A 72089-nucleotide genomic window follows, 5' to 3' on the forward strand; every position below is an offset into this window, starting at 1 on the left:
TAATGAGATTTAAAAGTCTATAAAATATAAACCGCGATTGTTCGAAATTTTCATACAAAATCTAAGAAATGAAAACTGAGGCGACGCAGAACCGTGTCTCAGCCGGCAAAGCCTAACCCTGATGGTGGCCAGCGCGTCGTTTTAACCACTAGCAGACTAGTCTAATCACCAGTAAGAATTCTCGACAGAATAATAATTAATTGTGACTTTCATTTTGGACCTTACGGTATTAGATACATGAGACTTCGACATCCCGCTAAGAGCAACATGGTTAACCACGCACCCCGCCATGGGAAAAGGGTGACAGTCAGACCGTATGATTTAGCCATTCGAACGACGTATCCTTCTTACTCAAAGAAAGAAAGCTAGGGACAAGGATTCCAATTTTATCCGCACTTCAAGCAAGCCTAATGATGACTCCTGGATAGAGTGCATACATTGTATCCACGACATTAAGTTAAGGGTAACGACATCATATGAATTTACGTACTACTGACGGAAGCTAGGTTGCAACTCTAGAAAATTTAGAAAACTAATTAATTCTCTAATTTTAATTTATTTTATTACTAGTTCTAAATAAATTCTTAAAAATTTTAATTAGGATTTCCGAGAGGGCCTTAAGTGAAATCACTTTATGACCCCCGACTTTCTAATTCATATGTGACTTCTACCCTATTAACGAGCTACAACCTATATTAATTATAGATGTGATTAAACCCAAAAAAAAAAAAAAAAAAAAAAATAATAATAAAATAATATTACCTATCATCCAACCGTTTAAACCTATTTTTACAAAATTCAAATTTCATAAGACTAGCTTAAATTACTTAATACGATATTATATTTACCCTCTAGTTCGAATCTGAATTTTCACTTTGACTCCTAGGTAATCAATCTTATGAACTCTATTGTTATCTCGCCTATTAAACTCAAATTCCATTGTTTGTCCGCTTTGCTCAATATATCCATTGAAATGTGTTATTCATGAATCTAGATTCTATTCCCCAAATTGCCTACAAGTTGACTGATCACATCTTAGATATCTCTAATGCTACCCTAATTGGATTAGTTCAATTTGACTCGAATCCTTGCCATTTCTTAAAATGTGATCTCTATATGTGTAATTAAATCTCCTACCGATTGTCAAACAATATTCCTTTAATAAGATCATAATCATAGTACTCCATTTCTAATTCAAAATTTTGTTCTTGTATATGAACCCTTGATTTATCTTAAATTGTAACTTTGTAATACAAATAGATGCCGTGACATCATACTTATTAAGCTATGTACTATAATTGGGTCCTTATTCTAATGTCTAGGAAATTTACAAATCACCCATATTCCAATTACATATCACCCCTGGATCTTCTCAAAATTTCCAACAACCTTTTATTGATAGGACCTCAAATGAAATTTATTCTTGCGTTGCAATTAGATAATTTCATATGATTATCTGATTAATAATCTATTACCTAATTACAACCTTTGTTATTTGTATGAGGATAGACTCTTCTCAAATACATAAGTTATGAAATTATCAATCATCAATTATTTCTAAATAATTCTATTGCATGACTCAATACATCCCGTGCAATTACTTTTCACTAAAATTGATTCTATTTAAACTAATTTATATTTGGAATGGTTCCCTGGCCTCTAGTTCTACAAAACCTAGTTAACTTAAAACAATCCAATTTGATTCTAATTCTTTCACTTCTTGGGAACTTGATTTTATTATATTCTAATTAAAATGATGTGTGATAGTTGGATAATGTCTTGTTAATATAATCTTCATCCTAAGCCGATATCCAATTTGAAAATTTGCTTCTCGTACACGAATTCTTGTGTAACTACCGGTTTAAAAAAAATATATATATATATATAATAATAATAATAATAATTGGAATCGAGTCTCTCCTTATCCTTAAGAATTGCGTTACCCAATATAAATAAAATTTATTCAAGGTTATTCAAATTCCTTGTAGTTCTTAAGAATTTGACTATCTATGTTCTTAGACATTTTGGTTGATCATTTGGATGATGTTCTCCATTAATTCAATCTAAACTTAAATTCTTTTATTTCATAGAACTCGGATTATCTGTAACTGTGCCGTCCAACAATATCGCTAATTCAATTTTTATTATAGATTCACTACTCACATTGAATAATTCACTTATCTTATTTAGAACCCCTACTTAATTATCGATTCTTTGGAAAATTCTAAATTAATTATCCAATAGCTCATTTTAATTGATGTGCTACTTATATGTTTTGGATTACTCACTTCCTCAATCTTATGCATAATCTAGGATCTTGATAATTCATATGTATAGCCTAAAGTCAACTTGATAGGTCGAGACCGAAATTTATATATATATAAATAAATAAAAAAGTAAATCAATAAATATAATAATAAATAAATAAATATCTGATTTGACTATCCTCGCGTCATTCCCAATTGATTTGTTATTATTATTTAAAATTACTCGTTACTTTTCCTTTTCATTGTTACACTATAAATTATAACGTTGCGACTCGTTGCTTAATTTATAATCAACTCTAAAATTGACTTTTAGATAGAGAACATGATATGTCTCATGATCGATACCTTGACCAAGGTAACACAAATGTATTAGATTACGAGCCGTTATAGGTCGCTCAAGATATGACCTACGAGGCCCGTCCGATACACATTCTGGATGCATAGGATACACAGCTACGGAGACGGATTATTCGCCACGTATTAGTGCAGTGGGAATATCATACTCCACGAGAGGCGACTTGGGAGCTTGAGGATGAGGTGCGAAAGCAATACTCGCAGTTATTCACATAGACGAAGTAGTCCCATAACGTTCGGGACGAACTTTTTATTTGGGGGGGAGGATGTTATATTCCGAAATTTTAAAACATGATTAAAATGCTAAATCGATCTTTACGCTGAAATAAAAATTAAATTAAATCAATGATCGTTCTTATTTTTATCTGACTGATTTAAACCGATTCAAAAATTTCGAAATATAAACGAATTATGAGATTTTGCATATAAAAATTCAAGAGTTGGAAATAAAATAAAGTATAGAACCTATAATAATTTTATAATTACCCACGAGATTGTAAATCAAAAATTTGTTACAAGTCGTGAAATTTAGAAAAGAAAATAAAACAAATTAAATCGATTCATGTAAATAAATTAATAATATTGAGATCTAATTAAAGGTATAAAAATAAGAAATTTTGTGCGCGTAATATTATAAAATTTTATAAATCACGTTCATTTATGAATTATAGAAGTATAATCAAATAGATATTTATATATATAATTATATAAAACTCATACCGAATTCATTTGAATCCCAAATTGAAAATTTAACATTCTGAATATTCGTACGAATTTAATTATAGAATTTTGCGAAACTTCGAATTCAGATTTTATAAACAAAACGGACTATTGATCAATTAATTTAGACACATTGGAATTTCAGAAATTTGTAAACTCTTGATCAAAGATTTAGCACGAATCTCAAAGCACTCATTTGGTTCCTATTAAGTTCAGCTTGAGAGAATTTTAGCCTTAAGCAAAAGGAAATGTAAAATTTGGGTTCGTATCAAATGAAGAATGGAAATTTATCAAGTTTAATTTTGAGTTCGGGTTCGCCACGAATTTCTAAACCGTTCAATTGTTTTAAACCATTGATCTTTAACCTTGCACGAATCTTGAAGATATCCTACTCCTTTATTTTGAATAAATGAAGAACTTGGGAATTAACCCAATTTAATTTGGGGTTCGGGTCCACCAGCACAGAACCCCCTCCCCATCTTCTTCTCTTTTTCGCGCAAGAAAGGAGCGCCGCTCCTTGCCTCTCTTCTCTCTCTGTTCGGCGCACCCCACCTGTGCCATCTCCCTCTCTTCTCTCACTGACCCGCAGGGCCCGCATATCCCGTGCTTTCTCTGTTTATCCCTCCCTGTAGAAGGAAAAATAGCCATCCCGCCTCTTTTGACGATGCGTGCTGTGTCGCTTCACCTGTCAGTCGCCTTGTACGGGAGACGCCCCCGTTCACCTGCCCTTGTTGACTTCTATGCCTCGGCGTGCCTACCCTCTGACAGAGGGCGTGGCCGCACTCTTCCCTTTGGCTGCCTCCTTGGGTATAAGTATCCCTCTCTCTCTCTCTCGTTGGGGTTTTTGTGCTCTCCTTTGTGCTCATGTGCTGAGCTTTTGTTCTCTCTCTCTCACCATTTCTGGTATTTGATTGTGTGGTCCTTTTTGAGAACCTTGAAGGGTTGTGACTTGCTTGTGGTTGTGGATTTTTGTCTTGGTGCTTGCCATTGCCGTGCTGGTGTCGGCTTGGTGCTGTCTGGTGCTTAATTGGAGCTGGCCGTTCTTTTCCCCATCCATCTCGTGCTAGCTCAATCGGGTAAATTTCTGTAGTGCTCGTTTAAATTGAACGGATTTTGTCTTTGCACGAGTTGTTGATTTTCTCGGCAAGGATCTGACTTGGGTTGTGTGCCTTATCCTCATGGCCGCCCCCCTTCCCCTTTTCCCTCTTCCTTTTTCTGTTCTGGTTCGCTCAGACCAGTATGTGTATGTGCTTGTGTTTGCTACGGCTTGGTTGATGCTTGACTGGTACCGTACCAGTACCTGTTCTGGTCTATTCTGTGGTGCTTGTTTTCTTGTTGCCGTGCCCTCTGACTTGTGGCCTTGCCTGTTCTGTTTTACTGGTTTGCTTGTGGCCTGTTCTGGTTCTGTTTGTCTCTGGCTTGTTGCCTTGGCTGTGCTCCTTGCTCTGTTTTGGTTCTGTTTGCCTTGACCTGTGCCTTGTGCTTTGCTTCTGACCTGTTGCCTTGTTTTCTGTTATGCTGGTCTTGCTTGTGCTTTGCTGTGGTGTGGTTGTGCTGACTTGCGAAGTGCTGGTACCAGTGGTACCAGCCCAGTGAACTGCTGGTACTGTGCTGATTTTTGTGTACCAGGCCTTGACTTGACAGGGACCAAAATATAAATAAATTAATGTAGGGGTTGTGAGTAATTTTATATAAGATTGAGGAGTGAAACAAAATTATTATGACATGTGGTAATTTTCCTAATTTATAAGGACCGAAAGGTATGTAATAAAATAACGTGTCTAGACTTTAATTTTAAAGTTACAATTTCGAAAGTAACGACTAATTAGTTTAATTAGTTAAACGGTTTCTTTAAAATTTTATAATCCAAACTTCGCATTTCTAAAATATAAAATCACTATACTAAACTAAAATGCAAATTAGCAATAGTTATGCCAATACACCAATTATTAAGGTTAGGAACATTAAACTTCGAATTAGCCTTAGAAATCGAAATTTTGATCAAGTAAATTATTTATACTTCTTTCAAACCAAATTAAAACACCCAACACATTAAACTAAAATAAAAGTTTTTAAAAAAGTTTTTAAAGTTAAAATAATTCTTTTAAACATTTTTCGAAGTTGTACAAAAATTCGTTGTTAATTATTAAAGGACCAATTTATTTAGCAACGGAAAGTATTTATTGGACATAGATTCGAAACGACTAATTAAACGTAGAAATTAATTTAGTTATAAAAATAACGAATTGCACGACTTAGGAATAAATTAATTAGAAAACGCGTACAATAATTAAAGGTTCCGTTTTTAAAATTTTATAAAAGAATTAGACATCTAGAATATAAAATAACTAAACTATATTAAAACGGATTATAAAAATTGCAATGATCATACAATCAATATATTTTTATTAAAATATTCGCATTAGAGATTTTTGATTATAAATTTACTTTCAAAACCGAATTTTGATCAATTAAAATTAATTGTAGTCCGTTTAAAATAAATCAAAGTAGATAGGCAATAAGAATATATTAGTTAAGTAAAACCCGTTAATTTACCGTAGCTCTGGAACAATTATTTTTATTGACGAATAATTCGACATTTGAATTTCTACAAGCAATATATCTTCAAATTAAATTATTAAATATATAAATTAATTTAGGATTAAATTAGATCAAAGTGAATGATCAATATCTGACGAACTTATAAAGAAATTAAGATTAACGCTAAGCTCGATGACATGAAATTAAATAATTAATATATGCCTAACCGGATCAGTCAGACTGACTGAATCGGTAATTTTATAAAATTGTACTAATCGAGAAATTGACTTGCACATTAACTGGAACGAGGGTTATAATAAATTAGCATAGATTTTAATTAGTTTAAATTACGTGATCACAGATCAGTCGACTCCGTACGAGTCCGACCCGTGGGCCGATCCGATTGACCCGCAGATCGGAGCATACGTGGAGCACGCTGATTTTTAGCGACAGAGACTCCAGCCCCCTCAGGTGTGGGATATCTGAATTATTCTTTTCGTGGGCGTACTCTTACCAGTCGATCCATCTGACCTGACATCCGCACTTTATTTTTAATTAGTTGCATTAAAACTGTAGAGCATGTTTATCCTTTCTGCAATATAGGTAGAATTGCATAAGCCCCGAAAAACCTGAATTTACTGTATTGTAGGAGTAGAGAAGTTAAATAGTACTATATTTATATTATTAGAATATTAGGATACTAGTTTGTCTTCTTCTCGTGGAGGCAATATATTATTATTATATTACGTGCATACGCATGCATTGGTGAGAGCTGAGCAGAGCCGAGTGACTTCGTTCCGTCTTGGTGTCACTTGGCATGGGACGGCCCGACAGCCACTGAGCTGAGGGTCACTTGATCCTTGGATGGCTTTAGGATTATACTATATATATACACTTTGATATATATACCCCTTTTTCGATCATTTCACTATTTGACGTGAGCAGTTCCGATCTCGAGTTCTGTGGCACGATACGATTCGGGATTTATCCCTTCCATATATTAGGAGCTACTTTGACTAGAACGGATTCCAAGGTCGAGCTACGGGAGCCTACGGGAGCTACGGGAGTCTACGGGAGTCAACGGGGGTCAACGGGAGCCTACGGTTGTGCCGGGCTCACACCGGACCCAATGACCGGACTCATAGCCGGACTCATAGCCGGACTCAGCCGGTCTCAGCCGGTCTCGAGCCTTGTGGAATCATGCGTGGTGTACCTATTGGACTGGCCAGACGGTAGAGTTCTCTTCTGCTCATGAGGAAAGATATTAACTTTTTACGACTTGCATTGTATGATTTCTCCTATTGGATATGTTTGGGTGATGAATCGTTAGGCGAGATGACACATTGGATTTGATATAACCATCGGCTAGTGTGCTATTATCTTGTGGAGCAATGCTCGATGTCACTAGGCAACGTGTATCATTGCACTCTGATCACAGTCCTTGGATTATATTGTTTGGATCTTTTGATCCTATTGGCACGGCACGGGGTGATTACTTTATCCATATTATTATTATTATTATTGTATTTGGGCACACAGTGCAAGGAGTACTGGATTCCGACTTGATTTATATCCGATATTACACTTTGATTTTATTTTGGGTTTATTTCGCATGTTGGCATAATAGAATAATCACATCATGGCATCATTCAAAAGCATTATAAATTCTTTTAGCTATTAATATAGGTTCACACATGTGCATATTTTAACTATATTCATTTTATAAATAAAAGTGCTTTGACCGTAGAGGATCCCTGAGGGGATAATTCTGGGTCACATACTGGGCGATTCGTTACTCACCCACAAGTTGTTTCGTGGGTTTTAGGTACAGCATCTGGTGATCCGCAGCAGGAGTTGTCAGGAGTTGTCCCCGATGGCCACACCGCTTGATTAACTAGAGTTAGACTTTTGATTAGGTTTACGAGTCCCGTATTCCTGTGTTATATATACGGGCTCGATAGATCATGTATTCCCTTCTATAGATGGTGTTATTTGGATCCGAGATGGATCAGATTATATGTTATGTATGTGTATGTTTATTTATTGGCTATGTGACTGATGCTTGATATTTATATTATTTTGCTTCCGCTGCTGTTTGATTTATTATTGATGATTAGCCTTGCGTGCTTAATGACTAATTAAGCACGAGGCGAGGTTGATCACATCTTAATCCAGAATTCCTGGTTTGGGGTGTGACAGTATTCATTCGTATACCTTTATTTTTTTCAAAAAAAAATTTATATCATTTCTTAGTACATAGTGGCTTAATTCATCATTAATAAAGCTTTGTTCTTTGCAAATAACTCTCTACTTTATGAGGAAAGAGAACATAGACATGAAAGGGATTAATTGCATCCACAGATACAAAAATATTTTGATACGGTCGACAGTGGTGGATCTGACCCGGCAGAGGTGTGCTCAAGTATTCATTCATACACGTTGAAGTATTCATTCATATATGTCGAAGTATTCAATCCCGGCAGAGGCGTACTTGATTGGGATGGAGTGACGGATGATCTTCGGCAGAATGTCCGTTGGAGTGGGAGCTGCAGGCATAGATGGGAAAATAGAGGCGGAGGTGGAGGTATGAGAGGGAGGGAGCTTATCATATTTACTATTTCGAGGTGGGAGAGGGAGAAAGCTTATCGATGGTAAAACGGAGGCGGAGGCGGAGGTGGGAGATGGAGGTAGAGGCGGAGGTGGGAGAGAAAGACGGAGGCATAGGTGAGAGAGGGAGGCGGAGGTGGAAGAGGGAGGTGGGAGAAGAAGATAGAGGTGGAAAAGGAAGATGGAGGTGGAAGAGGAAGAGAGAAAGAGGAAAAAAATAAAGGTTGTTAGAAATAGTAGTTATAGTTAAAATATAAAGTTAGTTAGTTGGGGGGATGCATGAGGAATAGATAGGTGGGGATATTATAATTACCCTTATAATTATTGATCTTTTATACTGTGTTTGTTTATAATTGTTTTATGGTGTTTTCAATTTTTACAGTCATTAAATTTTTGTATATAAAATGTGATCAATTTTGTAAAGGACAAATGACAAAAATATAAGAGAAAATGTTTTTATCCACAGACCTTTGTCCACATTTTGTCCACAGTATCTCATCTCCTTCTGTCTAACTATTTTAACAAGTATGGATAAGTCTGCTTAACCGTCTCTCTGCACGCACTGTCTTAAATAGAACCTTCCTATTATGTCAACACAATTTTAATTTTCAAAAATTCAGATCTCTCCCCATATCGCCATACTGTTTTCTCTCCTAATCTCTCTCCCGTACAAATTTCCAATCAATATCCCTCAACCTCCATTGATCTCAATCGAGCCGGGCACCACCAAAGGTTGCTGACGTGCTCTCTCTCTGCCTCTGTCTCGCTATCCCCCTTTATCTCTGAAATGGGGAGGTACGTGATTCGACTGATCGTATCTTGACGCGATTCAACTTTGATTTATAAATTGCAAAATGCTGTTGAACATATGACTTTGGTGTTGTCTCCGAAAAAAATTCTTTCCGCGAGTACTGTGATGCTTATTTCGCTGGAGATGCATAAACTTATGGATTTGACTCTACAGCTCACGTGTTGCTTGGATTTAAATAATTCTTTGCTTTGCTGCTCCCATTCCGATAAGATGAATTCCTAGAAGAGCTGGAGACATCCAGTCCAAATTTGATTGGAAAAGCTAGATATTCTTTGTCATCAAGTTGAAATTATTCATGTAGATCCTCGCTAGTTGGAAAATTAGATAAGCAGGTCCTCACTGACGATGATTTTCTCAAATTAGTTGAATGATATATTTATAAATGCGCCTCTGATTTTAAAAGTGACATGATTAGAATGTGATTTTAAAAGTGATGTGATTATCATGGGTTGCTTGCTATTAATTTGAGCAATCTTTTTTTTTTTTTTTACTTTTTTTTTTTATGATAATCGATGCTTTTACTGGTGCCCTTTGTGACAACCCTCCATTTGATCAAATCTAAATCTGCTGTTGATCTGGTCTGATTTTGTATATTTTTCTAATTTAAATTTTCAGGATTTGTCTAATAAATTTACATGATCCATACAGTATTTTACATGATCTACTAATCAAGTTTAAAGGTTCTGTAGAGTATTTTATATGATATACTTAACAATTTTACATGATGCTTTTGAACTGCTGTGTTTTGTTGAACAATGACGTATTATAATTTACAATTGTTATCTTTGTAGTTAACATATGTCGGTTTACAGTATTTAAGTGTTATAGTTTTTGCTTTTTCACTTTTTATTTCTAATGTTATGTATACATTCAATTGGTTTATAGTTTACATCTACCAGTTTTACAGTATTGGCATTTTGTAGTTTGTACGTTTTGTTTTTATAGTTTAAGTTGATAGTTTTACAATATTGAAATTTTGTATTTTTTACATTTTGTTTTATCATTTTCATATGCTAATTTTACATTATTGAAATTTTATAGTTTTTACATTTTGTTTTTATAGTTTAAGCTGATAGTTTTACAGTATTGAAAATTTATACTTTTTACATTTTATTTTATCGTTTTCATCTGCTAATTTTACATTGTTGAAATTTTATAGTTTGTACGTTTTATTTTTATAGTTTAAAGGCGATAGTTTTAAAGTATTGAAAATTTATAGTTTGTACATTTTGTTTTATAGTTTTCATCTGTGAATTTTGCATGACTGCAATTTTATAGTTTGTAGATTGTATTTTTATAGTTAAAGTGGACAATTTTATAGTATTAATTATTTAGATGATTTTTTTGTGTTCATTAAATAAAGAATTTTTTTTTAATTTCTAAAAAAAATTATTCGAAAAATTTAATTTTGTCTTTTTATCACGTGTTTTGTCGAAATAACTACTAATAACTAATACTAACTGCCAATAACTTTCAATAACTGCAATTTCTAAAAGTACAGTAAGTGGTCCCTCTAATACTATATTTTTTTTGTCCTGTTGTGCAAGTTGCAAATTGTTACTAACAATCTTGGGACCACTTTGAATATATACCAGCTGGTAGATATTTTATTAACTGGCGTATTTTATGTGATATATTGTGTAAATATACAGAATGAAGAAAGAGTTTTACAGTATTCGCGCAAGTCAAATGATAGTTTTTATATGAAAAAATTGTGGACAATTAGACGCTTCCAATCATCAACCATGACTAACTCTTTACTTCCTCAATATTATATATTTCATTTAATACATATTAGTTATATTTACTAAAACCAAAGCACCATGACAAAATCAAAACCAAAATTATAATTATTTATTGAAGGGGAGGAAGGAGGGGGCAGGCCTCCAGCAAGTAATATACTAAAATATAAATTTTAAAACTATATTTAGTGGAATACAAAGTTTTAATATACGGTAGTATGAAGCGCATATGCTTATTGGGTCCGTTATTTGTATAATAAAATATGCAGGCCGCAAAATATATGTTGAACTGGCAAATAAGAAATTGCATTCTGCGTCAGGTTAACAACACTTTATTATGATAAATATAAGATTTAATTTACTCTTGTTTTTGTATGACGTGAATTTTGTCTCATACAATTTGCATATGCAGGCAGATACAAGCATATGCAGTTATGCCATATATACCATTACACAAATATATTCAAAACAACATTGTAGAACGCTAATAGTATATACTAGTATTCCAAAAATATTAAAAAAAAGTTCACTTAATTTGAAAATTGTAGACTTCTTCAAAAGCAGTGATTTTCAATCTATCTTAAAAAATAGAAAAAAATTCTACAAAATAAAAAATTTGGTCTGCAAGTACATTTTTACATATAAATTATATTTAACAGTTTGAATTGATTGTTCGAACTTTGAAAATAAAGATAATGATACATAGATACGTAATATACATATTATCATAGCCTCACTCAAATTAAATTTACACTTATATTTTTCATTCATCTGTGGTGAATCTTGGAAATATTATGATAAAAATTTACAAGTTTTAACACGTGTTCAATAGTCAGGCTAAGCAAATACATGCGCCAGAAGAGATCAGTAGATCACTATTCCTTCAGGTTCATCATTTGAAATTTACAAGTGTGCTTTTAAAAAATTTCCAACATTGATTCATCTCTTTTAAGCACCATTTTTCCGGGAAGTCGCTGTCGATGTCCCATTAAGTCCGATTCATCAATAATTTAGCAATAAACTCAAATCACAAATCACAACGTTAACAATTTCAATGCACACAAATCATTATTTAAATTAAATTAAATGTAACACCAGGAATTATTGATTCTTTACATTGTGAACCTTTGCACCTCTTCCTCGTTTCTTAGAAGATGAAGGTCCAGAGTCGGAATTTGAACTAGTCGGCATGGCTATGGTAAGAGGAACATGTACACAACTTATGATTATGTTTGAGTTTTTTGCAAAACATCACCAAAGGTTCCAATTTTGTTGTAAGAGGCAGAAGAAAAAATGATTGGTGAAGGCCCAAAATAACGCAAGTATTACTTGACTTTTAATGATCTTATGTTCGGAGCAACTTTTGCTCTTTTCTCCCAAGCAACAAAGGAAAAAAAAACCCTAACCGCCGCCGTCGTTCTCCTTCAATCTTCTACATCTCTTCATTTCGTCTCTTTCACCTCTTCTAGTTTCCACCTCCGATATAGTGATACCTTTCCCTCTCTCTCTCGTCTTGATCTCCTTAAACGGAGAGAAAAATGAGGGAGAGGGGAGGGAATCAAATGGAGCAGAAAGCGTGGTATCGTCGGATCTCGAAGCGTAGAGTCTTTACTACCTCCATCTCGATCGAAGCACGGCGGTGAGCGAATCCGGCCGTCAGAGCGCGACGGCAATCGGACGAAAGCGAATCCAGTCGTAGAAAGAGATAGAGAAATAAGTAATAGGGTGTTTAAGAGTAGATATTAGGATTAAGTGATTAGAGTATTTTACGAGATTTTATGAGAATAAATGAGTGTAGATCTAAGAAGGAGGGTCATTTGACTTGTTGTAAGTCCGTTTTTTTATTATTAATGAAATTGTTAGTAGGCATTTAAAGCCACTAACCTTAAAAAAAAATGATATTATGTTCATATGTTGTCATTATTTTAAATAATATGCATATTAGTATTTCTAAAAAATATAATTCTCTAATTTCAATATACACTTAGAACATCATTTAACTTAACATGTAAAATAATTATGTGTTATAGTAAATATAAATTATAAATTACTTTACATCGATAACAAACGAGAAAATAGTATATTCTTCAAGTTTGGTCCCTTGCATTTTCCAAATTTAATATCAATAGATGTTGAACAAGCCTTATTTTAAAAGTAACATCAACACAAATTTGGCATGAGCGATGAGAGAGAGAGAGATTGGGGTGGGGGGGGTGGGGGGGGGGGGGGGGGGGGGGGGGGGGAATGAAGAGAAGAGTTTTGCATGATTTGTCATGCATGTGTTACTTGACTTTTACTTTAAAGTATAATAAAAATTTTACTATTATAATTGCAATTAATTTAGATTTCATTAATTAAGTGCATCTACTCATATTTCAATAATTATCTTTTGTTAATTAATGTCACATTTTATCTTTATGAATGTACATATAACATACACATCTCTTTTTGCGGCCATTTTTATTAATATCCCTAAAAAAAATCAAAATTTTAAAAATGCCCCTGTCTCCCATTTTTTTAAAAAAATGCCCTGACCGCCAGAATTACGGGCGGCCCAAAACACAAGCGGAGCGCCCGTGGCTGGGGCGCTCCATGGTTACTAGCGGGGCGCCCGTGGCTGGGGCGCCCCATGGCCCTTTTTTTTTTTTTTTTAGTATTTTGATTTGAATAATTTTGTGAAAAAAAAGTTTTCTTATTTAGAGTGTATGCCAAAAAATAAAATATTTGATATATTTACGAAGTGATGTCGTAAATTTTTATAACTTTAATTTTTTAATTTTTATTTTTTTGGTGAACTTTGATTTTATTTGTCAGTTGGATATCACAAGTCTAAATATAACACTAATAAGGACTTGGCCTTTATTATGGTTTTTATAATATATGTATAATATACACATATACACATATACTAGTATTTTGATTTAAATAATTTTGTGAAGAAAAAGTTTTCTTGTTTAGAGTGTATGCCAAAAAATAAAACATTTGATATATTTATGAAGTGGTGTCGTAACTCTTTATAACTATGATTTTTTATTTTTTCAGTGAACTTTGATTTTATTTGATAGTTGGATATCACAAGTCTAAATATAACACTAATTAAGATTTTTATAATATATGTATAATATACACATATACACATATACATACACACACACACAAACATACACACACATACACATATACATATACATATATACATATACAAAGCTACATATATACACATACTATTTTAGTAGCTCTAAACTACTATTTTGAATAAAGGCCAAGTCCTTAATTAGTGTTATATTTTGAATAAAGGCCAAGTCCTTTGTATATGTATATGTGTATATTATACATATATTATAAAAATCATAATAAAGGTCAAGTTCTTATTAGTATTATATTTAGACTTGTGATATCCAACTGACAAATAAAATCAAAGTTCACCAAAAAAAAAAAAAAATCAAAGTTATAAAAATTTACGACATCACTTCGTAAATATATCAAATATTTTATTTTTTGGCATACACTCTAAATAAGAAAATTTTTTTTTTCACAAAATTATTCAAATCAAAATACTAAAAAAAAAAAAAAAAAAAAGGGCCATGGGGCGCCCCGCTAGTTACCATGGAGCGCCCCAGCCACGGGCGCTCCGCTTGTGTTTTGGGCCGCCCGTAATTCTGGCGGTCAGGGCATTTTTAAAAAAAAATGGGAGACAGGGGCATTTTTAAAATTTTGATTTTTTTTAGGGATATTAATAAAAATGGCCGCTCTTTTTGTGAAGTTGTCATAATTTTATTTAAATCAAAAGCACAAAAACAACATTTTCATCCATCGGTAACATTTTGATCTATTACATTTTTAGATGAACTTTCTACGTTATTTGATTAAAATGTCAAAAGATATTGAGAATTCAAAGTTTAGATGTAAATTTTTCTAAATAATAAAGTGTGTCATACACTCCATTTTGTCAAAAGATATGATAAAAATTTGAAAGTAAAAAGTTTCTATTAGCACGAGTGGAACGCTCAATTGTATTGAAACCTTACTTACACGGCTACATTTTCTAGCTTAATTATACCAATTAAAAATTGAAACAGAAAGATGAAAGCCACTTCAAACAAGGCTTCACTAAGAAACTTCTAAGTAGAAGCTAACCAAAAAAAACACACACACACACAATTATCCACGACGATTGGCATGAACCAGCTGCCGTCTTGACCTCAGCCTGGCAGAACTGATTTCAATCCAAACTTGTCGAAAAACCTTCACAATCACATCATGATACTCATCTGAATTCAAAACTAGGTAACACGCTAACAGATTCTCAAGATCCTCGGGTCGACTGATACGCTTCAGACGTATCATCCTGACCATCGATTCCTTAAAATCTTTCTCAGGATTGCTCGATTTCTTTGCAACGGCAAACCCTTCCAAATCCTTCTCCTCAACCTTAGCTGCCTTTGCACCGTTGCTTCGTCGTCTCTGAACTATTGGATCAAGACCGTATATGATTGCCGGGCCATAGCGATTTGGAGGCTTGTAGCTGATTTTTGACCTCCTGGTTATGTCGAAATTGTGTTGTGCCAATCGAGCCTGGGGGTGAGGTCTGGCCTTTGGATTTGGGGCAGAGTGTGATTTCGTTTCTAGATTCACATCCGGTATATAATTTTGAGGTTTTGGGGGTTGTTGATTTGATTCTTCTGATGAGCATGAAATGGAGATGCATAATAATGTGGATAATAAACAGGAAAGCAAAGAGAACTGTTTTTCTGGTTTTTGCTCTGGAATTTGATCCGGGCTAATCTGCTTTCTCCTTCGTTCCCACCACATCTTTCCTTTTAGGATTTACTAAATTTGAGAGTTTGTAAATTGGAGCAAAATCTGTTTAAATAAAATGGAGGAGGAGCGGAAGAGAGATAAAGAGATATAGAGATAGCAATTAAGGATTGAATAAAGGGAGCGTGAATCCAAGAAACGAAGAAAGAGAGGCGTGACTAGGGACGATTTCAAAGCTGACTTGCGGTTTGGGATGTGTGCGTGAACTTGTGTGAAGAACTTGAAGAAGCCGAAGTGAATTTGATTATCTATGCCAGATACGAAATTTATTTGTGTGTTGCAAGCCTATGACATGGGAATGAATCAATTAATAACTATAGGTAGTTTAGTAGGTCCCAAGGAAAGACTCGCTTTACAGAGGAGGTTGGTATTTGATCAGATAAGACTTGGACTATGGGAATTCACTCCCCGTGTGACCTCGGAATTCGTATCCTCTGAGATATCTCAAATTTTGCGTGACTTTTTGAAAAATCTCAACCGTTTAATTACTTATACACGAATCTCAAAGCTAAAATAATAGTAGCCCGTGCGCTATCCCCGAATAGACACCGGACACGTCGGTCACGCACAATATGAGATATCTCAGAGGATACGTACTCGTGACCTCGGCCGTTTTGAATTTACTCCCGCCATTTAACTTCCGCGGTACTTTTTCATGGGTCTTGATCTCATGTTACATACAGTCTGTAGCGATCTATGAGAGCTATAATGTTGCGGGTTTGACGAAAGGTCCGGTTTCTTTGCTATCCAGCGTAAATATATTCCTTCATTCCAGACAAAATAATTGACGGATGTTAAACAGTAATTTACTGTATCACTGAAAATACTGTAAATTTATAAACAAAATGGCAGATGAATTTAAATAATCATCATGCATGAACACAAGTAGGCCTGATTCCGTCCGGCACAATCAATATAAAACTTGCTTTTTTTGTAAGTTTTATTTTGGATTTATATTTTTAATTTATTTATACAAATGTTTTTATCTTTTTTTTCCTTGTGTGTGTGGTCTCCGTTTGCGAACTATTACCTTATAAATGGTTATTAATCTCTTTATTTATTATCCTTTTTCTTTTGTTTAATAATAAATTAGATATGCGGATCTTTCAAATCGAGTGGGCTTGCAAAATGAGTGCGTATCCTCTGAGATATCTCAACTTTTGCGTGACCTACGTGTCCGGTGCCTATTCGGGGGTGATGTAGGGGGTCCGTATTTTGTGTGCTTTGAGATTCGTGCAAAACGTCCTTAAACGGTTGGGATTTTCCATAAAATCACGCAAAGTTTGAGATATCTCAGAGGATATGAATTCTTGCAAAATTCGAGCAGCCCCAAAATTGTTAAGGCGCAATGTTATCTAGATTCTCTACATATAGAATAATCATTTCTGTACCCGCGCTACAGTACTTGTACAGTATCCGCGCTACAGTAACTGCATTTAGAGAAATAATGTATTATGGTCCCCACTAATTATATTGTGTCCACTAATTATTATTCTAAAAATATATTATATAGTCTCAACTAATTATTATTCTAAAATTCTAGCAGCTCCTTTTCAAAGCCTCGGCATAATTCCTCGTCAACATTTCTCTAACAAAAATAGTTGATCTCATAAAAATAAATACTTCAGTGCATAGATATAAATACTTTCAATACTTAGATATTGATACTTTCAGTGTCATATGTAAAAAGAGGAGGGATCAAATTACAAGATTATGGCAGTTTAGGTCCCCACAAGCAGTTATGTAAAAATTACAACATTGTTTACTATATAGATATAAATACTTGTGTTCTTTGAACAATATACTTCAAGATTTGACTATTAATATTAAAAAAAAAGTTATAGATCTGGAACGATTGCGGTCCCCACAAGAAATTATGGCAGTTTAGGTGCGGGTACAATGTCAGAAATTTCAAAAAAAGGTGCGGGTACAATTATTTAAAAATAATGAATTTATCATTTACATTGTTTACTATATATATATAGAGAGAGAGATGGGCTATCGTCAATGTTATAAAATGCGGTTTCTATGCGGTATGCGGAAGGCCACCGCATACCGCATATACGGTATGCGGCCGCATATGCGGTTTTCTATGCGGATTTATATATGCGGATTTTAAAATAAGAATTCATATATATTTGGAATACATAGTAATACAAATAGGAATAAGAATTTATGAAGAATACAAACAACATAATACAAACACAAATTGCAAAGCATAATACAACCATAAATGTCACAACTCACAACATAATACAAACAACAAACAACATAGACAATACAAATAAATCTAAATAAAACATAAGTTAGAACACAATTACCCTTCTAAATAAATAAAACATAAGTTATTACCCTTCTTCCTCAAGTGATACATTTAAATGGAGTTCTTCATCATCGTCGTCGTCATCATCATTATTGTCGTCATCATCATCATCATCAGTAATATCATCATCTCCTATGTCATCAATGCCCACCTCGTTGGTATTTCCTGCCAATGGTGTAGAGGATGAAGTTGAACTTGAAGCTAAACCAATTTCTTCGGGCAAATCTAAGGCTGAACCCCCCGTCCAATCCCTCACATATTCATCTTGCTCTTCTTCTCTTGCACACATTGGATCAGATTTTCTCAAGATCTTCCGATCATTTATGCGTGCATTGAATTGAACAAAAACGATATCATTGAGACGTTGCACCTCTAGCTTGCCCCTCTTCTTTGAATGGGTCTGTAGAAGTTAAGGTCCATATAAAAAAAAACAGAAGATTAAGGTGCATATAAAAAAAACAGAAGTTAAAGTGCATGTCAAACCAAGTATATTAGAGGATATATTAGAGGAAAAAAACAGTACCCATTCGAATGTACTCCAGTTCCTTTCGCATCCAGAAGCACTGCATGTCAAACCAAGTATTTTGATAGCTATATTTCTTAAATAAGGTGCTTCTGAACCATGGATAGACCACCAATGAGCTGCCAAAAAAAAATTTATTGCAAATCATTATTTTAACGAAAAAAATCAGAATTCAAAGGTGAAAGATACAAACCTGGATTGAAAGCTTCGTCATTATTTTCTCTCAATCTCTTTGCTGTATCTTTTCCAAACTGTCCCATTGACTCTTGAAAGCTGCGCATTTCAACGGTCATGACAGTATCTTGAATCTTTGCATTCGGATAATACCGCACAATACAATTAGAAATGGCATCCATTATGGAAGGGTCTGTTCTCATCTCTTCAAAATCCCTATAAAAATAATAGGGATTGAGGTAGTACGCTACCTTATGGAGCTCACCATCCAATCTACCCTTCATTCCATCAACAATTGCCTTTACGTACGGCTGAAACACATCTTCATTGTATCTAAAAGCCGCCTTTACCTCCTTTATTGCATCTTTCAAACCTCCAAAAACAAAGCCCATAGGCTGCTTCTCCTCTCCATCAACAATACGAAGAAGAACAACTAATGGCTTAAAAATTTTGATTGCTAATGCCACTGATTTCCAAAAACTATTGGAAACAACAATTTTTGAAATTTTTCTTCCCTTATCAGCAAATTTCTTTCTCTTTTTCTTAGAAGGATTAACCAATGCATTATATTCATCAGAAAGGACCATACGTTTTAATTGTAACTTCTTTTGATAAATGCTTTCTAAGGTAAGAAAGGAAGTAGCAAACCTTGTAGCTCCAGGTCGCACAATATCTCTATTTTCAGTATGACCACGCATCAAAGATAGCACCTGATGATGACTGTAGATAAAATTGGCAACCTCTTTAGTGTCTCTTATCACATCACTTATCTCCTTCTGCTTTGAGATGCTCTCCAACATGAGATCAATGGAATGTGCTGCACATGAGGTCCAATAAATTCGGGGGTATTTTGCCATAAACAATTCAGCAGCTTTCATATTTGCTGCAGCATTATCCGTCACAACTTGAAGCACATTCTCCTCCCCAACTTCCTTTACTCCGCTTTCCACAAATTGGAGTATATATTCAGCCGTGTGAGATTCTGAAGATGCATCAATGGCTTTCAAAAAAACAGTTCCTTTCGAACTATTCACACAAAGGTTCATTAGGCTCCGACTTCTTCGATCAGTCCATGCATCTGTCATTAAGGTGCAGCCATTTTTTCCCCAAGCTTCCTTATGAACCTCCAAACTGGTGTTAGTTTTTGAAACTTGCCTCTTCAATAGTGGTACACGGTACTCATAAGGAGTTGGAGGTTTGTATCCTGATCCATATTGACCAACCGCTTCACAGAAACGAAGAAAATCCGGGTCAGCAAGTGAATTGAATGAAATTCCTCGCTTGTAAGCCCAAAAAGCAAAATAGTCATTGACTTTATCCCGTTGCTCCTTACCATAGGTATCCTTAATGACTTGTTGCTTCCAAACCCCTTTCTCTTTCACCAAATTCACCGGCTTCTTGAGCCGCAACCGCTTCTTGTCCCTCTCTGTCTCCAACTCCTCCGGCTCAGAATCATCGCTATTTATGTTAACATCTGCTACTAACTCTTCTGCTTTCTTTTTTCTATCTTCTGCTTTCTTCTTTAATATCTCCAAATACCCAATAATTTCTTTTTGCACTTCTGCATTGGCTTTAGGGCATTTTCGTATGTTACCTTTGATCCCCGCAAGATGCCACTTAAACCTGGTTATTCCCCCCGTACAAGAAAAATCGCACAATAAACACTTGACTAAATTTGGGTCACTCTTCTCCGTCAACCTCCCATACTTCCACCCAGGATCCATTGAGTTTAACGGCCTATACAAATTCGTTGAAGTAATGGAATCTGAGGTCGACATTGCATGAGAACCAGAACTAGACATGATCCTATTTAAAAAAAAAATTCAGATATTGTGTTTAAATACAGAAGGTGGCTGACAAATCAAATAAGATTTTGTATTTAAATTCAGATATTGTATTTCAATTCAGATATTGTATTTAAACCAGAATCAAGAGTTTATGCATTTTCTCTTGATTTCGTTGAACCAAGGTGGCTGACAAATCAAATACAGATATTCAATTGCTTAATCTCAGTGGTCTGGTCTCCTGTGAAGGCTGTTACCGATTGCTTGAACTTGAACCAAGGTGGAAAAAGAAAGAAAAGCTTTAGAAGTGAAAAACTAAAAAATCAGAAAAAAAAAACACTCACGTTTAGGCTTGAACGTGAATAGGCGGAGCTGCAGAGGATTCAATCAGAGACGGAATAGGCGGAGCCGCGGCGTGCGATCTGTTTTTGCGAGACGGAGGCGGATCAATTTTGAGAGACGGAGGCGCTCGGTGGATCAATTTTGAGAGACGGAGGCGGATCTGGATTCTGAAGAGAGGACACAGGAAGAATGAGAGACGGAGAGAAATCAAATTAGGGATTGCGGATCTTTGTTTTTGCGGATTGCGGATCTAATATGCGGGTAATATGCGGGGTATATCTAATATGCGGATTTTATGCGGCCGTTTATAAATTATGCGGTCAAAATTATGCGGCCGATTATGCGGCCGCATAAGCGGAACCGCATATTGAACCGCATATTAATTTTCTATGCGGTTCGAGACCGCATACGCATATGCGGCCGCATATGCGGCCGCATAGACCGCATTTTGTTACACTGGCTATCGTGCATTGCAATGCATGAACCCTCTTATATATTGCACTATAAATTATGGATTTAAAGTCCAAATGACCGATCCGAACCGTTCATCTTGTTCTTCATATTAATATGTGCTTGGGAACCAAATTTTATATTTTTTGGAATTTTTTTACTATTTATTAAGCAATTTTGAAAGTCGCTGATCTGATGGTCCAGAAAATTTTACTGTTTTTTACTGTTCACAGCAAAACAGCAATTTTCAAAAATGCTTAATAAATAGTAAAAAAATTCAAAAAAATGTAAAATTTGGTCCCCAAGCACATTTCAATATGGATTAAACATCTAACGGTTCGGATCGGTCATTTGAACTTTAAATCCGTGATTATAGTGCAATGCATAAGGGGGTTCATGCATTGCAATGCACCATAGCCCATCTCTCTCTCTCTATATATATAGGAATATGCTAGCATGCTATGCATAGCATAGAGCCCCTCCATGCAATGCCTTGGAGTTTGACTTTTCAAAATCCTAACAGTCGATCCGAACCGTTCATCTTGTTCTCCATATTAATATGTGTTTGGAGATCAAATTTTACATTTTTTGGAATTTTTTTGCTATTTCTTTAGATTTATTGAAAATTGTTGTTTTTTTATGGTCCAGATTTGCTGAAAACAGTTATTTTCAATAAATATAAAGAAATAGTAAAAAAATTCCAAAAAATATAAAATTTGGTCCCCAAACACATATTAATATGGAGAACAAGATGAACGGTTCAGATCGACCGTTAGGATTTTGAAAAGTCGAACTCCAAGGCGTTGCATGGAGGGGCTCTATGCTATGCATAGCATGCTAGCATATTCCTATATATATATATATATATATATATATATATATATATATATATATATATATATAAATACTTGTGTTCTTTGAACTATATACTTCAAGATTTGACTATTAATATTTTAAAATAAAGTTACAGATCTAGAACAGTTGCGGTCCCCACAAGCAATTATGGCAGTTTAGGTGCGGGTACAACATCAGAAATTTCAAAAAAAAAAGTGCGGGACAATTATTTAAAAATAATTAATTTATCATTTACATTGTTTACTATATAGATATAAATACTTGTGTTCTTTGGACTACATACTTCAAGATTTGACTATTAATATTAAAAAAAAGTTACAGATCTGAAGTGCAGTTATGACAGTTTGGTCCCCACAAACAGTTATATATGACAGTTTAGGTGCGGGTACTGTGCAGGTACTGTAGCGCGGGTACTCATATCAGCTTCCCTACATATAAAGCGGACTGTTAAGTTCGCAAAATTCGTGAGCTGAGTTTTAGGTGAAACATGCACATGTAAAAGAAAAAAAAATGAATATAACAAGTCAAAACAAACAAATTTCATTTTAGAGTAAGGCTTGGGTGCTATGGATAGCATAAAGTCATCCGTGCTATGATCTCAAAAACATATCGTATAAACTTCAAACTTCGATTTAAGTAGTTCAATAAATTGGTTATATAATAAAATTGTAGAATACTAATTTTTACTATTTTTGAATTTTTTTTACTATTTTTTATGATTTATGAAATATGGCAAAAAATGGTCTAAAATATTGACAATTTTCTTTTATTTTTAGGCCGTTTTTGGCTATCTTTCATAAATCATAAAAAATAGTAAAAATTAGTATTCTACAAGTTTATTATATAACTAATTTATTGAGCTACTTAAATCGAAGTTTGAAGTTTAACAATAGATTTTTGAGACCGTAGCACAAATGACCTTGTGCTATTCATAGCATCCAAGGCTTACTCTACATTTTATACATGCACTGTCTTATGAAGTTCATGCAAACTAAACATTTAAATATAGTGCCAGCAAGAAAAACTCATTTATTAGTTGTGAGTATATACTTTCTTTAAATCACACAAATCTGATGATATGTATATATAGAGTTAGGCTTGGGTGCTATGGATAGCATAGTGGCCTTTATGCTACGGCTCAATATTTGAGTTTTCAAAATCCAAACGGTCGATCTGAACCGTTCATCTTATTCTCCATATTAATATCTGCTTGGAGACCAAATTTTATAATTTTCTGAATTTTTTTACTATTTATTAAGCCACTTTGAAAATCGCTAATCCAACGGTTTTACTGTTTTGTGCAGCCACCATTGGATCAACAATTTTGTAAAATACTTAATAAATAGTAAAAAAATTCAGAAAAATGTAAAATTTGGTCTCCAAGTAGATATTAATATGGAGAATAAGATGAACGGTTCGGATCGACCGTTTGGATTTTGAAAACTCGAATATTGAGCCGTAGCATAGAGGCCACTATGCTATCCATAGCACCCCAGCCTAACTCTGTATATATATTAACCTTGGAACTATAGATATAGCTTTTTCTGAAAAATAGAAGTAAAAAAAAAAAGCACGTATTATATAATAATACTTTATACAATTTCACTAAAATATTAATAAAACAATATGTTAGAGGAAAATCATTTTTTAATAAATAATTCTGTATCAATTGCTTTTTAATAAAATAATTAATATATCCAATTTATTTTTAAAATAATCGAAAGTACAACTTTTTTATTTACTATATTTGTTATTCTAATAAATAAAAGCCTCCAATATCTTCAGAAATCCTCCATTTCTCCCAAATAGAAAAAAAATCAAAATTATTCTAAAAATAAAGTAACTTGAAATCAACTTAATCGAATTTAATATTTAAGTAAATAAATATTCAGTTTTATCAATAGTTGTTTCTTTAGCTATTTTAATCAACTAATTAAATATATTAGTATTTGTGAATAATGAAGATTATGAACAAAATATATATTTCTCAATACTTTAATTATCTTTTTTTTTATTGTTTCTGAATTATTAGAGAAATATAATTAGCTTGAAATAATATGAAATGCAAAATTTGTATCGACTTTTAAGATAATTTTATACGTATAGAGAAACTTTTGGACATTAATAATGTAAAAAAAAAAAAACAGAAGACTTAAGTAAAGAAATTGTTATGTGGCTGCTAAAGATTCTACATTTCTTTTGTTACTCTACAAAAAATAGGCACCACTATTGTTTAATTATTTTCTTTCGATGATATTGAACAAAGAAAAATGATATTGGAGATGTCCAATAACTATATTGCGCTTTTCAGAATAAGCAAAATATAATTGATTTCCTTTCATGTTGGAAGAGAAATAAATACATTAGCACAATCAATCAAATTTAAATTTAATCAGACAATAAATAACTCTTTGGACAATGATGCAATCCAAAGGGCCTTGGACATGCTCCGTTCGCTTTAATAATACCGTCATAAAACAGGAAATGCTAAGTTTAGATTAGACGGTTCGAATTAAAAAAAAATGAATTATACAGTCCACGTCTAAAATAATGACAGAACCGACTCCTCTTGAGAGAGCCAATTAGGAGAATTTGGTTTTCAAAATGGTTTTTGTTTATGTTATATTCTAAATATATAACATTTCAGACTTTTTAAGTAAATTAGCAAGTGAACTGATTTCATATATTTGCTCAAATAGTAGATACAAAGCTACAAGCTGACCCCGTCAGAAAAAATCCTTTTTGTTAGATTTAAAGAATTGAACTTTTTTGATGTTAACAAGTGGAAGTATGATAAAGATAAAAAATAAAAGCATCTAAAACCCTTTAAAAGAATATTTAATCAACTGGCCGACTGCATACTTTAGAAAAAAAAATTGGTTTAAGTAGGGGTAGATTCAAGATTTTTTTTTTAAAAATAGCGAATTGGGTTTAAATAGTTAATCGGGTTCAAATCTATCAGCTAATTGAATACTACATACTATATAAAAAAATTATGTTCTAATTTATAATTTTTGTTCTTACTTCTAATTTTCAATACTCTAACTCCTAATTCTAACTACCAATTATAATTAAAAAAATATATATTATAATTTTAACTCTAAATTTAACATTAATTACAAATATTTATTTTAGAAAATAATAAATAAAATTTTAAAGAAGACAAAGTCAATCAGAATCTAAGCTGAGTCCACCCCTAGCTACAATATCCACACTATACCCACGGGGACCACCGAAAATTAAATGTAGAAAAATAACTTTGTGTGAGGATCGCAAAAAACTCTATAATTCGAATTTTTTTTCCTAAAGTATCAATTCTTATGCACGGAAGTATTTATATCTATGTACAAAACTATTTACAGCTATGAGGTGAATAATTATTTATTGCGCGGATACTGTAGCGTTAAGATAACAGTACCCCGCACTGTACCTGCGGAGGGACCACCAAAAATTAAATGCATAAATTTTTTTTCTAAGGTTTTAAAACCTACGCAATTTTCACTTTCAAATAAGATCCATGATGATGTACTTTCAGGCTCGTCGTCACTCAAGTATTTATACCTCATTGTACAAGTATTTATACCTATACTTACAAGTATTTTTTACATGTGACACTGAAAGTATTAATATCTAAGTATTGAAAGTATTTATACTTATGCACTGCAGTATTTATACCGATGAAGTCAACTATTTTTGTTAGAGGAAGGTTGACGTGGGGATGATTGAGAAACTCGAAAAGGAATGATCAAAGTATCAATATCTTATTTTTTAAGTGTTAATATTTTATTTTTTAAGTATTTATATCTACGAAGGTATAAATATCTAAGTATTTTTTATATATGACACTGAAAATATTAATATCTAAGTATTGAAAGTATTTATACCTATGCACTGAAGTATTTATTTCTATGAGGTCAAACTATTTTTGTTAGAGAAAGGTTGACGCGAAAATAGTGCGGAAACTGTGAAAAGAGAATCATATAATTAGTGGGGACCATAGAGAAAAAGTACTGTTGGAATTTTAGAATAATAATTAGTGGAGAATATATAATATATTTTTAAAATAATAATTAGTAAAAATCATATAATTAGTGAAGATTATAAAACATCATTCTTCTAAGTACAAATACTGTAGCGCAAATACTGAAATAATTATTCTACATATAATAGAAAAAAGTGTACGATTAAAAAAATATAGATAAGTTCCGAGACTAGGAGTAGTGTGCACACTAGTAACCGAGTAACCAGGCCCAAAAAGGTAACCAGGCCCACTCTATCTATGATGGCCTTCCATTGGTATCACATTTTTTATCAGTTAAAGAAAAACTACTGCTAGCGCTAGGCCGGCCGCAGCAGGATATATATAATTGTTCTTCTACCAGTTACCACTTACCAACTCAACCATGAACCACCCTATTAAGAAAATCGAAATTAAAAGAAAGCACTCTGTTTTTCTTTTTTCTACTGACATTTTTCTTTAAATCTAAGAGATTCTATTTCTATGAACCGAAGAGCGCTACAACAATCAATGTTGCCCCAAGCTACAACAATAGCGGCTCTAATCCAAAGAGTGCATCCAAACAACATTTTAGCAATAACCATATTAATAATAATAAAATAACAATACAAGTAAATATTAATAATATTATATTATTATGAATATTAATATTATTCATAATAATTATCATGTTGATGATAATGATATGAAATTAAGTGTAAGTAGGTAGCAACCAAGATAGGTCCAAGCTTAGAGATCGAGTGCTAAAATTGTCAAATATGAGATCTAATTAAGTGGGGTCGTAGATGATGCGGTCGAAGAAGATTTTGAGGTCAGTGTAGGTATCAAGTGTTACAACGCGAGAACGGTGATCCAAAAGTACTTGCAAAAGAAAGGTATTGACTATTTTGAGGTCTCATGACATGTTGTGAAGCTTCCAACTTCCGTTAGGTTCGCCATCAATCCACCTGTACTGATAATTACGCGATGAGATCGAAGGACTTTTTTCTCTATGGAGATTTGCTTGCCTGATCCAGAGGGGTTTGAAATTAGGAAAATATAGGGTCATCTTTGCAAATTGATGAAAATAATGTACGGTTTAAAGCAGGCCTCAATATAATAGTGCAACAAGTACAGGAAATTGTCAAATTCTGGTGGGACCGCGGATTTAAAAGAACTGAGCCCCTCTTCCTTAAAGCAGGCCGTGATACAAACGAACACTCATTTTCTCATATTTCCATAATTAATCTCATGCATTATGTACCCGTGGGTTCCCACTTTTTCAAAAGTGAAATCCTATTACTATTCCCGTTCCTATTCCGTAATCCCGTGACATCCGAACACGCCAGTGCAACAAATACAGGAAATTGTCAAATTCAGGTGGGACCGCGGATTTAGAAGAACTGAGCCCCGGGAGCATTTTTATATAAAGAAAATATCATGAAATAATATAGAAAAAGGGTATATTTAACTTTCAATGCATAGAAAGATCGGTAATATTTTTTTCGGTCCAAAGTTTAAACCAGAAAAAAAATCTACCAATCTAAAGGTTTTTTTTTTCTTTTTTAATAAACTTGTCTGAAATCCTACGTGACAACAACAGCAAGAAATTTGAAACTATTTTTTGAAGGCCGAAGTTTATCCGAAACTAGAGGATCCCAGACACCATTGGATCAGTAGAATTTTTATCGGTCCAAAGTTTGATCCGAAAAAATTCTACTAGTCATTTGAAAAACAAAGGTACTCTTTAGTTTTTTTATATTATTTTACAATATTTTCAATAAAAAGAAAATTATCAAGTCTCCTATAATTCAAAAGAATTTTCTAAATTTTATACGTAATTAGGAGATGGGTTAACATACATTGCGAATTAAAGTTCTTATTTTAATTCACGTTAATATTTTTTATTTCAAAATTGAAACAATCGATTTGATTGTTCAATATGATCTTATATTAAATTATCATTTGAAATCAAATTATATATATATTTTTTAAAAAGTTACTATTTTTTTAAATAAGTACAAAATTTTAAAATAAGAACACAAATTAAAACATGGGCTACATTAGCTCATATCAAAACAGGGATTTTACTAACTTAAAAGTTATTACTGATACAATTTTATAGTTTATCTTTATATTAATAAAACATTAGTTTAATCTAAAACAACAAATATTATTTTTTATCAAATTTTTAACTTCCGTTGAAGTAATCTTTTTATTACGCTCCTGGTAAGAGCCAACGTACGTGTCATATATCATTATTACTATTTGAACAACTTTGATAGCTTCTTCTTTATTTTGCTTTTATGCGTCGATGACACACAGATTGTATGAAGGAGATCAACACACTCATGAAAAAAAAATAGCAAAGAAGATTGAATTATGATCCAGTACTATTCGAGATTGAGCGGTGGGTATATTGAGCTTGTCGCAAGAAAAAAGTACACCAAGAACATGCTGGAGAAATTTGAAATGCTAATTTGAAGTTGAGGATCACGAAAATTGGGATCCAACTTAAGCTCAAAAGGATCAAGCAACTGAATACATGCTATATTTATACATAAGAATCAATGGTGATTGCCAAAGAGAATATTAAGGATTTGTTGTTTTTTTAACTGCATGTACTAATGATGTGGTCCAATAGTTTTCGGGTAAATTTGTAGTTAAGATGAGGTACAACTTCTGAAAAACACTAAAAACACACTATTAGTATTGGTGCAGTCTCAGTAATCTACACTTGGTGAAGCCATACCATTGATGCAGTTCCATCTATTTTTCAAAGAAAAAAAAATCATCACTCTCTTTTTCGAAGAATTAATATTTTAATTTCTAAAGAAATCTGAATATTTACTGTTATTTTAGTTTTTCTATCATGCACTTTTTGGCTCAGCTGTTTGAGCTTCCTTTCCTTTTTAGTACGCTTTACTATTACAAAACTATTGTAATTTTTACCATTATTAATGGATCCAAATATGGACTTTGACCCATATTTTTCCTCAAAAAAAGAAATCTGAATATTTAGAATATTGCAAAATATGATGAGGATATCAAGAGTTAGGCTCAAGATGATATCAAGAAGTTATGATAGATATTATTTTGATAATCTTTTAAAGATCATTTGATGATAATTTTGGAATTTATAAATAGCAGTGTTCCTCTTTTTTGTTGTGTTTTATCAAAGTCACTGAAAAGTAAATTTATTGTCTTTCTCTCGAAGTAATTTAAAGTCGGGTCTTGTTTTTTTTGTTTTTTTTTTTAAATTGCTATTTATTTGTAATTATTTCTTATCTTGTTAACATGCGGAGTTGTTTAGAGGTTTTCACAAGTACTGAAATGGCGCTTAAAGAGTTTGAATAAAATCTCATATTATAAAGAGGAGGGTTCAAATGCCTTCAATTTTTGTGTCTTTACCATGCCTCTATTTTTAAAACTTTAATAACTCAAAATTTAAAATTTAAAAGTCAAAATAAAACCGTTAAATGTGATCTATGTTATTTTCTCTATGTGCTCATAAAAAATTATGACATTTCAATTTTGTTTTTAATGTGAATCAATAAGTTGAAAAATCAATGTATAGAAATTATCCATATTAGTACGTTTTTTACGAGCCCTTGATGACAACTAAAATAAAAATTGAAATGTCATAATTTTTTACACATGTATAGATAAAATGATGTAGATCATATCCAACGGTTTTATTTTAAATTTTGAATTATTAAAATTTAAAAATAAAATAAAAACATGGTGGAGATACAAAAAATAGAGGCATTTGAATCCTCCTCTATTATAAAAGAAACTTTTGATAAAATTTTAACTGCATGATTAATAAAAGGGGCAGAGGATAATGAGAGAAAAAGGAGACTAAGCTTTTCTAGTTTCCTATTGAGTTGAAAGTTCATAATTCTGTCCATGAAGATTTAGAAATTTGCATGCAACAATATTGTTCAGTAATCTAATAAAATAAAATTATACCACTATACTAGATTGATAATCTTCCTGAGGTTAAAGTTTTAGCTCCGTCCTGGCTAATAATATGACACAAAAAAAAAAAAAAATACTTGTAACTTTTTCCCCAAGTTAATTGAAACCGGAATGTAAACATGATGTCTGTGGAATCTAGCATATCCATTCAAATTTGAACCCACCATTTGAGGAAATTCAGAATTCTACAACATTCTCTTAAGAAAAAAAAAATTTCCCAGTTCACACTTGTCTCAAATTAGTTAGTTACAAGTCAAACTAATAAAAACCAAAAATCAGCATGCAGTCGTGTCATGTGCAAACACTCTACTTTTCCCCTTGACCGTTCATTGCAAACAGGAATTTTCAAGAACATTGAAAAGCAGAGGCCAATTTTTTTGTTGGATTTTGTCCCCATTTCAACACCAATCTTTAACTAAACCTCACGCCGACAGCTTTTCCAAATCTCCTTGGTCTAGGATCTAGTCTACAAATCTTCAAATGTGCATAGATTCACGGAGAGACAAATTAAAATTTAATAAATATTTTTCAACAGGAGGCCAGGCCTAGATAGGTATCATTAATTAATTAGTTGATTAGTTAGGTACAATTAATTTATCACTTTTGAATCTAATTCTTCAGAGTATAAAATTATGGCGGGTCATTTTATCACTCAAACATCACTCGCTACACAAAGTGTCACTGAGAAAGAGGTATCAAAGTATCAGAACTGGATCCACAAAGGTTCGCCGTGCGGCTGTGTGACTTTTAGACTGAGCATTAGCAAATATATCCACTGAAAGTCTGAAATGTAGGAGGATTTGTTTTTTCTTTAAATCAATTTAAATTGAGGGCTGATAACCAACGCACAATTAGAGCAACTCAAAGCAATAAGACTTCTAAAATCTCAAATATGTAAATTGAGTAGCGTTAACAAAAATATTAAATTAAAGAACCAAACCATATATACCAGCAGTTTGTCATTGGTAATAAAAAAAATGTCATATTTAAGAAGAATATCTCCCTTGGATAATCCCTTGAATAATCCTGCCTAACAAAAATCAATCAATTATCTCCAAACAAATAACCACAATTAATGTTTTTGATACCTGAATTAAAAATAAATTTAGAAAATATACTACAATTAAAACTAAAGGATATGTATTTTAGGCAATAAATGAATTAATATCTGCAAGAACTAGATTTCAACATATGTATCTTCTACCATTGGAAAAACAATTGATTTTTTTACTGTATCTTAAAAAATAATAATTGTCAAAACAATTCTAAACTATACATATACTAAATCATTTACAATATATACTATTTCAAGACATACTTTAGAGGTGTAGACTATAAATACAAACCCAATCTATTAACTCTATGACAATTTGCATCTCATTTATACACAATTCTAAATGAGGGAGAACAAATTCACAATATCTCCATTCTTATATTAAGCACGTAGATGTTCTGCTCCATCAGTGACTGTGAGTAAAAGATGATATTTTAGATTGAATATCAACACTCCAATCAAATAATTGTTTTTTTTTTCTAATTCTATGCATCATTTTTATGTTTGTTTACGTGTAGAAGTCCAAATTTAGTTAGACATGTACTCGCCACATACAAATTGTATTATCTTTATGATTGGTCCTGATTTCTTTCCATTTTTTAAATGTCATTAAAAAAAAATTCAATTGATTGCTAATTGATTGGTCATGTCTTAATTTATTTCTATTTTTTTATATCATTCAAAGAATGTTAGTTGTCATTTGATATGTCTTTTGATATGAGATATTTTTATGAAAACATGTCAAAAAGATATATAAAAAAGAACATATACATTATTTAAGGAACGTTATTTGTTATTTAAACTAAATTTTATTATGAAAATATGTCATTATGTTTGAGTACTATTTGTTCTCTTATAATATATATGTTCCTGTTGCAACTTCCGAGTATACTTTTTATTTGAAAAGCACTTTGGATTTGGTTGCTACTGTGTTGTCAAGAACTTAAGTGGTAATCCTATCTTAACTAATTGAAAAAATAAGAAGATTATAGTTGAACAAAATATTTATCCAGAAAAGAAAATAGGTGCACAACAAGCAGTTTATAGAAGTATTTTTATTTATTTTTTGTAGCTCGAAACATTTGTCACTAATTAACTAATAAATTTATAGAAGATTTTCAACGGCCCAATTGGAATAAAGCGAGTAGAGAAGCAGGTGAAGTACTGACGCATTCCTATTTGACTGCGCCTTATAACCAACTATCATCACCCTTGAGCAACTATCATCACCCTCTCCTTCCCTCTGCAAATCTATATTGTGTTCTATTGCATCTTTCATTTTAGAATGAGAGCACAGCACAAGAAAGATTCTCTTTGCCTTCTTTTGATTCATGTTCTATTGATATTGACCGTTGCTCAAGGGAGAATGCTACTGAGTAGAGAGGAGGAGGCTAAGGTGCAATATTTCGAAGGTGGTTTGGTTCTTCGGATATCTTCTCCTAGTTTTAGAAAGACTGGTATGCAACCGTGGAGTGAACGCGAGAGGATACTACGATCGGTACCGAGTCCTGGTGTTGGGCATTGATGTTTTGGATTTTTTTAAGGTTTTAAGTATCAATTTTTGTGTATGCTTAGTGTTGTAGCTATTAGTGTATTTTCATCCAAGACAGAGAAGAATAAAATATAATTAGATAATAAAAGAGAGGCCTTAATTAATTGTACCAAGGATATATATACAATTGTGCATATTATGTTAAGGTATTTTTATGCAAGAATTTTCTTGTTGATGGTAGAATTTTTGTGTCATGTGCTGTAATTTCCTTAATTTTTCACCAATGTAGAACTTTTTTTATTTTGAGAAATTCACCAATGTAAAATTGCATTCATATACCTGCATACAGTGTAAAATTACAGCTCCAGCACAGAACACTTAATTATATATATGTCATCATCTAGTTCAAATTTCATTAGTAAACTACTTCATTAATGTTTATCTTATCAACTTGGGTATTAGATGGATCCACTTTAATATTTTATTTTTTCTGTTGTACATGATCATGTCATTTGCATGGATTGATGTCTTTCTTTCTATTTGAGAAAGAGTTGCGGGACCACGTCTTGGAAATCTCGTAAAAACGTACAAAAGACGTCCAATCCTTTCCCCTTTCAAGTTTCTATGATAATATAATAAAAATATATATTTTCATAATTTTCTGAAGATCTCTAAGCCTCTAAATTATGTTTTGAATCAATGTAATTTTATTTCTTGTTGTAGTAATAGTGTTGTGTAATGAATGATGCTATTATTATTAGTTTAATATGTTGTTTGATTATATAGAATGTTATTACATAAGTATATTATTTCTTTTTTATGAACTTCATTTGTGTTCCTATTTTTGGTTTATGTTGTAACTGTTACTAATTGAATGCCCTGATCTAAACTCAAAATTTGAGTTACTTCAGAGGATCCGGACTCATCACCCATGTACCCCAAGAGTATTTTTTTTTTTTTTTTTTCGATTTACGTACCCCAAGAGTTACATGACCATTCTAAGTTTGTTTGCATATATGTCAGCTTGACCTGTTTTTAAGTACAACATTGTTCCTTAATTAACAACTTGGAGTTCAACGTACAAAACAGAAATCATCAGGAATAATCAACCAATAAAATTTTCTCCAAAAGCCTTCCCTTTTTAATTTTGAAAAATCAAGAGGGGTAAATTACAATTTAACGAACATAGAATCTTGGTTTATAGAAAAAACAAGGAAATGCAGACTATTTGGTTTGATATTAGACAATTTTTCCTCTACTGTGAACCTACAAATATGATAAAATAATAACGTTTTATACAATGATTTAGTAGAGAACATATAAATACAAAACATCTCATAAAAAAATTTAAACACAAAATGAACAACCTAATCATAATTCAAATTATATATTAAAAAAAAAAAAATGTCATGCTTGTCCAGCTGGTGTGAGATGCCCCAATTTATCAATAATTCGATCGACACTACTCTTATTCGAGCAAACATTCCCGATTTCAGACATCATTACCTCATAATTCTCCTCTGATTTCACCTCAACACCGGTAATTGGATTGTCCATCAAGAACTGCTCCCAGAAAGTGTCATTTGTATTTGCAATTCCAGCAACTCGATCTCTTTGCAACTCCACTTGCCTATTACCACCTTCAGGCTCTGAATTCATGTCGATTTCTACAACCTTATTACAACCCAAATCACCTTCCTCTGGTAACTCTGTCAGAGAAACTGTGGGACTTGGGGGAAAACTGGATGCCTCCAGTTCAGGAGCGGGTCCCAGTAGAAACTTGTCAGACTCAACAGACTGCACCTGAATCTCAGTTAACACAACTGAAGGTGCACATGGTTCAGTGCAATCATAGTAACAAACATCTTCACCAGAAGCCTGACTTACACCTCGAAAAAGATTTTCTAGGTAACTCAGTGACGTCTCCATCTTTTCAAAAGCCGAAAATGAAGAGACAATCTGTGTCTGGTCATAATTCGATCCAATTTTTGGGAGACGTCTTTTCTTGCTGTGGGGCTCGAAACTTGTAAATATGCCCGGTTTTTGTATGGTCTGGCTGACAAAATTTAACAAATTTCCCTGGCGCATTTCCATGGCTTGGAGGCGGTTCTCTAAGTATTGCATTCGCCGATCCATGTTTTGTTGGGTCTCAGTGTGTTTGTGGAGATCAGCAATTAGAGAAATTTTTTCACGTTTTAGCCTCTCGATTTCATCCTCCAGTTCATGTCTCTCCTCGTCAGCTAACTGCGAGTTGTTGTTTAGCGAGTGACTATGCACAGGTTTTCTTCGGTGGATGTTTTTCAAGAGGTGTTTTTGGCCGCGAATAAAATCTTCATTGGCAAATTCCCATTGGTCAGGGTCGACTTTCCTGAAACCCTGAAAAAGGGACGAGAAAAATATTTTAGGGAAAGTATTAACTTTTATTTATTATTTTTGCTTTGTTATATAATTTGGGTTATTTGAAGTGTTATTCTGGTCTAATTAACTCTCAGTTTCCCTCAAGGTTCATAGCATACTCTTATTTTTTTTGGTAAACCAAAACTACTTTTTAAATACACGATATTGATAGGGTCTGTGTCTAACCAAGCAAGACAAACAATAAATAAAGGAGAAACAGATAAATTTAAAGAAAAGATAGACAAGTAATTTAAATTTATGTTCAACCTATCAAAATAACAGACATATAGATCATCCAATGTATATTTTATTGAATAAAATAAGAAAGATAATTAACTAGAAATATACAAATTAAACAGGCAAATGAGAAACATTAAAATATTTTCAATCGCTCTACAACTAACATAAACATAGAAAAGGAACAATTATTTGAAATAAATATCAATATAAAAGTGATTCACAGGCATAAGCATTAGGAAAATTTATCATTTCAGAAAAAACCGTTCAATATTTTTACAGGAAATTTTACTGTTGTAATCAGGTATATTCACAGAGCTGTCAAATCGTGAAGGAAGAAGTGCAGAATGAAGTTATTTGTTAGAGAATTGCACGAGAAACTCAAATAGGCATCTTTCCGTCTCAAAATAAATTATTTACTGGATTTAAAATAAAAATTTGTGTCCCCCAATGAATTAAGAGGTCAATGGTCAACAAACTTCATTTATTAGCATAACTTAATCAACTTGCCAATTTGTTTATTAATACCGGTATTCATTCCTTTCTTGAGCTATAAGGCACAAGAAGACAAGTCAATTATATTTAGGGATATGATAACGATGTACACTCTTATATCCGATATCCTTATTTGCATCCCAAAAAATTTTATATTTTTTAAAAGTGTTTATACGTAATGACAAAAGTTGCTTATATTTTGTATAATAGGTGTAAACAGTTGTTTAACAGACTGTATGCAATATAAACTTCCATGCAATCTCAATTTGCATACATAAGATATAAACATATTTGTCAAAACCTATAAAAACCTCTCAAAAATGAAGTATAAATATTTTTTGTGTGTAGACAAGCTGGTGCAAGAACAACTGCACTTTTATTAAAATCCAAAGCATTACTAAATTACTTAAATAGTAAACATCCTTATGGCTATCACAACATGGAAAAAAATAATGTACTATTGTAAGTAGTTGTTTCCTGTCCCTTTCACTGACTAATCAGCATGAAATAGGAAAAAACACATAAAACAAGTTAATAAGACCACCTGATCATCAATTCACATTTTACTTTCTGAAATTTAAAATATATCACTTACTTTGCTTTCAATGTTATGTGTGCCATTTTCTTATCCTCTGTAACTAAATCTGACTTCCGGTTATCCCCAAAGCACTTAATTATTTACAAAAAAGATACTTCTCTATCCAAAACAACTCCATGCAAATAATTCCAGCAGTACACTGTATTTGCAGAGCCATTTTGCTTAATTAAACTTATAACGAGAGAAAGTTGATTTTTCAAATTATTGACACAAGCAAAATTTTCAAAATTGCCAAATTGTTCATCAAACATTTCATATTAGATGTTCGTCAAATAAATCTCTTGGCTCTTGTTATTCAATCAATCTGACAAATAATTTGAGAAAGGCCTAGCAGCTGCAATAATAAGTGATCATAAATAACTTGGCACACTTACATAGGTGTTGAGCTGGCGGATGAAGCTGGAGAAATTATTGTGCTTGAAGTATTTTGGAAGCAAATCCCTCGAAAATTCCGGAGGGTTCCACACGATGAAACTCGAGTTGGTGGGTCCCCACGAGACAATGTCATCAGTCGACGGATCCTCCACCATCTCATACGTCTTTGTAAGGAATGGCGGGGGGCCACCGGATCCATTCTGTGAGCTATCCATTCCAGCAATGGGCTGTGAATAGCAGAACGGTGCAATTTCCTGATATGCCATGTTTAACTAATATTATTTCACAGCTGAAAATGATCAATACTAGTCTGAAATTCCCTGATACAAAAAACAGAGCAAAATAAGCTATTTGTTTTTGTAAGTAGTAGGCTTCTGCCACAGAAAAATTAGTAGATAGAAAAAGCTTTAAATGATCGAAAGATATAAATTGGGAAAAATTGACACAAATTCTGGTGGAATAATGCTAATTATTCGAAATAATCAGCCCCAAATCAGCTTATTAAACCCAAGGGAAACAAAGAGGAATTTTTTGCCAAACACCTACCAAGTTCACAGTGCTTTTTTTCTTGGGTTTGACGTGAAAGGAGAAACAGAGCAGGATCTCCAACAATTCACCAACAGGAGCCAATTTCCCAACCAAACTGTAAAGCAAAAGTTCGTAGTTCCTCCCCCAATTGTTGTCGAATAGAAGAGAGGAGTTAAACTCAGAGATGACTGGGGGATTTCGTCGAACAGTTGGCGGGTATGAGAATTTTCTATGTTGCAGTGTACGCGTGTCCTCTGTATTGAATCTGAGATACCAAGGCGGCGATGTTGTCGAAGGTGTAACGACCAATGGATTTTATAAGTGGTACCAGACTACCAGGACATGATTTCCTCTGCCATTGTTTCCCCTAAAATTATTATTGCACGAGTAACTTGATTAGGGTAAAAGTAATCGAAAGGCTCTGATTGGCTTTACTGTATACTATGTTCATGTCAAAGTCATGACGCATTTATGAAAATTTGGATTGTAATAAAAAAAGTTAATATGTGGCATGGTATAATTGGTCCAACATTTTTTATTTTCCTTGGTTTACAAAAAAAATATAGCTTCATTTAAAAAAAATAATAGAGAATGGGACAGTGAACCAAGGAATTTATTTTTATTTTTGTGAACCAGGAAGTCAATACAAACATAACATGATAACAAATAAAAACGAAAAAAAACAGAAAATAACATAGAGGTACGTGACATTCAACCAAAGAGCCTCTGGAACCGTAGGTGATGAAGAGTTACCCGGAAATGTTCAATCTTTCTAGAAGCCGAGTAAATGAAAGACAAATTCACTGGGTTAAAAATAAACTACTATATTTTTATATGTAGCGGGTTATAAATGCAATTAATATGACCCGCATCAAGAATACTTCGCAACATAATCTATAAGTGGAACTGAGATAAGGGGCTCACAGTTATGGACTCATGGGTCTCTCCTGAATGGTTGACTTCATATTGCACCAGTAGGCCACTGTGAAAATATTGCGGTATAGCCCTTACACTTTTTTTACTTTATGAAATTGTTCCTCAGTAAGTGTGGAATACATTAAGGCTCTGATTGAAAAGGGATTAGATCGCGTAAATGCAAAATGAAAATAGAATTCGAATTACAAATGTCTGATCGAAAGCGAAGATTATAAAAGATGTAATTTTACAATGTCTGATCGAAGACGAAGACAGGAAAATAAAAAAAAGATGATGTCACTTCATTAGGCGATATTTTCTTCAAATCGCGTCATGAAATTTCTTCTATCAAAATCAAGAGCTTTTACGAGAAAAACGTTAATTTCTTCAACAACAAACTCATGATTTTGTTGTTATATGTACTTTTATTCGATCTATTTATTGTTAATTTTGCTTGTACCTTTTAGCAAAAAGAAAAAACTAAATTTAAGAATCAGTGATAAAATTGTAAATAGAATCGAATTTTAAATTTTTTGAACCCGATCAACAATGAATTCCTCGGTCTTTTATTTTACTCTTTCAAACAAAAATTCATATCTTCTCTATTGAATTGAATTTTATTCTTCTTGATTTTTATTTCGATCAAAGATTAAAAACTAAAGGGTCAGTCCTTTTCTTCACATATTGAAATTTATATTAGCCAATTTATATAAAAAAAAAAACTTTATTTTTTCAACTGTTATTCCAAAATAACGGTCAGCCAAAATGAGACTATTAGTACATTTCAAAATACAAATATGCATGGGAAATAAAACTATGATCAGGAGTTTTTATTTCCCATCCATTGCATTTTTTTAGACCTAGGTCACAGTTTTATAACTACAAATTTTCTCATTTTTAAAATATACAAATCTGAATCTGATAGTTTTTTAGTCGGTTGGTTATGTTTTGTAAATACTAAATCTTTTCACCTTTGGAACTATGACTTGGTAATTCAAAGATGACTTAAAGAAAAAAGCCCGCTTTCTTTTTGAAATTTTACAAAATTTCTTAGTCTCTACCTTAACTGAATAAATTTGAATCTTAATTAACACTTTCAGCTCATTATCGTCTGATCTCTTGTGGTTTTGTGAGTTTCATACCTCAATTTGTGCTATCATTTTGCAAATTATGACTATTTTTGAGGTATTTTTCTCTTACTTATGACGGATTCTATATTTTGTAGAGGGGCGATCTGATGGATATCAGAACCAATTAAGTTTGATGCTTGCTCGGAGCCTTTTGATATGTATCAAGATTCATAAACATTTGATTTCACAAATAAAATTTAAAGTTGTTTGCACAAATCTTAATGTAAATTGGACGGTTATGATTTTATATCGACTGAATTTGACCTAATGCCCATCAATCTGTCTCTGATTCCAATTTTAAATCTTAATGTAAATTGGACGGTTATGATTTTATATCAGACTGAATTTGACCTAATGCCCATCGATCTGTCTCTGATTCCAATTTTCGCCATCAAATTTGTCAATAAATTAATATTGTTGCTACTCCTTGGAAGCTTTACTTGATGATGTTAACATACAACTCAAAGTCCTCAACATATTAGAAAATATAATTTCTTCTTCTTTTGTTTCTTAAGTAACAACTTGTTATTGGATGAACACAATTTTTCTATTTACATGTTTAGTCTAAATTTAAGAAACCAAAACTAGAAAATAATAATTTTGGAGTCTTTCATCCTAATCATTAATTAATAATCTGACAACGATTGCCGACAAAAGAGTGTCTCCAATCGTGTGTTGTGTATAAGAAATTGATAAATTATATGAATGTAATGTAGCTTTATACAAAAAGTAGTCAAATTTATGATCTAATGAAAAACAATATATTGCATAGATAATAATAAATATTCTGCAAAATAATAATTTAACGAAAATTATACAGGACATAATTTATAACAATCCTTCTGTTGACCAGAAAAAATGAACAAGCAACACCTAAAAATATATATTTGATATGGTTGGTATATTCGATCAAAAGGTGTATAAAATCCCTCACATCAAAATCATCCTCTCGTGTCATGGCGTGACCTAAATTAAGTAAAAACTTGTAGTAATTCATTCAAAATTCTCATCCGATGTCATATACAATGATACTAAACCCCAATAGTTCAAAAAATAAAAAAATAAAATAAAATACGCCTACGCTTGACTTGGTTGATTGCCACTTGTCAAACGTACAATTGTTTGAGAAATTACATCAGAGAGGCAAAGCTTACAAGTCCCAACAAGGTATATAAAAATGTATAATGGTCTTTTTAAATTTGAAAATTAAATATTGAAAACGAAATTAATACCTTGACATTATATAATTGAGTCTTTCAGAAAGACATTATAATTATTTAAAAAAAAATGACTATCCAATAGTTCATTTCACTTGTCGAATTAATCCAATAGGCTCCGATTTTTTTATTTATATCCAAAAAATAAATTAAATTTAAAAAAATAACCGAACCGGCTGTGAAATTTGAAATCTACCCAAACCGGTTAACCGTTAACCGGACCAAATTTCCGGTTAACGGTTAACCGGACCAAATTTCCGGTTAACGGTTAACCGGACCCTTTAGAAGAGTCCGGTTAACCGCTAACCGGAAATTTGGTTTGGGTCCGGTTAGTGGTTAACCGGATTCGTTGGTTTGCTTAACCGTTAACCGAACCCGATTTTTTTTTTTTTTTTTACTTTTTTTTAAAACAGAAAATTGTAAATTTTTTTATTTTTCTATTGAAAATATACATGAAAATTCGTATTTAGATTTATCAAATTTACACAAAAAAAATTTGTAAATCAAATATGAAATTTAAAATTATAGAAAAATACACATACACATACACATATACATATACATATACATATACATAAATAATATACGGTTACCAATTTTTATTTTTTTTTACTTTTTTTACTTTTTTTTAAAACAGAAAATTTTAAATTTTTTATTTTTCTATTGAAAATATACATGAAAATTCATATTTAGATTTATCAAATTTACACCAAAAAAATTTGTAAATCAAATATGAAATTTAAAATTATAGAAAAATACACATACACATACATAGATACACATACGCATACGCATACGCATACGCATACACATATTATTTTAAATTTCATATATAATATGTATATGTATATGTGTATGTGTATGTGTATGTGTATGTGTATGTGTATGTGTATGTGTATGTGTATGTGTATGTGTATGTGTATGTGTATGTGTATTTTTCTATAATTTTAAATTTCATATTTGATTTACAAATTTTTTTGGTGTAAATTTGATAAATCTAAATACGAATTTTCATGTATATTTTCAATAGAAAAAAAATTTTAATTTTATGTTTTAAAAAAAAGTAAAAAAAAAAAATCGGGTTCGGTTAACGGTTAAGCGAACCAACGAATCCGGTTAACCACTAACCGGACCCAAACCAAATTTCCGGTTAACGGTTAACCGGACTATTTCAAAGGGTCCGGTTAACCGTTAACCGGAAATTTGGTCCGGTTAACGGTTAACTGGTTTGGGTAGATTTCAAATTTGATGACCGGTTCGGTTAATTTTTTAAATTCAATTTATTTTTTGGATATAAATAAAAAAATCGGCAATAGGCTTCTTACTATATTAATCAATTGAACTTTTTAGACGAGCACATTTGTTGAAAGCATCAAGGCCAAGTAATTGGTGGAAAATTATTATAGGTGTCTGAAATAGTATACCAATGTTGCAATTGAGATTTTCACTTCTCGTTTAGCATGAATATCCATCTATGTGAATTGAATGGAAATTTAATGCAACTATAAATCGCTCAAATAGATGTACTAGATTTTTTTTTTTTTTGAGAAATAATAGATGTACTAGATTAAAGGGTCAAATTAAGAACAGAATCATATAATATAAAAAATGATATGCGATTTTGATTTGAGAGGGTTCAAATTTCTTCATTTTTTGTGTCTCTATTTTTAGAACTACAATAACTTCAAATTTAAAACTTAAGTGTTGATATAAAGCCGCTAGATATGAATTATATCATTTTTCTCTATATTTGTTTTGATTAGTATCAAGAGTTTGCAAAAACACACCGATGTGAATTAATTATGGACATTGATTTTTTTTTAACTTATTAATTCATATAAATCAAAACTAGAAAGTGATATTTGTTGTAATGTGCAGAGAAAATAATATAGATCACATCTAATAATTTTATTTTGACATATAAATATTATAATTATTTTTTAATTTTTATTAAAAAAAATAAAAGGTACAAATATAATGGAATCACAAAAATAAAGAAATTTAAACCCTCTTCTTCTTACAATAATCTTAAAATCTTATTGTACAAAAGGTATATTTTAAACAAATAAATAAATAAGGTATGACATCAAACAATCAACATAAGTTTGATGTGATAATCCAACCAAAAAATAAAGGATAATTTTATGTATACTCTTCAAATATTTCAAAATTACGTGTTTTCTCTTTTAAAATTCATAAGATCATATTTATCCTTTTAAATTTCTAACACATGAATTTACCCAATTTTTTAATTAAAACTTTATAAATTATCTATTTTATCCTTCATTAAAAAATAGCATGTGTCAGATATGTTTAGTCTTCTTATTAGAGAGTTTGTGAGGCAAATGATTTATTTTCTTACTTGTAACACATATGATGGTATTCAGACAAATGCTTCTGTGTGCGTCCCACTTAGCGAACCATTTGCCATGACAAACCGGTTAATTATAATACTAAATATTTCTCTTACATGTTATACATATTTTTTATTTTTTTAATATAGGGTAAAATTGGAAATTGTATAAATTTATAATGAGTTTTAATAGACCATACAATAAATTGGATAAATTAATAATTTTTTAAAAGATAAATATGTTATTATAAATTTTAGAAGTAAAAGTTCGCAATTTCCAGATTTTTTAAGGACATGTGTAAAATTCTCTCATTATAAATATCTAGCATTTTCGATCCGAACTTGCTCACCATTCGTACCGTTCTGATAAAAAATATTAGTCTATCAAAATAAAAAATTAGAGAAACTTCATGAATACCCCTCAAAAATCTCAAAATAATGTATCTCCCCATCTAAAAGTCTTAATATCATATTTATCCTTCTAATTTTTAAAAACTCACAAATTTACTACTCTTTATTATATGCAGCATGTTTAAGAGAGATATTTATTGTTTTAGTTTGTCAATTCTGGTTTTGAGAGCAAATGATTCATACTCTTACTTGTGACACACACACACAAGTATATATCTAAACTAGTAATCGTGTTCGTGCACAGCAACGAGAGCAAATTATGTAGTAGAAAACATTAAGCCCCTTAATAAGGAGGAAAGATAATTTAAATCAAATTTGTAGAGAAAAATAGTTAATACTATATTTATCTATAAGATAACATATGTGAACTCTAGTGTAGTGGTAAGAATTTTGGCACCAACACCGCCTTCAGCAGAAAAAAAGAAAAGAAAAAGGGTGCGCGGTGCACAGGCTCGGTCCGCAGGTGCCGTGCGTGGTTCAGAGGCACGGTCCACGGGTGCGGCGCGCCGTCTACGGGCACTGGGATCATATGCGGCGCGACCAATGCATACTTAAGTGTTGAAGCTCATAATTTGGAAAATTCATCTATGTGCGATCTGAAAATTCAACGACTGAGCATCATTCCGAAAAAAAGAAGTAAATCAGGATCCTTGTAAGATCTAAACATTAAGCTCCTTAATAAGAAGGAGAGATACTACTATGTATCCGTCACAAGTAGATAAATAAATTAGTTAATGGAAAAGTAAATAAATTAGTAAATTGTGAGTTTTTCAAATTTGGAAGAATAAATATGATATTATAAATTTCAGAGGGGGCAAATAAACAGAGGTAGATTGTTAGAGAGATAATAAGTTTATAAAGCTAGTGGACAATCTGGCTCATGTTGTTGGGGCCTTTTTCGGGTCAAGCAAGTAGATATTTTTGTTTTATGAAAAACAAAAAGGGTCATGCCCTCATTTATATTAACCAAGGTTTTAAATAGTGTTTACCGCGTCATAGCAGGAAGCTCAGAAAAAAAAAACTATAGCGAATAGCGTCGCTATAGCAAAAGCTATACCACATAGCGTTTTTTTTTATAAAAATTATATCATATATTTGTACTAAATATCAACATTATCTAAGTGTCATAGAATAATAAATAACATCAAATTAATTAAAAAATTATAATATTTATATTGAACCAATAAAAAGTCTAAATTGTGACTCAAAATATCTATAGTAATACTAATATCATAAACTATCGATCTTTTTCTATTCAAAATATATTCAGCATCATGACATAATCTATTTTTTTTTTTCTATTTAAATTTTAAAATAACCTAGATATCAAGACATAATTAACTATCTTAATCTATTCAAAATATTCAATCTACTATATAGTAAGTATCATTTTGTTATTTCTAAAAATATCTTAATATATTCAATCTGAGTCTTTATTTAAAGCCCATATAAATTGAAAAAAAAAAAAACTCATGCTGCATTGCCTATTGTAGCTTCCTTATTTGATTTTGTTTGATGAATATCTCATTTAATAATTAATAGTTTAATATAAAGCTTAGTACATCAATTGCAAATAAAAAATCACGGTTAAAATCTAATATGCGCATTTATTTAAAGCCCTATAAATTAAATTCTAAAAGAAAAAACAGCACATTTTGCATAGCGCGCGCTATTTGCGCTACACGCTATGCGCTATAGCGTCCGTAGCTCAAATAGCGCGTTTTGATGCCATAGCTTAGCGTTTAGAGTCCAAAAATGCTATAACGCCGCTATAGCGCGCTATTTAAAACACTGACATTAACTGTAATCGGTTACATGGATGGCAAGTTTATGCGGCCATTTTTATTAATAACCCAAAAAAAAAAGTTTTTTACAAAAATAACCTCAAAATCTAATTTTTTTCAAATATAACCAAACCGCCAGGGTTGCTGGCGGTCCACTTCTATAGCGGACCGCCACTATTCCTGGCGGTCCACTTTTTTTTTTTTTTTTTTTTTTTTTTTTTTTTTTTTTTTTTTTTTTAGAGAGATCTGATTTTTTTTCTTAATATTTTCATTTGTGAAGTTTTAGTTTTTTTTTGTTTAGGGTATTTGTCAAAAAATTAAAGACTTGGCCTTTATTAAAATTTTAAATTTCAAGTTCTGACAGCTTGTTGGTCTTTTTTTTTTCGGTTTTTATAATATATGTATAATATATACATATATACAAACATACATACATACATACATACATACATATATACATACATACATATACACATACACATACACATACACATACATATATACATATACAGTTTTTTTATGATGTATTTATTATGATTGCAGTTTTTTTATGATGTATTTTGGACTGTAGCTCATTATTATGATTGCAGTTTTATTTTATATTTCATGTTGGTTTTTATGTTTTTTCTGCTTTACATCGAAATGGTCTTCTGAAATTACAACGTATCTTTCACGACGTCGGAATAATAAGTTCACAAATACAATTAAAGTTCAACGATACAACTGAAGTTCACAAATATTCATAACTTAGTTCACCTAAGCAAAATAATAAGTTCATCTTTCACGACGTCGGAATAGACCCAATAGACGAGAAGATTTTCTGGTGTCAGCTGCAGGAGCAGCAGTACTTGTAGACCCTTGGCTACTAGATGATTGGGTCGCAAGAGGTGGTTGTGTTCTACCAGTTGCTTCAGCAACAACTCTCGCATTTTCTCTTTCATTGTGTTCGTTTATGGCATCTGAACATAACAACAGAATTCAGTTATTAATATAATAAAATCATAAATTAATTCCGAAAAATGCTACATACCTGCCCTGCGCCTGTCAGAAACGGAACGGCGAGCCTGATTTCCCGATGGCCTCCTACCACCCATCTCGTCCATGGTCATTATAGCACGTTTGTGTCTCCTCCTCCCCTTCCTTATCCATCCTTCTGAAGGGAGTATTCTATCACCGACATACGCAGGCCACTCATGCTGGTTAGGATAAGAATGGAAAGATCCACCCCAAGTAGAAGCAAGGTAATCGGTATGATACATGTCAGCGACATAGTGATCCTCGCAGAAGTTTCTCACTCGGCATACCGCCATCACGTGACTACAAGGAATTCCAGATAGTTGGGGTCCTTGGCATGTACAGGTCACCTCTCTTGCCTCTCGGAATTGCACTACGTACTTGAAAGCCCTCTTCACAAACTCCATAGTGCCATCTGCTCTACGGCTGGAAGGAACGTACTCATTTGGATTGTGCACTTCGAATTCTGTACCATCATTACCCATCGGGATCACGGTCATAGTTGCACCTTTGTTCCTGTGTTTTCTTAGTTTCTCCTCCACCCTTATTGAAAATGACTGGTTCATCCTTATTAATTCTGCGGCCTTAGCATGCCGTTCCTGAAACCAGGTATTTAACTTGTAGAAAGTGTCTTCTACAACTGCAGCCACAGGCAACGTCCGGCTCTTCTTGAAGACTGCATTCAGCGATTCAGAACCGTTGGTGGTCCTTGAATTAATAATCCGGCTCTCCTTGAATGGTCTGTCCTTGTGGACGCAGACTTGCATGTATGAGGTGGTTCACACTTTTTAATTATCCATGCTTCCCCCGAACCCGCAGGGGTTGCATAAAGGCGAAACTCGCAACAAGGGGCATTTTTGCATATCACAACCAATCTTTTTGATTCCCTTTTTTCTAATATACATTCCCAGTTGCCGTGAACGTGAGTCTCGTGAATTTTCTTTACAAGTTCATCTATGTTGGTATAGACTTGCCCTGGGGCAAGTTCACGATTGTATACAACACGAGGACCAAAGAAACTAATGTCAGCCTCTTCAAAAGCTGTGGTATCGTTGAATGTGGCGACAGGATGCCTATTCCCCCGACCCCTGATTGGGAATTTTTCTTCCCTGGACAAACCTGGTACATTTGCATCACCATCTGATAAGTCATCAGATTCCCAAATTCCTTGGTATTCATCTCCAGTTTCCATTTCTCTTTCCGGTATGGCATCAATAGCATCAACATCAATATTAGTATCATTTCGATTAACGGATAACTGTATCGGTACTGACTCTGGTATAGCTGGAAATGTAGGGATTATGGGTGCCTGTTTGGGTGGTGGTGGTGGTGGTACAACTTCAGTAAACTCACAGGAGTTTTGGTACCCCGGGTTGTCATAACAGGGACTGTGGTACCCCTGGTTGTCATGAGGGGAGTGGTGGTATCCCTGGCTGTCATGAGGGGAGTGGTGGTACCCCTGGCTGTCATAAGCCGAATTGTCATAACCTGAAGGTCCAACAGGGGGAGCCCTAGAAGGTCCAGCCCCAGCCGCACTAAAAGGTCTAGCCCCGGCCTGGGGAACCCTCCTGGAATATAAGTCTATCATCGCGACCCCCCTAGACTCAAATTGTTGGTACACAGCCTTCCACAACTCCTCATCTGTTATAGGAAAACTCACAAAGTAAGGTTTACCCGCCCCAGCCCGTTGTGTGTCAATTCGGGTAGCCAATTCTAAGTCATACCGGTTGGGGTTTACACCAGTCTTTTCGTATACTAGTTGCTTAAGTTCAATAAATGTGGTTCTTTCATTAACCTGCAAGCCGAATGAGGCATCTTTCGAGTAATACACGCCCTCTACACCCTTAGTTAGCTTACCGCCCACGTACAGTGCAACCAGCATTTTTTCCTTAACAAACTACATTTAAAAAAAAAATTCATAAGAATTACAGTATAATAGATTCATTATTTTTTGCAATTTAAAAGTTAATTATAATATTAATTAAAGACTAATTTATAGTATTTACATACTGCGGGTATAATAATTATTAATTAAAAATTAAACAGAAAATAATTAAATAAAAAATAAAATACCTGTAGCAATCGCCTCTAAATCGCCTAAAATCGCTTCAAAATCGCCAAAATCGCTCTCTCTTTCTTCTCTGTGGTTTAACAAATGAGACTGTGTGCTGGAGAGAGAGAGAAAGCGTGCTTATAAGACAGCTAGCGGACCGCCAGGGATACTGGCGGTCTGGTCCCTAGTGGACCGCCCAAGCTGTCAGAACTTGAAATTTAAAATTTTAATAAATGCCAAGTCCTTAATTTTTTGACAAATACCCTAAACAAAAAAAAAACTAAAACTTCACAAATGAAAATATTAAGAAAAAAAAAAAAAAAAAAAAAAAAAAAAGTGGACCGCCAGGAATAGTGGCGGTCCGCTATAGAAGTGGACCGCCAGCAACCCTGGCGGTTTGGTTATATTTGAAAAAAATTAGATTTTGAGGTTATTTTTGTAAAAAACTTTTTTTTGTGGGTTATTAATAAAAATGGCCGAAGTTTATGGGAGGGAAACCTGTGAGTGGGGGTGGAAAGAAAATAAAAAAACTGAAAACTAAAAAACAGCTCTCAGCCAAGCTAAGTTTTGGAAAAGAAGAAAGAAACAAAATATGTAAATGTAAATGCAATTGTAAATGTAAACGTAAATGTAAGTAGATGTTTTTGTTATCGAATCAAGACATCAAGAAAGAGCTGGAAAAGCATTAATTAATCAGTTCGTGATGAACAGTAGTTGTCTAGGTAGTAAAATTCAGACTAGAGCTGCCTGATGAAACCTTGATTCGTTCTTACAAGCTGTCAATACGTAATTTTGAGATCTTTGATGGGTATAGATGTAATTTTCCCTTACAATTAAGTATGAACTCTACAAATTTGAATTTATCAGAATGCGCTTTTGTGGATAAAAATAGTAAAACAATTGGACGAGTAGTGAGCGAGCTTAAATAATCTAATTTTTTTAAAAAAGGCGTGTGAACAGGGCAAATCCAGTGTATCTGCACACTCATATTTACAACATGAAATGAACTATTATCTTTAAAAACTGTTTTTTGTAAGTGTAATATATCTTATATCTCCTATTGACTTGCTCCCTGTGCAGCAAACCAAGGGTAGCCACGTGTCACCGCGTAACAGGCAAGCGGCCAGGAGCAGTTTAAGCAGTATCGCCCTACGCTAGATTTCATTTTTTTTTTTTTTTTGAAGGTTTAGATTTCATTTGTTAACACTAACTAAATTATGTTTGATAAGTCATTTGATGTTGACAGCCATCCATGTTATGCTATAATAATTAATTGTATTTGGTAGCTCAGGATTGTTTCTGAGTATCGCCAATTATTGGCAACGGATATTCGATCAATCTTTTTAATTGTATTGCTTGAGTTGTCTTGGGGAGGTTAAGTTGAGAACATGTATATTTTTAAATTTAAATGGGATCACATTTAGAGATTCCATGCGTATGGTAATTGCCCAAATATAAAATTCATGAATTATATTATTGTGGTAAATTTAATTAAAGTCGATAAATTATCTTGAAAGATTACATATGCACAGTTGCAATTAAATTAAATTAATACCGGTAAAGTACACATCATTGGTTAAATGAGTCGACGGCCAATGACAAAATGAGAACAGACCATGCATCTAGACGCAAAACTTATGCTTCTATTGGTGTAATTTATTTATATTAAAAGTTGCTCAAATCGCCTTTATATATATAGAGAGAGAGAGTAAGGCTACGGTTCAACATTCGAGTTTTTAAAATCCTAACGGTCAATCCGAACCGTTTATCTTGTTCTCCATATTAATATGTGTTTGGAGACCAAATTATACATTTTTTGAAAAAAATTTACTATTTTTTTAAATAGGTAGAAAATCAAATATTTGAATGGTGCAGAATTTTTTAAATCAAGTGATTTTCTATCTGTCTAAAAAGATAGTAAAAAATTTCAAAAAATGTAAAATTTGGTCTCCAAACACATAATAATATGGAGAACAAGATGAACAGTTCGGATCGACCGTTAGGATTATGAAAACTCTAATATTGAGCCGTAGCATCGTAGTCCTCTATGCAACCCATAGCACCGTAGCCTTACTCATATATATATATATATATAGAGAGAGAGAGAGAGAGAGAGAGACTAATGTGCATTCGTATGCATATGGTCCAAATTTGAAATTTCAAAATCCAAAACATCGATCCGAACCGTTCATCTTGTTCTCCATATTAACATGTGCTTGGAGACCAAATTTTACATTTTTCTGAATTTTTTTACTATTTATTAAGCCACTTTGAAAATTCCTGATCCAATGGTGGCTTAACAAAACAGTAAAATCAGTAGCCACCGTTGGAACAGCAATTTTCAAAGTGGCTTAATAAATAGTAAAATTCAGAAAAATGTAAAATTTGGTCTCCAAGCACATATTAATATGGAGAACAAGATGAACGGTTCGGATCGACGTTTTGAATTTTGAAATTTTAAATTTGGACCATATGCATGTCGGGCCATATGCATACGGATGCATATTAGTCACTCTATATATATATATATACTAAATTGCTACCGGTAGCACTTCGACCTAAGTATTTACGGGGTTATATCTTAGTATTTGATGTTCAAACAACAAATCCAAACCGTTAGATGTTTAATCTATATTAAAATGTGCTTGGAGACCAAATTTTACATTTTTTGGAATTTTTTTACTATTTATTAAGATTGTTTGAAAATCACTGTTTTTATTAAAATTATGCACCATTAAAAAACAATGATTTCAAAGCATCTTAACAAATAGTAAAAAAAATCCAAAAAATGAAAAATTTGGTCTCCAAGCACATTTTAATATAGATTGAATATCTAATAGTTTGAATTTGTTGTTTAAACATCAAATACTAAGATATGACCCCGTAAACACTTAGGTCGAAGTGTTACCGGTAGCAATTTAGCCATACTCTCTCTCTCTCTCTATATATATAGAGAGAGAGATGGGCTATGGTGCATTGCAATGCATGGACGGGTTTGTGCATTGGACCATAAATCTAAAATTCAAAAATCCAAATGACCGATCCAAACCGTTCATCTTGTTCTCCATATTAATATGTGCTTGGAGACCAAATTTTACATTTTTCTGAATTTTTTTACTATTTATTAAGTATTTTACAAAATTGTTGATCCAACAGTGGCTTAACAAAACAGTAAAATCAGCAGCTACCGTTGGATCAACAATTTTGTAAAATACTTATTAAATAGTAAAAATATTCAGAAAAATGTAAATTTTGGTCTCCAAGCACATATTAATATGGAGAACAAGATGAACGGTTTGGATCGGCCATTTGGATTTTGAATTTTAGATTTATGGTCCAATGCACAAACCTCTCTATGCATTGCAATGCACCATAGCCCATCTCTCTTTCTCTCTCTCTTTCTCTATATATATATATACTAGTATCATACCCGTGCGTTGCAACGGGGACATATTATAAGAAACAAATATATCAATGAAAATAATAATTATCTAAAAATTAAAACACATGTTAATAGAAAATTTATATGATTATGTATTTTTAATTAACATTAATCGTGATCTCTGATAACAATTTGATGATGTGATGATTCTTTATTTTTAAGTACCAATGATATCAAATAATAGCTCGATTCGAATCTAATATCAAATATCATACAATAATTCAATATCAACATATAATATGATATCAAAAAACATAAATAAAAAATGTTATCGTTTGTATGTATAGGATATATATACACACACAGACACATATTATAAGAAAAATATATATTCACACACACTTTCCAATTTATATTCTTCTTTATTTCCAATTTAGAATACACACACACACATACACACATTGATATATTATATATTGAAAATATATTCTAAATTGCCCACACCAATATGTATAGAAACAAAGAAAGAAAAATATGGAAATTAAAAAAAAAAAATTTCCATTGTGATTCGTATAGAAATGAAGAAGTACAGAAACAATAAATAAGAAAATGGAATGTTGAGTCTTCTCAATTGAAGAGGAAAAATATGAAAATAAAGGAATAAGGAAATAAATAAATATATAGCTAAATTTCAGAATTTGTTCATTTTAAATTGTAACGTATCGTGTGGCAGCACATGTGGTGGGTATGTTTTTAACTAAATTTAGACTTTTATACATAAAAAGATATGCATTTAATAAAAAGACATGCATTTAATCAAAAGAAGACAAATTATGTAATTGGAGAGCTGAGATCAAATCCGAAGTTTCATCTCTCAATCGTAGCCGTTGGCGGATCGGACACCTAACGTGCTTAATAATAGAATGGAGATATATATATATATATATATATAGAGAGAGAGAGAGAGAGAGAGAGAGTGGCTAATATGCATTCGGTTGCATATGGACCGAAGTGCTTACGGTCCAAATTTGATTTTTCAAAATCCAAACGGTCGATCTGAACCGTTCATCTTGTTCTCCATATTAATATGTGCTTGGAGACCAAATTTTATATTTTTCTGAATTTTTTTACTATTTATTAAGTATTTTACAAAATTGTTGATCCAACGGTAGCTGCTGATTTTACTGTTTTGTTAAGCTACCGTTGGATCAACAATTTGTAAAATACTTAATAAATAGTAAACAAATTCAGAAAAATATAAAATTTGGTCTCCAAGCACATATTAATATGGAGAACAAGATGAACGGTTCAGATCGACCGTTTGGATTTTGAAAAATCAAATTTGGACCGTAAGCACTTCGGTCCATATGCAACCGAATGCATATTAGCCACTCTCTCTCTCTATATATATATATATATTCTCAAATCAAGCCTTTTTCTAGTTCACTATATTTATTAAATCATGCAAAAAAAAATAAAAAAATAAAGAAACGACAACTCTCAATAATATCTCGCCTAATTTATTTTTATTTTCATATCCCAATGATGGCCCTCCTCGAAAAAAATCCCATAATTATAATTATTTGTTCAATTTATTGTTTTATAATTTTTTTTTTGGAGTCAAGGGCTCAAGTGTTCGAAATGAATTTAACTGATGGGCCTATATTTAATTAAAATATAAATAGAGTGTGCGATTTTAATGTGTATACTCTAAAGAGATACTTTTAAAGTTAGTGATGTGTAAAATAAATAATCATGAAATAATGTAACAAAGCGATTAGTTGATATTAATTTGATCAATAGAGCCATATATAATTGAAAGTAGAAGACAAATGACTGTTTCATGAAATACGCGTCGTTTAAAAAGTTGAATTTGACGGATATGTGACCGATTTTTTTATTTATATCCAAAATAAAATATAAATTTAAAAAACTAACCAACTAACTAATGAAATTGCAAAACTACCCAAACCGGTTAACCATTAACCGGACTCAAATCAAATTTCCGGTTATTGGTTTCCCGGACCCATTGAAATAGTCCGGTTAACCATTAACCGGAAATTTGATTTGAGTCCGGTAAATGGTTAACCGGATTTGTGCATTTTCCTTTTTTTGTATTAAAATATTATAAATGTTGAATATATTTCTTTGAAAATAAATGGAATACAATATAATTTGATTTATTATAAAGACTGCAACTAATAACCCGGATCAATATTTTTCAGGCCGGATTTTTCGCGGCTGTAAGAAAAATTAATATATTTTTCTTTATGTGCTATTGGAAAAAAAATAAAAATACTTGATTCTGAGTTATTGATCCCGGTTCAAAAGTCACTTCTATGTAATCTAGAAAATATTGTGATCCTTCTAGGACATTTAATTTATGAAAAGTTGTATTCATTTTTGAAAAAAAACAAAAACTTTAATTTATTTAATGATTGTTTTTAAAAAAAAAATTCTCAAAATAGATACAACTTTTTATAAATTAAATGTCCTAGAAGGATCACAATATTTTCGAGATTACATAGAAGTGACTTTTGAACCGGGATCAATAACTCAGAATCTAAGCATTTTTATTTTTTTCCAATAGCACATAAAGAAATATATTATTTTTTCTTACAGCCGCGAAAAATCCGGCCTGAAAAATATTGATCCGGGTTATTAGTTGCAGTCTTTCTAATAAATCAAATTATATTGTATTCCATTTATTTTCAAAGAAATATATTCAACATTTCTAATATTTTAATACAAAAAATAAAAAAATTTCTGTTTTAAAAAAGAAAAAGAAAAAGAAAAGGAAAATGCACAAATCCGGTTAACCATTAACCGGACGCAAATCAAATTTCTGGTTAATGGTTAACCGGACTATTTTAATGGGTCCGGGAAACCAATAACCGGAAATTTGATTTGAGTCCGGTTAATGGTTAACCGGTTTGGGTAGTTTTGCAATTTCATTAACTAGTTGGTTAGTTTTTTAAATTTATATTTTATTTTGGATATAAATAAAAAAATCGGGATATGTGATCTAAATGAATTCATGTACCCTTCTATATATTGATTTTAATTTAGCATAAATGGATTCGACTTGATCGGAAATGACTATCTCCGTATATAAGAACAACTTATATAAATGGTCTCGACTTGAATCCTTAGTAACACAAAAAAAAATTAAAAAATTAATTTGGACCAAATTTGTAAATTTTGAGCGGACGGTGTAGATCCAAACTCAAAATTTGAATTATTTGAAGGGATTTGGATTCCGGACCGAGTCTAATCTCAGTGCTTTAGCTCTTTTTGGTTATCATAAACATTTTAATGTATTATGAATTGTTAAATAACTTAATTTCAATGTGCTATAAGGAATAAGGTAATAAAGAAGAGTTCTTACTTCTTAGTGTAATAGTAATACACATATTTTCTTTCGATATTTTGTGTGTGATAGTGCTCAAATTCACAAATAAAAATATATGCAACAATCAGAATGATTTCTATACTTATTAAACATTAATATTTGGTATTTTAACAAAGGCGAAGCAAGAAACTTTAAAAAAGAATTTGCAATGATTTTTTTTAGAATATTGGTAAGAGCTATATACCAAGGTTGCAATGAAAATTACTGAGCGAAAAAAACATTCATCCTTACTTTATATTTATATAAAATCAACAAAATTAAGTACTTTTTGGGTCCGATTGTTAAGAGGAATATAAAGCTATTGAGCTGGCTATGTTTAAAATATTGAGACAAATTTTTCCGATTTTTTTATTTATATCCAAAATAAAATATAAATTTAAAAAACTAACCAACTAGCTAATGAAATTGCAAAACTACCCAAACCGGTTAACCATTAACCGGATTTGTGCATTTTTTTTTTTTCTTTTTTTTTTAAAACAATTTTTTTTTCTTTTTTGTATTAAAATATTAGAAATGTTGAATGTATTTCTTTGAAAATAGATGGAATACAATATAATTTGTTTTATTAGAAAGACTGCAACAAATAACCCGGGTCAATATTTTTCAGATCGGATTTTTCGCGGCTGTAAAAAAAATTAATATATTTCTTTATGTGTTATTGGAAAAAAATAAAAATGCTTAGATTCCGAGTTATTGATCCCGGTTCAAAAGTCACTTCTAGGTAATCTAGAAAATATTATGATATTTTTAGTACATTTAATTTATTAAAAGTTGTATCTATTTTGAGAATTATTTTTGAATAACAATCATTAAATAAATTAAAATTTTTATATTTTTTTTCAAAATAGATACAACTTTTAATAAATTAAATCTATTAGAAACATCATAATATGTTCTAGATTACTTAGAAGTGACTTTTGAACCGGGATCAATAACTCGGAATCTAAGCATTTTTATTTTTTTCCAATAATACATAAAGAAATATATTAATTTTTCTTACAGCCGCGAAAAATCCGATCTGAAAAATATTGATCCGGGTTATTTGTTGCAGTCTTTCTAATAAATCAAATTATATTGTATTCCATCTATTTTCAAAGAAATATATTCAACATTTCTAATATTTTAATAAAAAAAATAAAACAGTTCTGTTTTAAAAAAAAAAAAAACGGTGCACCATTAACCAGACATATACATATCAAATATTTTTTCTTTGGGCCAAATTGAGAACTCAGCACAACACTTTCTTTTTTTTTTTGAAAACATAATTTTTTTTATTTTTTTATTTTTGTATTAAAATATTAGAAATGTTGAATATATTTCTTTGAAAATAAATGGAATACAATATAATTTGATTTATTATAAAGACTGCAACTAATAACCCGGATCAATATTTTTCAGGCCGGATTTTTCGCGGCTGTAAAAAAAATTAATATATTTCTTTATGTGCTATTGGAAAAAAATAAAAATGCTTAGATTCTGAGTTATTGATCCCGGTTCAAAAGTCACTTCTTTGTAATCTAGAAAATATTGTGATCCTTCTAGGACATTTAATTTATAAAAAGTTGTATCTATTTTGAGAATTCTTTTTTAAAAACAATCATTAAATAAATTAATGTTTTTGTTTTTTTTCAATAATAGATACAACTTTTCATAAATTAAATGTCCTAGAAAGATCACAATATTTTCTAGATTACATAGAAGTGACTTTTGAACCGGAATCAATAACTCAGAATCTAAGCATTTTTATTTTTTTCCAATAGCACATAAAGAAATATATTAATTTTTCTTACAGCCGTGAAAAATCCGGCCTGAAAAATATTGATCCGGGTTATTAGTTGCAGTCTTTATAATAAATCAAATTATATTGTATTCCATTTATTTTCAAAGAAATATATTCAACATTTCTAATATTTTAATACAAAAATTAAAAAAAAAAAAAAATTTCTGTTTTCAAAAAAAAAAAGAAAAAAAAAGAAAGAAAGGAAAATGCACAAATCCGGTTAACCATTAACTGGACTCAAATCAAATTTCCGGTTAATGGTTAACCGGACTATTTCAATGGGTCCGGGAAACCAATAACCGGAAATTTGATTTGAGTCCGGTTAATGGTTAACCGGTTTGGGTAGTTTTGCAATTTCATTAACTAGTTGGTTAGTTTTTTAAATTTATATTTTATTTTGGATATAAATAAAAAAATCGGCAAATTTTCTTTTAAAAATACTTCATTTTGACATACGTATACCAAGAGACACATACTTTTAAATAGTGCAATTAATTTGCATCATATTTTCAAAATAAATAAAATTTACTAATTTTTGGGGTCCCATTCGAATAAAATATACAACCTTCTAAATAATTAAAAAAAAAACAATATTGAACTCATTTCAATCATAAACAATGAAACAAACAATTTGAGCAAAAAATACCTGATTTCGAAATACGCACAAAAAATTTACATATTTAGGAGTTCGAAATAATCTTGTAGAAAAGTATTTTATATAATTAAAAAACTCTCAATAGGACTTGATTATATCAAAAATTCATATATTTTTAATACAAAAAAGTCTTGCAAGATTATTAGACCGAGGTCGTGACTATGTGTTGATCCTGTGGCGTATGAGTTATGATTTATGAACTATTTCAGCGCTTCATTATATTTGTTGCACGAATAATTACACAGAATTTGAGAAACAATTTTTTTTCCCCAGTTCCCACTGTTTGATCGGCCATTTTTATTAATATCCTTAAAAAAAATTAATTTTAAAAATAACTCTACATTGAATTTTTTTTATTAAAAATGTCCCAACCGCCAGGTTCACGGGCGGTCCAAAACACAAGCGGACCGCCCGTGGGCTCAAATTGCCAAAATGCTTGGTTATGATCTAGTTTGGACCAAAATTTCATATAAACTAAGGCGTATTAAATCTAACATATCAAAAAAAGAGTATGCATGTGATCAATGACATGATGTCTCTTGATTAAAGATCTCCAACATATTGCATTTTCAAATGACATTCATCAACATATTGCATCTCCAAATGACATTCCCAGCCACGGGTGGTCCGCTTGTGTTTTAGACCGTCCGTGGGCTTGGCGGTTGGGGCATTTTTAATAAAAAAATTCAATGTAGGATTATTTTTAAAATTAATTTTTTTAAGGATATTAATAAAAATGGCCGCTGTTTGATCTCTGTAGTAGCTCCAATTGTTTAAATATGTATATTCCAATGCATACGAACTCATAACACAAATGACGTAATAATTTTTTAGCATTAACTGCATAATTTACACAATGAAAACTCCAAAAATATATTCATAATATTATTTTCAGTTATATTAATTTAATATTTATGACAGTAAAAAGTTACTTAAGGTGTAAATATGTATATGATGTATATATCATGCATAGAAGTATTTTATACATTGGTCATTTGATATTTTATACAATCTTAATCATATGGTTTACATTCCGCACAAATCTCAAAACAAAGCCATGTTATCTTGCGACTTGTGTGCGTTCGATCTGAATCGGACGCATCATATTGCATACAATAATTGTGGTGCCATCATTAATTTTGCACTTGATACAAACTCCATTAATTATTTAAATTGGTACATATTAGTAGTTACAACGTGCATTGAATGATCTTGAAACAATTAACAATCCCTATCATTTTTTTTTTGGGGGTACCCTTTCAATTGGAATTCAAATCAATAGATAAGGTACATATAAAAAAATCAAGTATAGAATAGAAGAAATCTTGATATAACAAAGATCAGATTTTATTTACTTTTTTAAGGTTAAAATCCAATGGTCTAATGAGATAATTAATTCATGGAAGCTTCTAATGACACGCTTCTTTCTTATTTAAATTTCCACAATTCTCTTCAGACAGTTGACTGATCAGATTCATGTTCTCTCTTTCCCTCACGTAAGTACGGTCGTCATGCATACCTTAAAATAACGATAAAATTTCACTAATACCCCCTCATGCCTTTTGTTATTTGTGGATAGAACCTTTTAATTTATCATTGGCCATTAGATCATCAAATAAACCAAAGCTGTTCCCCGGTTTTCTAATGTCAACCAAATTTAGCTTGATTATAATTGTCCCAAGAAACTCATTAGTTTTAAAGGATTAATTGCATAAAAATAAATCTGCAACATGCAAGCTCAAAATGTTTGTAGGAATATAGACAATAAGCAATTTGTACATTTGAGTTCATATGTATAATTGTTTTTTTTTTTTTTTATATATTGACCACATAAAGTTCATAATAGCAGATAGGCCAACCTTTTCAGCTCCTGTGTATTAATTCTAACTTTGTAATAAGTGGTGCTGGGGGTAAAATTCAAACATTCCGATAGTTAAAACAAAAATCAAAACTAATCAAGTTGAAATAAAATTACCTGGATTGTGTTTATACTATTATGAAGTGTATTTTGTCTCTATTGTGTAAAATTTGGAATCACTACCAACAAATCTGAGTTGTTATTCCAAAGAGCACGTCAAAAAAAGCCACTGATGATAACTATGCAATATCTAACAATTTATTGAATAATTATAAATTATTTGAAAATACAGAGGAATGAATCTCTTTTAGCCGAAATATTAATAAATTAATTTTTTTTATATATATATAGAGGTAGGCTACGGTGAGTTGCGAAGTAAAACGACTATATATAGAGGTAGCCCATCTCCCTCTCTATATATATATTTTCTGTTTTGTGAGAGTGTGAGAGAATGAGCGAATCATTAGTGAAAACTGAAAAGTAAAAGCCGTGAGAATTTATGAGCAGATCTCTAACAGTTATTAGATAAGATAATTATCATATGCCAACTATTTCCAGATCTCAATAATTAGCTAAAATGTGCCAATGAAAATTAATCGGATAAAATATGAACGGTTGTACGTTCTCCAACTGTAATAATTGTAATAGTAAAAACAATCTGAAATAAATAATATAATTATCGGATGAATCAAATAAAATTATGTAATTAAATTTTGAGGTTTCAAATTAAAGTTTCAATAAATGGTAATTTTTCTTGAAAGAAAGAGAAGTCTAGCTGCTAGCTCAAAACAAAAGATCAACCAAGAGTCCAAGACAAGCACAGTCGTCTGCAGTAAACATAAGGGAAAATATTGCATTTCGCTTTGATTAAGTGACAACAATTTCAATTAAAAGCAGAGTAAACATGCAAGAACGAATCCTAAAAAAACAAAAAAAAAAGTATCCGATCTTCAAGTTACTGAACGACAAATATAAAGAATACTAATTTTAGTTCAATATAATAAATCGGTTATACGAAACATACAAAATGCTTATAAGAAATCGGTTATGGATCAGTATCATTTCAGAAAACAAAGAGCAACATCTGATATATTTCCAAGTTTAGAGGCAAAAATCTTGATGTGAAATGTAAAACCATTTTGGCGGCGCAAACACATCTAAAATTTTAATTTTCTAGAAGTGTGTTTTTTTATTTAATACCGATACTGTACTATAGTGTGGATGCATGACTGACTAAATTAAGTTGATGAATGAAAGTTCAGGTGTGCTTTCTTGGGTCTTTCTGATTGATAGTGGTTGGGGAAAATGATAAACACATCATTAATTTTGTGAAACAATTTAATCCAAAAAATATGTGAGCATGCAACCAGAACCAGTGAAGACCTTCTAGAAGGGAGACCTTTTTGTCTAAAAATCAAGGTTCTAGAAGGGAGACTTCAAGTCTTCAACAGCATCATATATGCCAGATTACGTTATCAAAATCGTGTGGTCGATATTAATAAAAAAAAAAAAAAAAAATCGTGTGGTCGATCTGCACTCGTTCTGTACAGTTTAGTTTACAAAATAAGCAATTGAATTGACAAACTAAACAATAACAGATTGGACGCAAGCACGTACACACAGATTCTACAACAGAGTAATTAATGAACTGGTTTTTGGAAGGCTACTGAGTGTTGCTGTTACACGTCCATTTTTTATGTGATTTTTTTGTACGAGTAAATCCGAGTGTCGATTTTTTTTGGATCCATTCATGAACTAATAATAAAATCTCATCAGATATTACTGATAACTATTTAGATATTATGTACGATTTATAATTTGTTAAACGAATCAATGACTTTATTTATGAATTTTTATGAAATCATAATAAGTGAGAAAATTATTTTGTTAACGGCATATTGTTATATGTTTGTGCATAACACATATTGCTTAACCAAACAAAGATATATGTTTGTGGGAAAGTTATATTTATTAATACAAAAAACAGATTCCGATATGTAACATAGTTGAATTATCTTTTAATCCCGATAATTATCTAATAGTAATGATGATCAAATATGTGACGTTCATACAATGTATATATCTTGGCGCAAGATTATTTTTTATTTTTCTCTCCTCTCATATTATGTAGTGTATATAACTTGGCGCATGATTTATTTTTTATTTTTTCTCTCCTCTCATATTATGTAGTGTATATAACTTGGCGCAGGATTTAAAAAAAAAAAGTAGAACTAGATACCACTTAAAGACGTGCTCAAACAAAAAAAAATAGAATAATTTGTCTAATATTAAAGGCCCAGCCCATGGGCCTGGATTGCAAATCTATTGTTGCAAAACACAATCATATCATATCAGAACTATCTAGAAGGTGTGCTATAAAGCCGTGTTTCGATTCTTCTGCCACGTGGCCTTTGCAAGAAACCTCATGGCAGTTTCCAAAAGTGGATGAATGGCTGTCCGAATAAATGAAGCAGGGTTAATAAATACATTACAGTGTGGTACTCAAATAATCATATGATTCATATCATAACTAGAAGGTCAACTAACATAATTTCCATCCAATTAAAAAATAAACTCTTTTTCATTGAAAACAATGATTTGATGCTTTTCCTTATTCTTGGTCTCTTCCTGAGGAAACATTCATCCGCACCAACAACTTAAATTTGTGCCGCTAATTCTAGAGACAAGGACTTTCTTCAATTGATTTATGAACTTTTAATATTGCACAAAATAATGAAACCTGATACCAGAAACCAGCTAGAGCAGTAGTTAAGTGACATCAAGTTGACCATGTGATGAAATGAGACATTCAAACTTGAAAGTGGTGCATGAATGTAGTTCTCAATTTGAATAAAACTAATTATCTATAAATGATGTTGATATATATATGAATATGAATATGACACAAAATGGGTATTTTTTTTAGTATTTGCATAAAGTACAATATTTCTGCCGTTATTTATATGTTTGTTTTTTGTTTCTTCTAGAAAAAGTTTAAATATTTGTTTGTTTGTGACTATTTCTAACAAATTCATCCCTAATTTATTAATTTATGCGTTCAAATGAGGAATATGGATTTGGCAATTTGGCATTTAAGAATGATGCATCATCTTACGAATTGCCAAATATTCCTTAATCCATGACTTAATTAGTACACAAAAGTCGAGAAAAACTGAATTTTAGATAAATAACAATTAACTAATTAAATCGAGGCGGCAAGTCAAGAAAAACTGAACATCAACTCTTTTACAATTCTTTTTTTTTTCTTACAACAACTCTTTTACAATTTCTATACAACTTATATATAAAAAGATTATGACAACTATTATTGTTTGTTTAATTCAGCATGAAAGGGTGAGGATTCATAATAAGTACCTATCAGAATTAATCAAGATAAAAATATAGGCCCATCATATATAATAACGAATCTTGCTTTCAATTTTGTTTTCATGTTCAATTTTCTTATGAATCAATTGAAAAGAAATATATGCTGGAATTAACGAGTCCTTGTTTCAATAAAAATAAAAATCTAATTAAGATATTTTCTTCTGAAACCACAACTTAAATTCAGATTTTGAATATCACTAACAAAGTGAATTAAAATTCTTACATGGAACAATCATGTCAAATTTGCACTCATTACAACTATCCATCACTAACGATTTTGTTCAAAGTACTCATCAGTAAGGTAATTTAACTTGTCACCAACAGCTTCACACAGGCAATGATCCACATCGACCCCAACTGATTCCATGGACAGACGAGGCTCGCAATAGCAATTTATCACCCTTCCAGAAGACCTACACATTCCTGGAGGCCAAGTAAACAACGCACCATAGTTGAAAATTCCGGTGATTTTCAGCATGCGTCCTAGGGGTGTCCACTCACCTGAAAGAACAAAAGAACTTTCAAGCTGGAAGCTTACATGAGAATAAAAACCTTCAACATGTATATGAAAAAGGGTAAAAAGAAAGAAAAATAAAAGAACTCGCACCAACAAAGTCCAGACTGATTCCTATAATAGCAATTCCCCAACATGGCTTCTTCCTCCTAGTATTGATAACCACCTGTTGATAAATAATCATTGATAATTAAGAAACAAAATTAGAGTCAAAATGAAAGCAATCTTCACATTGGAACCATCTGTTCTGGTCCTTTAATTTGGATGCCAGCATACACTTAGTGAACTGGAACAGCATGAAACATATTAGAAAGAGAAAATAGACAATAGATTACAAATTCTATGAAAGTACATCACTTACTTTACCCGGTGATAGTACCCGCGCACCAAAGAATCGTGGATTGTGTATGTAGTGTTGGTCAAGAGTAGATAGCAATTCCTAAAATAAATAAATTTTTGGCAGTCCATTTAACAGTGAAGGAATATTAGAGAACATGGAAAGTTAAATAATATACTAAGATAAGCAGAAGTCATGCGTACCTTTACATTGTTACATCCAAGGGACCTAAGGCTATCATCAAACTTAAATTTTGCCTGAAGTAAATTAAACAGATGGTGCATTCAAGAAAATTATTACATATAAAAACATTTATAAAGATGGAGGCAGGGACATTAAGACTATAACGGATTGAGATTGCATTACGTGTAAGAATGATCTGACAGAAGGCACAATCTCTGTCCTGTAGTCACAGACACAGATGTCAGAAAGGTTGCGCTTCATGTTATCTATTCGAACAAGTGCTTCTAAGATTTTCTTATCTTGCCAATCAATCTGAAAAGAGAACCTTAAATCATGATAAAGAGATGATAGAAAATGAGGCAAATAAAAGAGGCAACAGGAGGGAACATTACTAGCAAACCTTGGAAATGATATCTGCCCTCATGTTTTGAAAAGCATTTTTCACAGAGTAGTTACTCAAAGGAACATAGCCTTGATCATGAGCTTGACATAGAAGTTGAGAGAGAAATCGGAATTGCAATTGGTGGGTGGTGCCAGTACACCGGTCCATAATAGAAAGCTTGCGGAGCCAGCACACAATAAGTACGAGGGGTTGGCCTCCATTAAATAACATGAGACTGAGGGAATTCACAACCTCCAAATACCTCAAGTATTCACGTTTGGTATGGAAAAGATGCCTCAAGTCACAGAGTTCAGAATGAAGACCATCAACAATTTCCATGTATTCTTTCCTCTTTGCTTGACCAAGTTCTCCCTCTTCATTGGCTGATGATATTTGATCAAACTTTGTTGAATCCACGAGAAAACGACGATATTTATGATGAAGAGTGATGGAGTCCTCCAGGCCTGGCTCACTCTTTACCTCATCTTGTGTCAAGTCTTCTACCTCATCATGACAGTTTTGTTTGGGTATCAACCAATAATCATCATGAGCAAGGCAAAGCTGGTGCTTGTCCTCCAAATGCACCATATGGGACTCTCGATCTATGAAACTCTCATCACAGCTGTAACAGAGCCAGTATTTCCACGTCTTATTAAGCCTAAACCGCCTTATCCCTGTCCGCAGGCTATTGCATCCAACACCACATCGGTACTTGGCACAGTGCCTCAGGACGTCATAGGTTGGTATCCAAAAGAAAGGCCCAGTGCCTTCGGTCTCCCCTGTCGCACTCTCGCTCAAGGTTGAATCCAACCTACACAAGGTTGGGTCTCCCCTCCAAGGTTTGTCATCACGTTCAGAATCCGTCTCAGATTCGCTCTCGGTATTAGATTTGGAACCGTCTTGACAATCAGAATTTTCTTCAGATTCACTCTCATAATGACCACAGTCCATGTCGAAACAGGATTCATCGGTGTCATAGTCAGAACTGTCTTCAGATTTGCTCTCGTCACTACTGACCTTCTGTTCCGCGTTCCCTTCTTGATATGATATCATTTGGGATTGCTGCATTAAAGAAAATAATAGCTGACGTAAGGCACCACTCAACAGTACTTTTAACCTGATACTTCCACACAAAAATGTTGCATTTTTCTTACTGAACCGGACTGTATCCAGCCATTTATCTACTGTGCAATACTGGCAATTTTAGATTTAAATTTACAATCAGCAATGGTTTTTTAGCAAGATCAATTTAGTATTGTCTAACAACATGCATCTCACAAAGAAAACAAAAAATATATTTTACACTTTATGTGCTGACATAATGTTTAGCTAAACATAAAACTAGTCAAAAATAATTTCTTATACAGGCCTTGAGCCTGACCTGATTTCAAGGAAGCTGAAGTTCAAGAGTTTAAAATATTTTCAGCCAAACTTCGAATGACTCAAATAACTAATAGATCAAAGAAATGTTAGGAACTTAGAATTGGTGCGCTTGAGCCTGACTTATTTGAAACCTAAAAAACTTAGCAGAAAGATTTTTCATTGTATATAATTGATACAGAGAATTTCAGGTCCTGTAATGGCATGTTGCATAAACACAAGTGCAAAACTTAACAAGCAACTAAACCTAGTAACAACACTTGATTAGACAGTTGTAGGGACTAAATAGTGCTTGATATATAAATAAAAGGACATATCTGTCAAGTTCATAAAAAATGAGCAAGCCATCTACAATTTCCTATCCACAACCGGAAAAGGATTTTTATCTTCCACCTTATAATCTGGCCATCTCATGCGAGCATACAATTTCAGCTGCAATTGAACAGATTCAACATAATAAGTCTTAGTCGCTTCAAGTTTGCAAGCACAAAAAAAAAAACATGTATAGAGAAGAAAGCACATAAACATTTTTGGAATTAATTTGCATACCCGCAATAAAGATTCCAAAACTAGTAAAATATATGTCCGACAGTTTACAGCACAAAGCTGGCGGAGCTGAGACTCCAAGCACTGCAATTCATTGACAAGTTGAAGATGGTACAGCTCCCTCTACAGACACAAAGTAGTTTAGTGGATCAATGACACGAAACAAAGAAATATATAATTATATGACAAAAGGAAGACAGTGTAAAATCTTAGGATCACAAACCTCAAAATGAGATTCAACACAATTAAGTTTGTCATGGTCTCTAAAACAGCAATAAGGCTCCCATTCCAGGTGACTGGTACAACCAGGATTAAAATCCATCCCGAAATGTGTCTCCCGGGGAATGTCAAGTTGCCCATGAATTTGATGTTTCAGGTGGCTTATCTGATGAGTAAGTCTTGTGGCAGTACGACCCTCTTTCATGCACTCTAGGATTTTCTGTACACGAGAAAAGATCACAGGGGCTTTATTAGGAACTCTTTGAGTTGAGGGAAAAGGCGGCGCGCTGCACAAGGATGAGAGTATTGACTCCCCGACGTCATAGCTGAGAAACCCTGTTTCGATAGAAACAGAAAGGTTCTCACCAAGAGAACCAGAAAGTGCATCCAAAATTTCAGTCTCACTCCAACCAGAATCACCTTTAGCATAATCCAATTCTTGATTTGCATTGTGCAATGTAGGTTGCTTGACGAGCTGGCTCATCACCTCCACAAGTTTAACAAATCGGGAGAGGTGTCTAGCTTCCAGAAAACAAAATGATAGGGGAGATTGTGCCAGAATGCATTGAAGAAAGCACAAATTGTATCTGGGAGGACGGTCAACAAAAATGTGCTTGGAAGCCAAGGAGGTCATTGTCATAAAGAATCCATCAGAGACCAATGAAATAGAAGCCTGCTCTTGTTTAGCTAGCAAGATCTGGAATCCCTCTTTCAATTCAAGCAAAAGTCTCCTTCTCTCAAGGTCCTCAGAAAACAGCCAATTTAAGGAGTAAAGCTCATCAGAACAAGCATACACATCAGCCATAGTAACTTGTTCATGGTCTAGGCACATTGTTGAGAGCAGATCCAACGCGGCCTCAACAACAATTGGTTTCCAGACCATCTTACGGAGGGCATTAGCACACTGTCGCTCCTCGGCCAGATTGTGCCGTTGGGGTGGCCATGCAACAGGATGAATATCTGAGAAGTGATCGCATTTGAGGTGAATGATGAGCAACTCCTCATCCTTGAATAAACGCGAGCAAGTTAGGTTGGGACAGACGTAGGTCTCCCATGTACCGTGGATCTCATAGAATGATATTGCATCTGATAGGAAATCCGCCAGCCATGGCTGCTGGATACAGACATCCGAGAAAAAGACAAGACCAGTGGCATCCACAGACAGGAACTCCTGCTTATCTGCATCAGAAGGTCCAAAAAGTTTTGTAATGCTCATTATATAAAATACAGTGGCATTATATCAAAATAAACCGTTATATGTTATCTCCATTATTTTTCTCTGCAAGCACATAAATAACTTCTCAATTATGTTTATATTTGAGTCAATACGGTGAAAAGTCAACGTCTAAAAATTATTCATGTTAGTGCATTTTTTCAAGCTCTTGATGCCCAATTGAGACAATATCAAATGTCATAATTACATATGCTTAGAGAAAATGATAAAAACCAGTTCTGAAGTTTTAATTGACATGTGAGATTTAAATTTTAAGTTATTAATGTTTCAAAAATAAATGAATAATAGAGGAATAAAAAGCAGAGGCATTTCAATCCTCAATTCCTCATTATAAAAAAGTTACAATAATTATCATGGTATATATATATATATATATATACTTGTCATGCTTTCGGTCATATATAGTGCTCCAACCCTGTGCAATATTACTTAAAGGCTGATAATACATCAGTAGTTAAAATGTGGTAATTAAGAGCAAATTTTTGTAAATCTCTGACTCACTTAATAACGCCCGGCAAAAGTTGTACTTGTACCAGATACCATTAACTTTCTCAATTTCTTCCTTTTTTAAAAAAAAAAAAAAAAATCTCCTATCACCTTGCAACAAGGAATAAATGTATAATTTTGTTCTAAATTAGTACATCCATGTCTCTTTGAAACTCGAAAATAGAGTGGAGTATGTCTGATGGACATTGAACCTATTTAGGTCTTATTATGGACTCCAAAACCGTCTGAACCGTTTGAAAATCTGTGCGTTCCGCTTTAATATTCGTGCTCACCCGCTCATATTTCCATTCCAGGGTTGTGGAATCCATTACACCAAAGTATGTCGGATGTCCATTGGACCTACTTCCCTCTAACTTGAAAAACGAAGAAAAAAAATCCATATTTACAGAGCACAAAATAATGAACAAATAAAATCCACACCTGATTGGTCAAGAGACTCCCAGTAGGCAGCGGCCTCCTTTTCTATCCAGGCAGATGTTTCGGGTCGCTTGTAGTTTTCAATTAAAGTGTCAACGGACGGCAGGTAATCCTCCATCGCTGCTCTCGTTGGATCACAAGTCTCTCGCCGTCTCTCTTTCCCTCTCTCTTGAGATTGTTTCAAGATTAGGATCCAGAAAATCTACGGATTGGGGTTAGAATCTGGATAATCTATATCATAAGGTGATGGCGGGTCGACCACCATTCCTGCTCTCTTTTCATCACCGTCTTTTTTTGTAGTGATCGTCCCCGATATTAGAATCCGGGCGGTCTATGGCTCAGGGTTTGACACAGCTATCGTCGTATACTTATATTCCTTTTATAGTACTTAATTATGGCCGAAATAAAAGAACAAAGAAAAAGAAAAGTGGACCTGCCGCTCTTTATATATAGTTAAAAACTCCTGAAATTTTTGTTTTGTTTACATCTTCTAAAAATAAATAAACAAACTTGACAAATTATTTTTAAAAACAAATATTTTTTTAGCATCATACTCTCAGAAGTGGTGCATAATATATTGTAGAGAAATTTAGTTATATCCCATCAAAACTTCTCCTTTTTTATATATTCCCATCACAACACTAAATTTAGCTATATCCCCTCAAAACTAAATGATTTTATTTATATCCCCATTCATTCATTTAACTATTTAAAATTTAAAATTAATATTATTAAAAAAATTGAAAAGACAATTTTGCCCCTTCCTTTTTTTTTTCTCTTCACGCTACTTTCTCTCCCATTTTTTTTCTTTTTCCCGCGTTTTTTCCGACGCTCCCTCTCCCTCATTTTTTCTCTGCCTAATTCAATTAGTCTAATCTATGGTATGAAACTTTTATAAGTTTTTTTTTTAAATTCAGCAACAAAATTGTTCTATTCCAATGTTAGATATGAACTATTTCTTTCTTTTTAAAAAAAAAAAAAAATCCATTTGTTGCTTTCTTGTTGCAGTTTTGAGTTGTTTTGCTTACCATCGTATATCTTGACCATCTATTCTCCTCTCAATCCTTTTCTTTCTTCTCTCTCTCACATAAATTGTATATGATGGATGAAGATTCAAACAATTAATATTGATTTGTTTTCTTTATTGATCATCATTTCTAACCATAATCAGGATGATAATTTCTTGCATAACAAAGACGAAAATAACCCATGAGAAATTGAAGGCAGTGAGAAAGAGAAAAGATGTGATAGTCGATGGTTCAAGGTACTTTCATGTTGACAGTTCAAAATTCTGATATTTTCACCTTAGTTTCATCTAATCTTTTTTTCTTCTGAAAAAATGCATAATGCCAATCTCAAAACTGAAATTGATTTATGTAATATAACTGAAACTTGCAAAGACAAATAAAAACAAAATCAACAGTTTACATTAAAATACCAAACTTAGTCTAATGTAAATCTTAAACTGGCAATTACTCTTTTTATGCATCAGCAATAATTCATTTAAACACAAACTCTGGTTAAAATTGAAACTGGTACCAAATTGGAACCATTTTATTTTATCTAAAGTAATCTTATTAATCTTTTATCTCTAATTTTCAGCATAAATTCATTGCGTTACAAGTTGAAGGTTAAATATGGGGGACAATTTAGATAAATCAACAATGGAAAAAAGGAGAAGTATTGTTATGGCAAGCAAAGGACCTTGTATTTTGAGGAGGTAACTTCTAGTTTTGTAGAGTTACTAGAGGATGTGAGTAGGCTCTATCACGAGGATGAGAGTCTAAAACTATTTTTTTTAGATAACCGTGTTGTCACACAATCCTTTATTCAACTTGAGGATGAAGAAAGTTACCGACTGATGCTTAAAATGTATGAGGAGAAGAAGGAGGTGGTGATCTATGCGACTTTAGATAAGATGATCCAGGGGGATAGAATTGGAGAAGATGGAGGTCTTGACACAGGTTTGTGTATTGGAGAGCAAGAGAATTATGAAGAATGGTCTGATTATTGTTATAGTGAAGAGAGTTATCATAGTCTTCACAATGACTCTGAGGATGAAACTGATGAAGCAAATGAGACTTCCTACGAGGGAGAATTCTACTTGTATGATAAGGATGACCCTAAGATGGAGGTAGGTGTGAAGTACCCGCATGTTGTAGCATTTAGAAAGGCATTAAATCACTATGCAATTATTAATGATTTTGAGTACGAATCAAGCAAGACTGAACCGGCACGAGTGACAGCAAATTATGCAAATCCTCAGTGTAGTTGGAGGATTCATGCAACTGTGGCAGAAGATGGGGTAACTTTCGTAGTTAGAAAATTGCAGCAAAAACATACATGCTAATGGGATTAATAAGCGTGGAAACAAACATGCAACTCAAGGATGGGTGTAAGATAGAGTTATTAATGATCTCAGAAAGGAAGGCGATATTTCTGTGAAGGTATTAAAACAAAGACTAGAATCAAAATTTGGTGTATCGGTGCCATACCAAAGGGTTTGGCAAGGAAAAGAATTAGCACTCGGGAAAATATATGGAAATTGGAAGGATTCATCTGTCCAAACTGGAGCATTAAGAGAGGAGTTAAGAGAAAGAAATCCTGGAAGTGTTGTTGAACTAAAAGTCGAACCTGTCGATGGGGGTAGTTGTCATTTTCAACGGTTCTTTGTTGCTCTAGAGAAGCTTGTACAACTGGATTTCTCATTGGATGTAGACCCTACTTAAGCCTTGATGCATGTCACTTGAAAGGCAAATGGAATGGAGTTATTGTTGCTGCCACAACAATTGATGACAACAATTGGATGTTTCCAGTTGCATTTGCAGTTATGGAGAATGAAAGTGAGCAAAGTTCTAAATAGCGATTATAGCGGCATAGCGGGGAGACCAAAAAAAAAGCTATTGCGAATATCGTAGCTATAGCGGAAGCTATCACACATAGTGATTTTCCCTTTTCAAACTTTATATTCTATATTTCTACTAAATATCAACATAATTAATATTAGAGTAACATTATTTAAGTCTATACTTTTTATCAATTACGCAAATAAGAAGGAAAAAAAATCTAAAAAATAACATTATTTAATAGTTTATACTTCATGGTATTACATATTATAATAGACAAAGAGCAATTAATTTTATAAGGTAAATGAAGTCAATATACATATTTAAACATTTTATAATTATAATAATAATCAAAATCAACTTTCAATTGAAACGAACGATAATAATTTTACAAATGAATACTATAAAAAGAGTAATCAAAATGAAGAATTAGTATTTGAATATTTCTCGATATAGAATGATAGAATAAATCATAAATAAAAATAGAAGCATATAGTTTGGTTTAGTATACTTATCGTAGAAGACCATGTAGCATTAGAAATAAGAATAGAAGTACAAAAGTCCATATAAATTGCAAAAAAAAAACCATGTAGCATAGCGATAGTTATAGCGGGTCTCATATAGCGGTAATAGCGGTCAGCTATTATAGCTATAGCGGTCGTAGCTGAGTTAGCGCAATTTTATCTCATAGCTATAGCGTTTATGGTC

The 72089-nt window shown here is 32.3% G+C and overlaps 3 protein-coding genes, 1 long non-coding RNA gene and 1 pseudogene across 5 annotated transcripts; 2 read left to right on the forward strand and 3 right to left on the reverse strand.

The window, feature by feature from the left end:
* Window positions 1-3863: 3863 nt before the first annotated feature.
* LOC144546557 (uncharacterized) lies at window positions 3864-7974 on the forward strand. The gene is made up of 3 exons (XR_013508832.1): window positions 3864-4417; window positions 6244-6353; window positions 7708-7974. It is a non-coding gene; the product is annotated as an uncharacterized LOC144546557 (long non-coding RNA).
* Window positions 7975-18208: 10234 nt separating this feature from the next.
* LOC144546766 (uncharacterized) lies at window positions 18209-20694 on the reverse strand. The gene is made up of 3 exons (XM_078295316.1): window positions 20214-20694; window positions 18707-18825; window positions 18209-18583 (listed from the first exon to the last, which is right to left on the reverse strand). The coding sequence occupies exons 1-3, from the start codon at window positions 20680-20682 to the stop codon at window positions 18209-18211; spliced, it is 963 nt and encodes a 320-aa protein (XP_078151442.1). The 5' UTR covers window positions 20683-20694.
* A 13397-nt stretch (window positions 20695-34091) lies between these two features.
* LOC144546922 (heat stress transcription factor A-4b-like) lies at window positions 34092-37752 on the reverse strand. 2 transcript variants are annotated; one of them, XM_078295514.1, is made up of 3 exons: window positions 37484-37752; window positions 36937-37191; window positions 34092-35211 (listed from the first exon to the last, which is right to left on the reverse strand). In XM_078295514.1, the coding sequence occupies exons 2-3, from the start codon at window positions 37150-37152 to the stop codon at window positions 34243-34245; spliced, it is 1185 nt and encodes a 394-aa protein (XP_078151640.1). In that variant the 5' UTR covers window positions 37153-37191; window positions 37484-37752; the 3' UTR covers window positions 34092-34242. The 2 variants fall into 2 exon arrangements, with proteins under 2 accessions (XP_078151640.1, XP_078151639.1); XM_078295513.1 differs by having other exon boundaries at window positions 36937-37257.
* Window positions 37753-63314: 25562 nt separating this feature from the next.
* On the reverse strand, window positions 63315-68623 carry LOC144546911 (uncharacterized). Its single transcript, XM_078295502.1, has 8 exons — window positions 68539-68623; window positions 67437-67556; window positions 66382-66597; window positions 66006-66281; window positions 64251-65349; window positions 64034-64162; window positions 63871-63924; window positions 63315-63769 (listed from the first exon to the last, which is right to left on the reverse strand). The coding sequence occupies exons 5-8, from the start codon at window positions 65298-65300 to the stop codon at window positions 63671-63673; spliced, it is 1332 nt and encodes a 443-aa protein (XP_078151628.1). The 5' UTR covers window positions 65301-65349; window positions 66006-66281; window positions 66382-66597; window positions 67437-67556; window positions 68539-68623; the 3' UTR covers window positions 63315-63670.
* Window positions 68624-70405: 1782 nt separating this feature from the next.
* LOC144546767 (uncharacterized) overlaps window positions 70406-72089 on the forward strand; it is a 2712-nt pseudogene continuing 1028 nt past the window's right edge.

Source organism: Carex rostrata, chromosome 30 (assembly GCF_964058835.1).
Source record: "Carex rostrata chromosome 30, lpCarRost1.2, whole genome shotgun sequence".
Lineage (NCBI taxonomy): Eukaryota > Viridiplantae > Streptophyta > Magnoliopsida > Poales > Cyperaceae > Carex > Carex rostrata.

What these genes read in the sequence shown, in the direction of transcription:
- LOC144546922 (XM_078295513.1), bottom strand. Translation starts at nt 37,203, where the DNA reads ATGGCATATCAGGAAATTGCACCGTTCTGCTATTCACAGCCCATTGCT. An exon ending in TCCGCCAGCTCAACACCTAT is followed by an intron (nt 35,212 to 36,936) that starts GTAAGTGTGCCA and finishes TCCCTTTTTCAG; the next exon opens with GGTTTCAGGAAAGTCGACCC.
- LOC144546766 (XM_078295316.1), bottom strand. Translation starts at nt 20,682, where the DNA reads ATGTCTAGTTCTGGTTCTCATGCAATGTCGACCTCAGATTCCATTACT. An exon ending in AGTCATTAAGGATACCTATG is followed by an intron (nt 18,826 to 20,213) that starts GTAAGGAGCAAC and finishes TTTTTTTGGCAG; the next exon opens with CTCATTGGTGGTCTATCCAT. An exon ending in ACTGGAGTACATTCGAATGG is followed by an intron (nt 18,584 to 18,706) that starts GTACTGTTTTTT and finishes TAACTTCTACAG; the next exon opens with ACCCATTCAAAGAAGAGGGG.
- LOC144546911 (XM_078295502.1), bottom strand. Translation starts at nt 65,300, where the DNA reads ATGCAGCAATCCCAAATGATATCATATCAAGAAGGGAACGCGGAACAG. An exon ending in GGGCAGATATCATTTCCAAG is followed by an intron (nt 64,163 to 64,250) that starts GTTTGCTAGTAA and finishes TTCTCTTTTCAG; the next exon opens with ATTGATTGGCAAGATAAGAA. An exon ending in TTGGATGTAACAATGTAAAG is followed by an intron (nt 63,770 to 63,870) that starts GTACGCATGACT and finishes TATTTATTTTAG; the next exon opens with GAATTGCTATCTACTCTTGA.